This window comes from Melitaea cinxia, chromosome 23 (assembly GCF_905220565.1).
Source record: "Melitaea cinxia chromosome 23, ilMelCinx1.1, whole genome shotgun sequence".
Taxonomy (NCBI): domain Eukaryota; kingdom Metazoa; phylum Arthropoda; class Insecta; order Lepidoptera; family Nymphalidae; genus Melitaea; species Melitaea cinxia.
Genome location: NC_059416.1, coordinates 11,615,924 through 11,675,889, shown reverse-complemented (window position 1 = coordinate 11,675,889; position 59,966 = coordinate 11,615,924). Strand labels below are relative to the sequence as shown.

Sequence of the window (59,966 nt, the reverse complement as noted above, 5' to 3'; positions counted from 1 at the left end):
AATGTAGGTACTTATGGTGTGTTTAAATAATAACCTGCTGATATTGCCTTTTTGAAGTGAAACGGCGTTTGATGAGATAGGCGCATGAGGATTAAAAATTTTACGGATGATACGCAATAATAATATTAGCGTCACGAAAATGTGAAACGTTTTTGTCACAAACAACAAGAAATTAACAATTATTTTTCTTAAATCTATACTAATATTATAAAGAGGAAAGATCTGATTTTTGCATTGAATAGGTTCCAAAACTAGTGAACCGACTTGAAAAGTTCTTTCACTGTTGGAACGCTACACTATCCACGGATTACACACAGGCTATATTATATTTTTAAAAAAAATTAGCGAAAAATAAATTATTATTAAATTTTTATTTTATACGTTCGCACGGACGAAGCCGGGGCAGGAAAATTAAAACAATTATTTAATCCTGTCTCGTGAATTAATTCAATTATCATCCAAACTATTTTTAATTTTTCATTTCGTAAACACCTACAAACATCACGAACCTTTAAAAATGAACCGAATTTGTCTCGCTGTTTGTTACACGTATAATAACTCCAATATATTTCGTCTATATATCAGAATAAAATATTTTCGTCTGTAATATAAGAATAAATTTTATTGGTAAAAATCGTTAAATTTATCATGACGAAATATAAATATACAAGAATGTATACACCATGTATCATTGTATGTGTGTTCTAGGAAAAGTTATTATTGGTTCGATGAAGCGGTATGTTTTAGGGAAAACCATATGGCATATACCTAATGTAATGCAACATTTTATGTACGTGATTAAACTTCGATTAATTGTTATTATGAAGTCATAATTAGTTTTTACCCGCATGCAAAATGTTAGTAATTTTTCCTATATATGTTATTAGTAACATTACACTTAATTTATTTTACTATGTATATAAAAATATATAACTTTTTACTTATTATATGTCTTATTTATTAGTACTCATATTTTGATATTATGGGGCTGCCACTTGGTATCAGTTAGGATTGAATAACCTTCTTGATGTAGGGCACAGCAGGAAATTTCCTGTTCAAATATGGAACAGCCCGATGTCTATGATCTGTGGAACAGCCCGACTGGGATAGTCCCTCGACATTACAAAAGATCACAGCTAAATAATAATAATAATAATATAATAATAATAATTTTATTTCAAAGTCCATACAATTAAACAGCATTATACAAACATAATTAATGAAGAAACAGAGAAATAAAAAAAAAAATAAACAGGAAAATAATAAAACATAGGATATTTATATCAAAATACAAAATATATACTGCTTTCAAGCTGCGTTGTGTTCCTGTGGTGAGTAAGACCAGAGCACCTGGAGGGGGTTGAGGATAGGGTCGGCAACGCGCTTACGATGGTGTTGCAGACAATAAGGGTAATCGCTTACCATCAGATGAGACCTGCGCATGTTTGCCGACCTAGTTGTATAAAAAAGAAAAAAAAGTTGAGCCTAATAGTTATATGTCTAGAGATATCACAATAAGGTACCGGTGCACCTTACCCCGGATGCTCCGAGACTTTCTGAGAAACGTCGATAATAACAGTAATAGAAACAACCGTTTAGGTTTCCGGTAGTCTTGTACATAGTCACATTGCAGATAGCATTCGCTCGATTCCCACTCGTGGTAGATATATGTACGTATAGTAACATTATTATTACATTTTTTATCTAAATTTTTATTACATTTTTATTTATTCAATACTAGCTGTACCCTACGCTCGTTGCTAAAGTTTATTTTTTTGGTCGTACCAACTCAAAAACCTGTGTGGGCTCATGCACAACACTTCGCTGAAGATCATAACATGATCAAATGCATAGTTTACGATTCTATAGAGGACATACAGACAAACATCTATTTATATAGATTTGAAATTTTTTTTATAGGATTAAACAGGTGAAAAAAAATTAAAGTTCCTTTCATAATAAATAATTCCTAAATAATTCCTTTCATGTCTCTGGTAATAAAAATGAATACCTGAATAGGTTGAGGCAGCATCCAATGCAGCCATTGGCCTGCCGGAGACGATTAATGTACACGACTTTTTTTACAAAAACTTTTGAAAGATTCAATCCATTAATTATCCCCATCATATTTCTTTAATATAAAATAACATTAAAACAAAGAAAAATCTGAAATATTCGCTGTATAAAAATAAGTACCGTGTTACGAAGTTTGCCGGTCAGATAGTATGGAATAACTTATTTCTTTGATCACAAACTAAAAATAAAATAAATAATATATAGATAAAACAAATAAAGATGTAAATTAATCATTTTGTTTGTTCAGCTGTAACTGATTCGTCTCGTGATAACAGCCGCAAGTGTGATGATGAAGTCGTTAGAGATTAGTTCGAGTCACCAATGTTTGCTTAGCGAAAACCGGAAAACATTTAGATAAAAATGTCGCTTGATTAAGAGACTTAATAGTTGATCTCTAATTAATGTATAAGTAAATATAATAAAAATAAAGTTTGTTTATCATTTTGTACGTCTTGTCTCAGGAGACAGCAAGGGTACGGTCCATCTGATGGTGTTTATGGTCTAGTCGTAAATAATGTATCTTATGTGCGTTGCGGACCGTACGCTCTCGTCATCATAGCTGTCCCTGGAGCTCTAAATCAAAATAAAAAAGAATGTGAGCCGTCACGTGATGTCTGGCAGATGGGAATCGAAATTATTTTGTACAAGTAATAGGTATAAAAGTACAGATTATGATTGGAACTAAAAATACAATATTACGAATTTTCTCCAGAAAATGACGGCAGTTTATTTAATAAAAATTTATTTTAAGATCGCGACAACTCAATTATTATACCTATAGTATAGTATAGACCATAACACGTGGTTCAATAAGTCCCGAGACTAAGTACTAAAAAAAGGTCTTTTTTATAAAATTAATTTTTATTCATCAACATAGTCTCCTCCAAGAGCGATACAGTCCCTCCAACGCTTTTCTAACTTTTCTATCCCATGTGTGTCCATGTGTGTCCGTTGCTGCGATAACTTCACTATTTGAGTCAAATTTCTTACCCTGAAGCATTTTTTTGAGGTCTGCAAACAGCCAGTAATCGCTGGGGGCCAAGCTGGCGAATAAGGGGGATGAGGAAGCAATTCGAAGCCCAATTCGTTAATTTTGGCCATCGTTCTCACGGACTTGTGACAATGCGCGTTGTCCTGGTGAAACACCACTTTCTTTTCGTTCATGTGAGGCCGTTTATCCGCAATTTCGTACTTCATTCGCTCCAATAAGCACATGTAATAGTCACTATTTATATTTTGCCCCTTTTCAAGGTAGTCGATGAAAAGTATTCCATGCGCATCCCAAAATATAGACGCCATAACCTTACCGGCCAATTTCTGAGTCTTTGGACGCTTCGGGTGGCTTTCACCAGCCGCTCTCTACTCCGCTGCCTGCCGATTGGATTCCGGAGTGAAATGGTATATCCAGGTTTCATCCATTGTTACATACCGACGTAAAAAATCCTTTTTATTATGATTCATATGATTCCGTGGGTGTCGTAAGAGGCGACTAAGGGATAACAAGCTTCCACAACCACCTTGGAACTTAAGAAGCCGACCGATGGCGGGATAACCATCCAACTGCTGGCTTTGAAATACACAGGCCGAAGACGGGCAGCAGCGTCTTCGGTGCGACAAAGCCAGTACTGCGGTCACCAACCCGCCTGCCCAGCGTGGTGACTATGGGCAAAACACATGAGTTCACGTTATTTTTGGCGTAAACTTGTGGAGGCCTATGTCCAACAGTGGACTGTATAGGCTGTAATGATGTAATGATTATGATTCATCAGCGCCAAACATCGCTCTGAATCATTGATACGTTGTTCCTTTTGATTAGTTGTAAGCAAACGCGGCACCCACTTAGAAAAAAGCTTTTTCATGGCCAAATTTTTATGTAAAATAGTGAAAACACTACCAGCTGAAATCTTCACTATCTCGGCTATCTCTCGCACTTTTACCTTCCGATCTTCCAATACGATTTTGAGGACTTGGTTAATATTTTGTTGAGTCACTGCTTCATTTGGACGACCTGAGCGTTCCCCATCATTGGTGTCCATGCGACCGCGTTTGAAGTCGGCATACCACCGACAAATGGTTGCTTTAGAGGGAGCTGATCCTGCATAACATTTTATAAGCCATTGCTGTGCTTCAACGGTATTTTTTCCCATTAAAAAACAATGTTTTATCAACACGCGAAACTCGTTTTTTTCCATTGTATCGAAATTACAACCGTAGCGTCACTTAAATGTTTCAAAATCAATAATTTTATTGTTCCATTTTTAAAAATTTGACACATATTCTTGTATTGATAGCCAGTACTTTTTAAAAATCAAAAGAGTTTTTAATATATGCGCCATTTCCAGTTTAGTCTCGGGACTTATTGAACGATCTAGTATATGTATTCCATCATAATTATAGCGTGGCGATGCGTCCCACGGCCTGTATCGCCATGCCAACAATCAGGTTTACCCTCGCCTATAGATATCGCCTATATATAAATATATATGTTTCACATCAATAGGTATTTGAAAATAATGAAGGCCCTTAGAACTCAGGGCCTGTTTTACCGGTTTCTGATAGAGCTATCTAACGTACAAGTCTTACCAACAGATATTTTTTTTTCTTTTTCACAGGCATACCTTACATTATCAGTCAAATTTTTTTTCTATTTGACTAGCCCGTTGGCGCAATTTGTAGTGACCGTGCTTTCTGCTCCGGATGTGAGTTCGATTCCCACCCCGAGTCTATGTGTAATATATTTATTTACATATGTAGTATTTATATGTAGTTATATCGAAAAAAAAAATGTAGCTATACCAGTCGGCTGTTACCTATAACACAAGCATTAGATAAATTGCTTACTTTAAGAACAGACGACCGTGTGTGTGTTGTAGATATTTATGTTTATGTTTATTTATTTGCCGGACGTGAATCCAAAACATATAGTTTATAAGTTGAGGTGAAACATACCCTATTAGCCAGACCTTCTGCTGATAAAACCTTTCAAAACCTGCATACATTTACGCTTCAGCCTATAATATCCCATTGCTGAGCATAGGCCTCTTTCTTCATTTAGGAAGAGGATCAGAGCTTAAACTCAATGCGGGTTGGCGGCTATATTCCCTACTATGAGTAACGATCGCTATCAGGTGTACACGATAACAACCGGGACCGACGGCTTAACGTGCTCTCCGGCACGGTGGTAAGACCCACAAGGACTGCACAAACACCCAGACCACGGCAAACATCTGTATGGCCAATACAAATGTTTGTCATGTGCAGGGATCGAACCCGCAACCGCCAGCGCAAGAGCCACAAACCAGTGACCGTTGCGCCAACGCATCGTGTACATGTGTGATAAAATATAACAGTAAGCGACAGGGCGTTAGTGATTCTCTGATTCTCTCTATCTTGATGAAGGTCTCGGTTTCAGGGTCGGGGTCTCGTGTGTTCTCAAGTCTAGTTTTAAGGCTATTTGAAAACTGAAGGACTGAAAAGTGCTGGACGTATGAGAGAGACGAACTTACCACCACACGACCTCAGCCACATGCAGCCCTTCAATAAACTGGTCTAAAGTGTAAAAAAAAAGATCGCTTTTGATTATCAAAGATCAGCCCATTAGCGAGTCGGTTTAACTTCGTACTACATTTATACTGATTTAAAAATTTGGTAGCACAAAAAACAAGCACGACGAACTGGTTGAGAATAACTGGCATTAACCTTATATTTGATTAAGCGGTTGTGTTTTTATTTTGTGTTTTTTGATTACGTTTGTGTTTTTTTTTTAAACTCCGAGAGAATTTTATCTTATCATGATTGAGTAGAGGATCAACCTTAACTCACGTTTACCGGACGAAAATTATATTTTTCAAATATAGTATATTACTAAAAATATACAAATATGGTTGCCATAAAAATATAATAATAATAATAGCATTATATAATAACATTCACACACTGTTCCTAAGATAAACAAGTTAGTGCTTGTGTTATATGTAACAGCGGACTGATATAGCTAAATATTTTTTTCTATAATTTTAATAACATACATGAAAATAATATATATATATATATATATATATATATATATATATATATATATATATATATATATATATATATATATATATATATATATATATATATATATATATATATATATACAAATATTACACACCCAGACTCAATCGGGAATCCAACCTACAACCCGCGAAGCAGAAAACAGGGCCACTACAAACTGCGCCAACGGTCTAGTGAAATATGGTAAGATGAAGTGATTATGGCTATAATTAATACAATACAATACAAATATCGTCTAATAAACAAATCTTATAACAAACATCTCAAATTGATGTTATACGTGTATAAAATTCTGTTTAGTCGAAGCGTATAACCGGTTTACACATTTAAGTATCGGATGCTATGCGAGCGGGTATTTTTGAAACAAAAATTACATATTATCTTTATAATAACATATCGCGTATAATCATGAAGAAAAAAAACATAATTTTTATCTCAACAAAATTAATTGCTCACATTTGAAATTCTAATAATGTGTAAATTATCTATTATATTTTACATTTGGGTAACTCAAGTTTTATTTATATTTTCTTTATTTTTAACCGACTACAAAAAAGGAGGAGGTTACTCAATTCGACCGTACCGTATATATATATATATATATATGTGTTCAGGGAAAACTTCGTCGTTTATGAATCGATTTTGATAATTCTTTTTCTGTTGGGAAGGAGATATCCTAAGTGTGGTACCATGATAAGGAAACAAGGATCTGATGATAGGATTTCAGAGAAATCGAGGGAACCCTCGAAAATCCACATAACTTTTCACTGGGTTCCGATTTTGATGATTTTTAATTTAATCGAAGTACGTTGTATTACTTGTCGGTGTAATTGAATTCGGTTTTTTTTTCGTTTGCCAGCAAACACAATTATATATTCTTTAATTTCGAGACATTTACCCCACACAGCCACGTGCGTGTGATAAATGCCTGTGTTTTAGGTAATACATACGATTCAGCCTGTAACATCCCTCAGCTACAATAGATAACAAGACAATTTTTTGGCTCAAAACGGGACATCAGTTTTTTTTTTCCTTAATTAGTGGGATTGTTTATTTATTTACCTATTGTTTTACGGAGTCGGGCTACTCCAGATTTTGAGCAATAGATTTCCTACTGAGCCATACCCCGATAATATGCGCGGTCCGGCTGACATAATATTCGCGTTTTTTGGAACGAAGTTCCTAATGGGACGTTGCGGAGTACCCTAGCCGGCAAAAAACGTCCGTGACGTTAAAAAAACGTAAGATTTATAGTCTACGTGATGATTTTTTTTCTTTTTTTTAAATATACGCTTCACACTCAACGGATACCCCAGTAGGATTTTTTCCTGTGTTGGGGGTCCGGAAACACACAATACTCAAACACAACGCCCAGACCACGACTAACATCTATACGCTCGATACAAATGTCTGTCGTGAGCGGGAATCGAACCAGCGACTGCGAGCGCAACAGCCAGTCCTATTACCGCTGCGCCAACGCGTCGTTAAATGATTATTATGTTATTATTATTACAGTTTGCTATTATTATTATATCATTCGATAATTATTATATATTTTAATTATTTATCGTAAATAAAATAAAGGTGTTAAAATAATTTTGTAAAGTAGTTTTTTGTTTTTTTTATAAAAAAATCATAATAATAAATATATACTCGAATAATTATTTTCTTTACACCTCGAATAGAACTTGATTGACATTTACGCCAACAGGCAAGTCAAATCAAGTGAATATATTTTCTTTATAATTTGTAGGTACATAGTCCCTAATGACAATTGAACAATATGCCTTTTAAGAGGGGTAAATGTCCCTGATAAAGCGCTCGATTGTGAGTTTTGGACGTTCCGAAATTCCATTTATGAGAAGGCTATAATGATAACATTTACATATGTTTTTTTAATTTTCATTTCATTATAAGGCGCTTGCAATAGTACCAAAATGTCGTCGGAAACTCAAAATGATCGACAAAGAACATTTTAGGTAAATATCCCATTTTACGTGTGAAACAAAATGGTTAGATAATTATTATTTATAGAAGTGACCGGTTATCAAATGAAGTTTGATCATTTTTAACAGATGTGTTGTGTCTTTGATACAAACTTGGCATGGATTATAGGAAATAAAAAAATATTAACTCTCTATAGATCTATAATGTACGAGTCTGATTCAGTTATGCGAAAGTCTTTATTTGATAACATTGAAATTTTGATACATGTAGCTAAATTTGCTTAGCGCTAAAAATGTCTGCTTTGATACCGGACATACGAATTTTTAGCTAAAATAGAGCTAACAAATTGTTATCGACCAAAAGAATGTTTTTAATTTAATCGGTAAATTGATTAATTGCACACTCTGTAATAATCTCATTAATTCATTATCATCTACGCCATGTACTTATTAGTTAATAATAATCAATGGCAGTTTCCATTGATCCGGTGATGATTTTGGAAATATGTGTTTTGTAAAAAAATATTATGTACTGTTTGTTTCCATTATAATAAATAGATAAATAAATAAGTGATTGCAACAATCACCTTTTCTTAACCTTCTTTAAAACAGAAGGATGTTCTCAATTCGATTGTATTTTCATTTTGTGTTCTAAAGCTGGTGCTATTCATGTGGTCCCATTTTAATTTGATCATAGATTGATGAGTAGTTTAGTTATTGTCTGCAACGTTTATAGTAAAATACTTGATGAAATAAATTTTAGTCGATTTTTTTTGTTTTGTTTAAGAAGAAACAATTATATATTTTCTGTGAAGAGAACCACAAAGATAGACATACAAACCGAAAAGAACCACCAGATCGGTTGTTCAATTATTTTTATTTTATTTTATTATTGGTTCAGCGTGTAACACCACCCTACTGGGATAGGACTATTTCTAAATGCAAAGGGTCGGAGATTATTCCACCACGCTGCGCCACTGCGGGCTAATAACGAATTGACTTTTTTTATTATGTCCGCTTAATGGTAAGCGATTACCGTAGTCTATGGACTCTTGCAACACCATGAGCATCGCAAGCGCGTTGCCAACCCTAACCCCAATCTGCAAGGCCAGCTCTGCCAAGCTCTGGTTCTGACTCTGGCCCCCCTAGCTTCTCTGGCCAATTTACTCATCACAGGAATAAAACTTCACCTCATCACAGGAATAACTTCACTCTAGAACAGTATTATTTAGCTGTGATCTTATGTAAGATGTAACTCCTAATCGGCCTGATCCAAATTTTGTAAATGTTGTATTAGTTATCGTTTGTATTTTAGTTAATTATACTATTACAAAATCAGTTCAAAATCAATAGAACACAATTAGTTTGTGAAAAAAAAAGGAAAAACCGTGCGAGGAGTCTAAGTAATAATATAATATTTATAGTAGATGAGCCGGTCTAAAGTTCTTCTTTACGCATCACGTGTAACGCTTGTGACTAAAATTAGACCTTGATTATTTTATGAAATCTTTTATTTAAAAATAAATCAGTTCAAAAAAGAATAACAGTAGGTATTATCTCAATATCTTTATATGAATCTGAAACTTGTGTTTGACATTTGAAAAAAAAAACTGTCAAATATATAAAAACTCCTTTCCGAAGTCGTTTGATATTTACTATCATTTGTCATTTGGCACTATTGAAAGCCATTTTAACCTAAAGAAGAAGAAGATATTTGCTACCGGGGGGGGGGGGGGTCATGCAAAAATTACGTCACACGAATTTCATGAGTTTTTCACCCCTCCCCCAGACTTAGTGAGACGTAACATAGTTTAGATGTTACATTCTATTTCAGTAAAATAATCATTATTAAGGTAATCATTAATAGCCAAGCATGTAGTTCAAATATCATGTTTTAATACTAACAATTAGAAATATTGTATTTTGAAATGTGATGTCACAGCATTTTGGACCCCTTCCCACTTTGTCTTAGAATGACACACTACGTCGACCTACTAGAATAATGTTGTTACCTACATTTGCTTTTTCTTTTGTAAACATTAACCTTTGGATCTACACAATCATTTTTAATGATTATTTTATTACTCTTAAAAACACACGTTAGGTATAAGTGACGTAGGCTTTAAAACGACAAGTTGTGACTCATGATGTTGAATTTGTAGCTATAATTATCATTGCGGGTGAAACTGCACGGCATATATAGGTTTATAATAAAAGGGAAGTACCTATATTTTTATTCTTAAAATACAAGTAACAAATCAAAACGAAAATTACACTGCGGGTATGTACCGAAGTGTTAATTATTCAAATGATTCTACGGGCCTTATTTCAAGCCGTAATCACAATATTAGGTACTTACTGAACATCTACTGACGAAAAGAAAAAAAAGTGTGTTTTAGACCCAATTCTCACTTTCTATCTTCACTAACTAATATGTTATATCTCCCTCTCAATTTCCGTTCGCGTCACTCAATCACTCTGTTCGTAACGCTCTCGTCGCGCAGTCACCAGCTTACTTCCCAACTGGAGCGTCCATAAAGAAGTTTTACTTCAAAAAATTTCGTTTCAAACTGGCAAGTAAAAAAAAAATATTAAATCTACTATAAGTGACAAAAAAAATTACACTCGCTTAAAATCATAAACATTAATACAAAACACACAAAGCTAATTTCAAATATCGAACGTAATATAAATCAGATAAAGGTTTACTTTTATTGCTCAATTCGTCAATTCGTCATTCCCGCGCTGCGCGTCGAGACGCACGGATGTTGTCTCGTGTCGTTACAAAACGCGTAGATTCGAGCCAATTCATCTATTTACGGATCACGGAATAAGCTCACTACTTGTTTATATTTATATTGAAAACAAATCATCTGTTTATTTAGCTGTGTTAATTTTATGCAAGTGTTTGAATCGTTCAATAAATCTGCATCGTTTGCATTGTATCGTAAGTATTGTAATACATTTTTTTTTAAATAATAATTTGTAATAGTAGGAATTCTGATTGTAAATGTTGTGTATTTTATATTACAATAATTAAATAACATTGTAGAAATAATTCAATATATAATATTTTTATTTACTTCGCATAAAATATAAACTTGAACATTGTTTTTGAAATTGCAACAGTTATTCCATTTGAATTCAAAATTGCGTTTCATCTTGTAATGTTAATTTCAGCTTAGTAACGAATAATCTGTTAATAATATTAGTCTAATATATAAAATTCTCGTGTCGCGGTGTTTGTAGTTAAACTCCTCCGAAACGGCTTGACCGATTCTCATGAAATTTTGTGTGCATATTGGGTAGGTCTGAGAATCGAACATCTTTTTTTCATCCCCCTGAATGTTAAGGGTAGTCTACCCCTAAATATTATTTGAATTATTAGATATTTTTTTATTATTATACAACATAAAAAAATATATACAACCCTAAATTTTCAACCCTCTACGATCAACCCGTATATATATTATTTGTTAATTATAAACTTTAATTTTTTTGACAAGATTTTTATTTTTATTTTGTCATACATTTTGTGTGTCATATCTTAGAATAAAAACAAATTATATTACTCTTAATTTTCCACTTCTCTACGATCAACCCATATTTTTCCATCGCAATTATTATTTTTTATTTTTTTTAATAATTTCTTTTAATATACAACATAATTTACCTAGTAAAATAAGTTAATAAATAAATAAATAGGTAATATCAGAGTTGTAACAATGAACCTAAAACTATAAACCTTAAGTATATATACATACATAATATAATAACTAAAAAATATTATTAAAAGGAGTCCCTTTAGGCAAGGTTCCGAAGATACTGGCAGCGTTCCCCCTTTGAATAGCTAGACTAATAATTCTTTGTCCGAAGTAGCTGCCAGCTCTTCGGTTTCTTGTGACGTCGAATAACCTTTTTGCTATTTCCTTAAAAAGTCTTATAGCGCTAGGACCCCATGGACCAAGGGTCTCAACACCGAATGGGACAAAATCATATTCGGAGCCTAGACCCCTTTATTTGTATGCCTTAGATTTTTCAGCCGCTTCACAAGGCGCTTTTGACTGAGTGGACCGATTTCGACAATTTTTTTAAATCGTAAGGTGGTGTGTGTCATTTGGTCCTATTTAAATTTATTTGAGATCTAACAACTACTTTTCAAGTTATATCTAATAATGCGTTTTTTTACTTGACGCTTTTTTCGTCGACCTACGTTTTACTATACCGCATAACTTTTTACTGGATGTTTGGTACCATGATAAGGAAACCAGAATCTGATGATGGGATTCCAGAGAAATCGAGGAGAAACTCTCGAAAATCCGCATAACTTTTTACTGGGTGTACCGATTTTGATAATTTTTAATTTAATCGAAAGCTGGTGTTTATCATGTGGTCACATTTAAATTTTATCGAGATCTGTTAACTACTTTTGAGTAATCTTTGATAACGCGTAGTTACTTGACTATTTTTTCGTCGATCTACGTTGTATTACTTGTCGATGTAATTGAAGTCTGTTTTTTTTTCGTTTGCGAGCAAATACAATTATTATACTTTAAATTATAATTTAAGATTTATTTGAAATTAAATTTTAAATTTGTTAAAATAAATAATTTATGTAAAATTAAATTTTAAATAAAAAGGATAACAATAAGTCTTTAACATTTTCCAAATAACGGCAAATTTTTCTTGATGTAATCTTGTAATTAATTTATGATATTTTTAAACTTTGATTTAATTCAAATTTTGTTCAATTCAATGTTTTAATCACATTGAATTGAACAACATTTCTGTATATATGGTTAACATTTCTGTACTAAAACAACTTTAGTATCACGATTGATTTGTACGGGACTAACCACGATTGATTTTAACCGACTTTCGAAAAGGAGGAGGCTCTCAAGCTCTATTTTTTTATATATATCACCTTAGGACTTTTGATTGGGTGATTTTTTTATTTGAAAGGTGGCGTGTGTTATTGGTCCCATTTAAATTTAATCGAAATCTGACACTTACTTTTCCAATCATCACCATTATCATCCTTTCAGCCTATCACAGTCCACTGCTGGACACAGGTCTCCACAAGTTCACGCCAAAAATAGCGCGAAATTATTTGTTTTGCCCATAGTCACCACGCAAGGCAGGCGGGTTAGTGACCGCAAGGCTGGCTTTGTCGCACCGAAGACACTGCTGCCCGTCTTCGGCCTGTGTATTTCAAAGCTAGCATTTGGTTTATTCCGCCACCGGTCGGCTTTATGAGTTCCAAGGTGGTAGTGGAATTGTGTTATCCCTTAGTCGCCTCTTACGACACCCACGGGAAGAGAAATGATAAATATATTGTGAATATTTTGAATAGTCTCTAGCAATGCATATTTAATTGTCTATTTTTTCGTCGACTGTCGTTGTATTACACGGTACACCTCATAATTTTTTATTCTGTGGACCGATTTTGCTGATTCTTGCTTTAATCCGAAGCCGATGCTTGTCATATAGTTTCACTGTTTCATTTAACGTGATTATTATTGTCTGACTTCAAAAAAAGGAGGAGGCTCTCAAGTAGACTGTATTTTTTATATATGTTGCCTCAGAACTTTTGATTGGCCGGTTTTGATGTTTTTTTTTCGAAAGGTGGCGTGCCTCGTTGGTCCCATTTAAATTTAATCGAGATCTAACGAGTACTTTTCGAGTTATATTTAACTAGCGACCCGCCCCGGCTTTGCACGAGTGCAATGCTGATACTAAATATACTACAGAATGTCTTTATTTATTGTGTGAAGCTAGATTATAGCATGGTTATTAACATAATAACAACATTCAAATATGCGTCGTTAGATTACACGTTGTTACAGAATGCGTTGAAGAAATAAAGGTTCACTGCTCGTTCCCCGTAGGTGATAGCATGATAATTTGTAGCCTACATGTTGACCCGACTTCATAATAATATTCGTGCCAAATTTGAAGTAAATCCATGCAGTACTTTTTGAGTTTATCCCGGACATACATACAGACAAACAGACAAAAATTCTAAAAACTATATTTTTGGCTTCGGTATCGATTGTAGATCACACCCCAAGTATTCTTTTTAAAAAAAATATTCAATGTACAGTTTTGACTTTCCTACCATTTCATTATATGAATAGATAATGTATTTACCTGACTCATTTTTCGTCGATCTACGTTTTATTATACCGCATAACTTTACACTGGGCAGATATGCCGACCGTACTTTTTGAGTAATATTTAATAACGCGTATTTACTTGACCGATTTTTTATCGACCGTCGTTGTATTATACCTCATAACTTTTTATTGGGAAGACCTTTTTTAAATCGATAGCTGGAGCTGGTGTTGTGATTTAAATTTCATTGAGATCTGATGAGTAGTAATCTTTGATAACGCGTATTAACTTGACTATTTTTTCGTCTTACGTTGTATTACTTGTCGATCTAATTAAACTCCATGTTTTTTTCGCTTGCGAGCTAATACAATTATTTTGAAACTTTCGATATTTCGGCGACTTGCAGACTCCATGTTCCTCCAAGCTCTTTAAAATTTTGAGTAATTTGCAGCATATCATTTCTAATATCTTCATTTCGGACACATTCCACCATAATGTGAACTGAATTTTCAATGATGCCGCATTCGGTACACAGCGGAGATGGTACCTTTTTCATCAGGTAAGCAAACTTATTAAATGGAATGTGACCGGAACGGAGTCTAAATGCTGTGGTTAACGTATTCCTACTCAGCTTGCATTCATCAAACCATGGTATTCTCCAAGGATCATTCTACATGGTTCTGTACGATATGCCCTTCACCACTGATCGCTCATCAAAATAAATTTTCCACACATCAAAACAGTATATTTTAATTAGATGTAAACAGTCAGTGAAGAAAGGCATATCGTTTACACTACAGGCTTGTTTTGCCAATATGTCTACTTCCTCATTTCCAGACAATCCAATATGAGAGGGAATCCATTGAAGAATTACCTCCTTTGAATGAGAGGTTAAATCTTTAATGGATTTTATAATCTCGTAAACTATCGAAGTACCTCTTAAATAAGAGGAACACTGAGCCATGTGTTGAAGAGCACTTCTAGAATCAGTTAAAATGACAAATTTGTTACTATTTATTAATTGAATATAGGATAGTGCCCTAGAAATAGCAATAAGCTCTAGATGAGTAATAGACATACTGTGACAAATTTTAAACTTAAAGCCTTTATTGGTTTAAGGATCAAGGAATGCGGGACCACTATTTGACATCATATCTTTTGACCCGTCTGTGAAAAATTTATAATGATTACAATAATTATTTTTTAAAAATGAAGAACAATTACGTTGAAGAGACGAAATTTCGTATGTTCTTTTGGGTTGAGATATACTAGCTATTCCATATCTAAATAGACTTTTAAAATTATACCTACTAATCCAATAATCTAATGAATACATTCCCAAACATTCCTTTTGATCTATTGCAAAAAATTTTAATTTCTTGTGTATATCTAGGATAACTGGGGCTTTTTTACGTCTCCAATAACTATGTGACATAAGAGAATATAGATCATTGATAACATTAATTGTGAAGAATATAAATAGTTGACCTTTCAAATGTATTGATCCAACCCGAGTTTATTCCGTCACAAGATCAGTAGGTAGACAATATTTGACTGGCTCCTTGTTGCGGTAAGCGGTGACCTTGTTTCCTGCTCCAGGGTTGAGGGCTTGAAAACTTGCAAAAAAATTTTTTTTGTTTATTTGGGATAACCCAAGAACCACTCCTCTGATCTCGATGAAATTTAAATGGGACCACACAGCAAGCGCTAGATTTTCAATAAAGAAAATCATCAAAATCGGAGTACATCAAGTGAAAAATTATGTAATAAATTTCACAAAACGTAGAATTGAGAAACTCTTCCAATTATTGAAGTAATTTAAAATACTGACATATCGGTCCAGCCTATATATCAGTTCTAGAAGTTTGCCCTTAGCAACACTAATAGCGGTTTATTTTTATGTTTATTATTCTACTAGTTCTACTCCGTGGTTTTATATGCGTTAGTTTGAGTTTTACTCCTTCAGATCGACTGTCTAAATAGTCACAAAAAAGGCTAACTCGTCTAAGAAAAAGATTAATACCATATCAAATGGTAAATAGACGAATCAAATAACGCCATACGCCGCCGATAGCCATTCATTCAGAAGATTTATCATGTCATAGTTTTTTCATCATAGAGCCTTATATTAAAATTGATTCGTAAGGAAGAAACTCCAAAATAGCCTATAGTTTGATTCGACAAATAGGCTATCCAATACAAAAAGAATTTTTCAATTCGAAACAGTAATTCCTGATATTAGCGCGTTTAAACAAACAAACTTTTCAGCTTTATAACGTCAGTATCTATTGGTTTGTTATCCATTCAACTAAATTTGCTTCCATCGTTTGTCACCTTTACAATATTATATTTCAAGCCTATTATCATTTATACTTATTGACGTCATGTTTGCTAAATGTATGTAATTATTCTAAAACAGTACCTACATAAAAATACAATATATGTAAAACAAACAATGGTGTTTTATCTATGTACAGTTTAATATATACTTTAAGTAGAGTAGTTAATAGTGATTGCCAGTTGAGACTTATGTCTTATGCTACTTTGAGATTTATGATTAATAAAACGTACCATTTTATTTGAAGATCATGCAATTTTTCTTGACCAACGGTTGACGTTACGTGAGCAGAACGAATCAATTTACGTGTATAAAATTATGGCTTTAATATATTATGCTGTATTAGAATTAACTAGAAATTTGTTACGTACTTTTAATATCCTGCACATTATCTGTTTTTATTAATAGCGTCAAGATTCTATTATGTAAATAACCTATCAAGTAAAAACAAAAAAAGGTCCTAATTTTATTACAATACAACAATAAAAAATATTTATTTAAGTTGGTCATATCAACATCTAAAATTTATTTATTCCAATTGGTAGTAACTATGTAGATGATCGTAATTTTAAAAATGATACTTTTGTATTATAAGACGTTGAAAAATTAACTATTGTTAATTTAAATTTCGAAACCACAAAACGAAATCTTTTCGAAATGAAAATACTGAATCCTCAATAACTCCAGTAGGTACGAATTTTATATTTAAAAAAAATCTGTATTGGCCATACAGATGTTTGCCGTAATCTGGGCGTCTTTGCTTATGTATTATTTGTGTTTCTAGATCCCAACACGGAAGTAAATCCTAGGGTGGCCCTTAAGTGTGAGTCGTTTATTTATTAATTAAACGCTCTCAGTACGTTGACCGCAGCGGCGGACTTGGGTATCTTGACTCTTAGATCTATTTTAGAAAACGCATATCAGACAAAGTGGACTAGAAATTCCTAAGAAATTCCTCGCGATATACGTGTCTGAACGCATTAGAATTCTTTAGGTCTTCATTGGTTATTTCGCCAATCTTAAAATAACATTTTTAGAATTGACGACAACAGGATGGCTAGATTGATCCTAAGATAATTTTTTTGTTATGTAAATAAGGTACATCTATTAATAGGTGCTTGTCGAAGACTGTTGTGTTTGTGTTGTATATATTTCCGCATCTCTGACATAGGTCACTCATCTTACTAACATTTATATTATAGGAGGAGACATCATTACTCGAAAATCAGATTTTTATACATTATACGAGTAGCAGTCTCAGGAAACTTCGACACATTTTCTGAGGGTTACCAAAAGGGAAAAAAATGTCCAATTTAGTTCAATCATTAGCAAGTAATGCGTGCACATTGAGTTTTACGTATGACACCGATCTTAATTACCAGAAATAATTAGTATCCATTGTTTCCCCAAGCTCTTGCCAAAAACTTACGATTTCACAAAATTTTCCAACGAAACATACTTTCATCAGCTTGCCAAATTTCAAACAAGAGACTGTTACCTCAATTCTTTGTTGACTAACTTGCCAATTCTGCTGAAAGACAAATATACGTATATTTATAAAATATGACTAATTTTGTTTATGTGAAATTTGGTCTCAATGGGACTTTGAACCTCCTCCGAGGCGCGATACAATACATGCAAGAGATGAATTTCAATAATGTTCAAGTAAAAATGGTTATATCAACTTGTTTTATACAACTAGATCGCCAAACAAGCATATGTTCCACTTGATGGTTTACGGTTACCGTAGCCTACAGACGCCTGCTAACCAGAAGCTTCGCAAGGGCGTTACCGTCCCTACCCCCGACCCTTCCTAGGAGCTCTGGTCATCTTATTCACGACAGGAACAAAGACTTCATCACATCAGCCTGATACAGTCTACTGGTGGACATAGGCCTCCACAAGTTCGTGCCAAGAATTGCGTGAACTCGTGTGTTTTGCCCATAGTCACCACGCTGGGGAGGCGGGTTGGCGACCGCAGGGCTGGCTTTGTCGCACTGAAGACGCTGCTGCCCGTCTTCGGCCTGTGTATTTCAAAGTCAGCAGTTTGGTGGTTATCCCGCCATCGGTCGGTTTTTTAAGTTCCAAGGTGGTAGTGAAACTGTGATATCCCTTAGTCGCCTCTTACGACCACGGGAAGAGAGGGGGTGGCTATATTCTTTCTGCCGTAACCACACAGCAAGAACAAAGACTTGAAAGTAGTATTTAGCTGTTTTCTTCTGTAAGGCTGAGGTACTTCCCATGCTAGGGTGTTCTAGATTTTTGTAGGATATATTTTGCTGTGTTATACCTCAATTAACCATCTTGAATAACTACGCGAACTTTGGATTCTAACCGCATACCAAATAAGGTTCTCTGTATGCTAAAATCAATACCCATAAGTATTTACCAACTTGTAGACTTTTATTGAGCTTAAAATACATTGATTTCATAATTACCGCGCTCAAACAAACAACCTCTTAATTTTTATCATATTAGTGTAGGCTGATTATATTTGTAATTAAATTACATGCGATTGTAGTAGACGTTAATTTATCACGTATTGTTAGAATAACCACATTATGTCATACTTATCTGATTTTATTTAAGGACGCTATCACATTTTTCACTCGCTCAAGTTTAGGTATTTAAATCGCAACACAATAACATTACGCGTACGCACACATTGATACCGCTGCTCGATTTTGTACCGACGTAACTAATCTTGGTACTTGAAAGTATTAATTTTTAATTTTACTGGTATTGATTAGTAAATTTAGTTGTAAGTTTAAAGTCGAACTTGGTAACTGTTACTAAGTACCTACTATTCACGGAACCTCTCCCCTACTCTGTTTATGACGATGTCTTAAGGCGTCAGGGTATCTACTACTCGTTCGTCGTACTATACAATAAAATATAATAGATAATAATACGCTTATTTTTATAATTCAAAATCACATACAATTTTAAGTTATATTATTATAGTTTTAACATTATAATAATATAAACATAACATATTTTACGTAAACAATCTATACAAATAAATAAAATTGGAGTGTCCTTTAGTTATATTAAAATACTACTTTTTACTAAATGCGTACGGATGTATACACGGTCCATATACCAAAATAACATTTTTCCAATTTTTGTCTGTCTGTCTGTCGGTATGTTCCGGCTAATCTCTGAAACGGGTGGACCGATTTTGACGGTACTTTCACTGGGATATATCTTATGCAATAAGGAGTAACATAGGCTGCTTCTATTTTAGAAATTTATTTATTTTATAACTCTGCAAACGGAACAATGATGATGATGATGAATGTAAATTTAAAATAAAATAATTTTTAACAAAAAAAACCGACTTCAAACAGGAAACTTCTTCAATATTATAAAATATTTATTTAATCATTTCTGATTAACTAAATCAAAATACGAATTACTTTGTACTAAGTAAGTTTATTTTTCACTTTTTAGTTTCCTGTTAGAAGTCGGTTTTTTTTTTGTTAAAAATTATTTTATTTTACAATTTTTAGTGATGGGTAGACCTAACAAGGATGCTTTTTCTCTTGTGTCGGGGGTCCGGAAACATACACAATACACAAGCACAAACACCCAGATCATGACAAACATCTTATATGGCCAATACAAATGTCTGTCCTGCGCGGAGATTGAACCCACTAACGCCAGCGCAACAGCCAGTGCTGTGACCGCTGCGCTAACGCGTCGACATACTATGAGTAAAGTTCGCTATCAGGTGCACGTAATAACAACCGGGACTGACAGCCTAGCGTGTTCTCCGAGGCTAGGTTGGGAGAACCACAAGGATTAACAACTAGACTGAAAATAAATATTTGTATAAACATAAATATCCACTCCAAGCGGGAATTGAACCCGCGACCGTCAGTATTTAGGCGCCGCCGACGCGGCACATGCACCATTATATCAAAGCGGTCGTCAAACAGCAAAAGGTCAACTCCTGTAAATTGTTGAGAAATTCCCTCGAGTGTTTATGGGCTCCATCATCAAACCTGGTCCTGTGACGCAGATGACCACACAGCAGGTAATTCCTCGAATATCTTTCGTCTCCATCATCAGACTGTAATGGCACTTGTAACTCATATAGGTGCAAAGTTCTCATCGACAGAAACGAATTAAGTTCAAACAGCAGGTAATTGCTATAAATCGTTAAAGAGTTCCCTCGACTATCTTTTGTCTCCATTATCAGACTGTAATGGCACTTATAACTAATACAGCTGCAAAGTTCTCATCAATAGAAACGAATTAAGATCAAAAAGCAGGTAATTGCTATAAATTGTTGAAGAGTTCCCTCGACTATCTTTCTTCTCCATCATCAATCAGATCGACTCCAGACCTTTATTAAATAGTAGTGCTTTATAGTACTTAATGAAAACATGATTAAATTTACTAGTCACCCGTACGATTTTTGAAAGTTTCACTCGATTTCTCTGGGATCCCATCATCAGATCCTAGTTTCCTTATCATAGTACCAAACTAGAGATATCTCCTTTCCAACAAAAAAAGAATTATCAAAATCGGTTCATAAACGAAAAAGTTATCTCCGAACATACATTAAAAAAAAAAAAAAATATATATATATATATATATATATATATATATACGGTCGAATTGAGTAACCTCCTCCTTTTTTTGAAGTCGGTTGAAAAGAAGACAAATTGTAAAGATTACTTATTATTATTGATTATTATATAAAAACCAGATGCATAGCAAAGACAATCGATTGTGAAGTATCAATTTCGTCCAAGCACAGTACACACAAAAAACTCATTTTTTACGTAATTATTACTTGCGCTGAAGCGATACAGCCGTGCTTCCATGAGCGCGTTTCGGCGCGGAATGACGAACGACGATGGTTCACTTGTAAAAAATGTATGAAGAAATTTGAGAGCGTTTCTTATTTTTCTCATAAATGGAAATATTATTTATTTTTATATAAAATATCTAGCGCTACGCATAGAGGACTAAATAAGCAACAATTTCTTAGTGTATTTATTTTTCTTAGTGCAGTGTATTTAGGCTATAATGGTTCCAATTCAGACCCGTCTTTTTTTAATTTTTTGCGATTTCTGTGATGGTTAAACTGTATTTGTGTGAAAAGTTTGTATGGGGCTATAGAATTTTTATGGTCTCACTCGGAGATGAATATATTATCTTTCATTTGAAACCAAGATATCCTCTCAGGGTGACTCCTAATTAATTAAAATGGTACGTGAAAAACACTGATATTTGTAGAAAAATGTGATAGCGTCCTTAAACTTACATATATTGCTATGCATGAACCGTGTAATATTTTTAACAAGTTATATAAATATAATAAAATTTATTTTTAATACTGAAGACAATATTTATTTAGTTGATTGATTTAGACGTAATATTCCAGGGCTGGGCAGGGGCCTCTTTCACCCTGTTGATGAAGGGACAGAACAAAATCCACGACACTGCTCGATTGTGGGTTTTGCGGATATATTAAAAAAATTGAAATATTTCAGAAAACGTATTATTATTAAAATTTTAAAGGTTATAAAAAGACGCCGCGTTGGCGCAACGGTCACAGCCATTGATTGTACCAGATTGTACCTGTTGCGCTGGCGGTTGCGGGTTCGATCCCCGCACGTGAGAAACATTTGTATTGGCCATACAGGTGTTTACCGTGGTCTGGGTGTTTATGCAGTCCTTGTGGGTCTCCCCACCGTGCCTTGGAGAGCACGTTAAACCGTCTGTCCCGGTTGTTATCATGTACACCTGATAGTGATCGTTACTCATAGTAGGGAATATATCAGCGTGGTGGATTAAGCTCTGATCCTTCTCCTACATGGGGAAAGAGGCCTATGCCCAGTAGTGGGATATTACATGAAAAGAAGAAGCGTATACTAACTAGCGGAACCGGCAGACGTTGTCCTGCCCTTAAAACAGCTACCAAATTTGATTACTTACATACCGATAGTAGCGCCACCTACCGGGTCCAATAGAGATAAAAACTATCCTATCTCCCAAGTTGGACAAAATTATAGATGCTTACAATATAAATTTTGACAAAAATTCGATAAAGTTTCGGAGTTTATCTGGAACATACATCGGGACACGAAATTTTTATATAAACAGATTTAGTTGCAAATCACGTCCTAGTAAGCTGATCGAACTCTTGACTGGCGGTCTGCCAAGGTACATTTAGGCGCCCTAGACTAGATAATCATTAAATATATACCGAACAGCAAACGGTAGTAAAGTCATACGTTTAGGTAGGAAAACATGTCTTTTTTATTTTGTCCTAATTTTTATGTCTAACGTCTGCGATGTAGTATATAAATAAATATATACTTTGGACATACACAAACAATCAGCACCAAACGAGCGGGGTGACCATATGTGTGTCTGTCAAAAAATGTTACGCCTTAAATATGTCTAATTGTTTTATAACCTACAGTTAGTAGATATTGCTATCCAAGCAACTTTTAGTTGGTGAGGTTTTAAACTCCCCCCCTCCCTCCATACCTAGAAATCACGTGTATTTTTTTTGCAAAGTAAATTGTGATTCTCAGAATTCTCAGTATATTGTCTTGAAAAACATGTATTTAAAAAAAATAAGCATTGTGATACAAGTTTTAGACAGGCATTATACAGTTGTTCTATTTTTGGTTTAAAATCGCGTGTTCAATAAAACATAAATACCCGTGATATCTCAATGTAACCCCCTCCCCTTCCCTTGTGATATTTTGTGATTTTTATCTGACATCACCCCCCCCCCCCCCCGCCTCTTCGAGACTGACGTGATTAATGCACGAACCCTATTAACATTTGAGTAAATCCGTACAAAATAACGCTCGAACAAATTAATTTTCTCATTTTATAAAGTCAAATAAATATAATAAATGACTAAGTGGAAAGTTTTATAAAGGAAAAACTAATAAATATATAAGTTGAATATAATAAGAAAATACATTAAGAAATTTCAACATAAATCTTTATCATTTATCATAATAATGATTTATATTATAAAATATTTCATAATTAACTTTTATTTATTCAGTTTATTTATAGATATGCATAATATTATTGCAGTGAAACTTCATAATAAACGCTGTGATGAAACTAAAATCCGTCACGAAAATTAAACAAACACATAAATGTATAAGAAGAGAATGAGATAATAAGAGAATGAGTTAAATAAAAAATCAAAGTCAAATCAAATGGTTTATTCTATATAAATAATGACAAAACATTTTGTATACTTAAAAATTTACATCTGAGGGTAGTTTGTGATTAACAATTCCGGTTCACTATCACACAAGACAGCGATCAGCACTTCGTAAATAGGAATATAAGCGTTAAACAATATGAAATAAAAGTTAAATTTGAATGCCGTAGTGACTTAGATAAATATTGTGAACCACAAAAACTGTGAACCCATGATATATCTTGCATTTTTATCATTTATTGATTATTCAGAGTGAAGTATACAGTACACTGCTAGTACCTGTATTAGGCTGAGCCTGTGTTATAGTTACTACTACGTAATTACTTCCTAATGAACCGCAATTTTTATACAACTATGTCGGCAATAAAGAATATAGCCACCCCCTTTCTTCCCGTGGGTGTCGTATGATTTGACTAAGGGATAACACAGTTCTACTACCACCTTGGAACTTTAAAGCCGACCGATGGCGGGATAACCATGCAATTGCTGGCTTAGAAATACATAGGCCGAAGATGGGTAGCTGCGTTTTTGGTGCGAAAAAGCCAGCCCTGCGGTCACCAACCCGCTCGCCCAGCGTGATGACTATGGGCAACACACATGAGTTCACGCCACTTTTGGCCCGAACTTGTGGAGGCCTATGTCCAACGTGTGTGTGTGTGTGTGAAGTCGGCAAACAAGCGTACGGATCACCTCATGGTGAGCGATTACCGTAGCTTATAGGCGTATTAGGCGTTTGCCTGCAACACCAAAAGCATCGCAAGTGCGTTGCCGACCCTACACCTAAATCAATTCCAGGAGCTCTGGTCACCATACTCACTACAGGAACACAACGCTCCTTAAAAGCAGTATTATTAAGCTGTGATTTTGTGATTTCAAGCAAGCTACTCCCTGCTTTCATATCTCAATAAGTATGACATAATAACAACATTATCTTTTCTTACTTGTAATATAATTTGCGAAAAAAAGAGGAAAAAAAAAACCGTCAGCGTCGGACCACGTCCTAGTTTTACTAGGCAGTCACGGGACTGTCGATCTGTAGTAATACAGAAAAATCGCCTGTGGTATTATTATAATGCATGCATGATTAACAAAAGGCACGGGCATTTTGAGCCCGTGGATCAAAATTTAAAAAAAAAATTCGCGAACAGTCATTGCTGTGATAATTAAGATAGCCAAAGTTCCAGGGGATGATCAGTTATGGGTAAGCTGGTCAAGGATGCTGCGTTGACAGTGGGGGTAAGATTGGCAACTCCCTTGCGATGTTCCTGGTGCAACACGCGCCCATAGGCCACATGCTACAGTAAGCGCTTCTCTTTTAGCGAACCACCTCGTTGGTCACTCTAATGATTAACGCTTGAGCTTGTAATATCCCACTACTGGGCATAGGCCTCTTCCCCCATGTAGGAGAAAAATCAGAGCGTAATCCACCACGCTGCTCCAATGCGGATTCCTTACTATGAGTAACGATCGCTATCAGGTGTACATGATAACAACCGGGACCGACGGCTTAACGTGCTCTCCGAGGCACGGTGGGGAGATCCCCAAGACTGCACAAACACTCAGACCACGGCAAACACCTGTATGGCCAATACAAATGTTTGTCATGTGCGGGGATCGAACCCGCAACCGCCAACCCAACAGGTACATGGCTGTAACCGTTGTGCCAACTCGGCGTCACTATAATGATTAATGATACAAAATACAATTAAATTTACAATTAATATTAAACGACTTAGTTACAAAACTAAAAGTTCGAAACGTTACAATTGCACTAAATCGCCCGTAACGAGTAATTTTACGTGGTTACGGAGCGCTAAATTGTCGCCTCCGTCATAATTGCTCCATTGTATATGACTTCATCTTTTTAATATCTCTATACCGTGTGCTATGTGATAATCGTGATTGATTTTATGAAGACTGGTCATCGAATTATGCGCTCAGTTAGTGTCGATGATTATAGACTAGTTACTATAAGTATAAAATCAGTTTCAATTTTCAAAGAGGCTATAATTAAACAAGGTTTGATAACCGTAAAAAAATCTGTATGCAGTAAAATTAAAAACTGCAAGTATTTGAAGTAAAAAAAATAATTAAAGTAAAGTAAGGAACAACGTGTGAACAAGTAAGCACGCCGCGTTGGCGCAACGGTTACAGCCATGGATTGTACCTGTTGCGCTGGCGGTTGCGGGTTCGATCCCCGCACATGATAAATATTTGTATTGGCCATACAGGTGTTTGCCGTGGTCTGGGTGTTTGTGCAGTCCTTGTGGGTCTCCCCACCGTGCCTCGGAGAGCACGGTAAGCCGTCGGTCCCGGTTGTTATCATGTACTCCTGATAGCGATCGTTACTCATAGTAGGGAATATATCCGTCAACCCATTACATATTACATTACATGATATTACAGGCTGAAGCGTAAGGAACAACGTGTTGGAAAATGTGGGATTTATTGAAAATATTTCGTTATAACTATAATAGATGGGAGGTTTTTTAAAGGCACCGTGCTTGAGCTGTAGAATCAGTAAGTTTACTAACAGAAAAAAAACGACTTATTTTTCCTTCTTGATGTCGGATGTAACCAGAACTTATCGAGCACTTAATTAATTTTTGATTCATCAGGCATTAATTATTACAGACGTTCGTTATTTGTAAGGAACTATGCTTAAATTAGAAGTTAAGAAAGTTCATTTGTTTGGAAAAAAATTAGTTCACTTTAGATACGAACAGTACTTATTAAGAGTGAATGCTACCTCAAATTGCTTATTTTTCACTCGGCAGGATGTCCATATCTTCCAAACTACTGAATATTTAAGTTTGAAATTTAGGTATGGTAAAGTTCAGGACATAAACTATCTTTTATATGTTTCGAAAACACGATTCCATAAAATTTTCTCGATACAAAAAAATCGCAATGTTCGCTATTTTGGTATTAAAACCTTAATATCTCAGTAAATATAGAAGTTATGGACTTGAGATTAAGCATGGTAATTGAAATAAGTATGAAGAACATTTTATATGTTGCGTTTTTAAAAAAATAACTATTGATAATGTTTGTGGGGAGAAAATACATATAATTCGCGCGATGAACAACCAAGCGATCTCAATTCTCATGTGTGTTAGTACGGGTGAAATCTGAATTCGAGCTGAGGTAGGGTAGCCCCTTAAGCAATCAATAATCATTGATTAACAATAAATAATAACTTGATTAACAATAAATAATAACTTAGAGAGATAAAGGTTATACGCCCGCCCCACTTGCTTGAATTTTATCGACAAGTAATACAACGTAGGTAGACGAAAAAATAGTCAAGTAAATACGCATTATCAAAGATTACTCCAAAAGTTGTACTCAGATCTCAATGAAATTTAAATGTGACCACATGATAAACATCGGCTTTCGATTAAATTAAAAATCTTCAAAATCGATACACTCAGTAAAAAGCTATGCGGATTTTCGAGGGTTTCCCTCGATTTCTCTGGGATCCCATCATCAGATCCTGGTTCCCTTATCATGGTACCACACTTAAGATATCTCCTTTCCAAAAAAGGAAGAATTATTAAAATCGGTTCATAAACGACGAAGTGATCCCCGAACATACATAAAAAAAATGTATAAATATACGGTCGAATTAAGTAACCTCCTCCTATTTTGAAGTCGGTTAAAAATAGTATAAATCGAAGTACATATTCTAGTGTAAATATGTAAACCAGCTCTGTCAGTGTGTTTATGTAACACAACAATGACAGCATTGTTGATACCTGAACACATGTCATTGTTGTTCGTCAAACAACAGCGCTTGTCAACATTTATGAGTCGATCGCACGATATTTCAACAATTGAAAAATGAAGTCTTTATCTATAACTTAACATCTAAAATTTATATCAATACTTTATAAGTATATAATTTTTTAAAGAGTGATTGAGATTCTTGTCAGTTCTACGTTGTTGTTATTGTCGGGACAATTATGAAAAAAAAAATATTGGCGGTACAAATTCTCTTATAATTATAAATCAGATATCTTATAATAAAAGATTAGTAAATTAATAAAAAAATAAAAAAAAAATAGCAAAGAAAATTCTTTTTTTAATTTCTTGAATTATATTTTTTGGGATATTACTTAATTGAGAACTTATTGGACAACTCATATCTTTTCTGTAACCTAAGTATGTAATATAATTATATCCCATGATAAAAGTGGCTTACAATTTTGGTGCTTAAATAAATTTATTTTTCATAATGAAATTATAACATAATTGAATTAGAAGTTAATCAAACCTATGTTCAAATAATTATGAAGTTACTGACCAATCATGTCGTACCTATTATTTTCACATTAGGATACCAAATCTCTCTGTCTATTTCTGGTTTTGCCTACAAGCGACAGATAGACAAGAGATAGGATATTGAAAATGGCCTAAGTCTTGCGTCTTTCTTCTTTTTTCCATAATTTCAATTTGATGTTTTACTTTGTTACAGATACAAAATGAACACAGGATGGTTGGCATGGGAATGCATTGTGTTCGGGTTGTTTGTGTGTGCGACGTCCTGTGTTCCTCTCTGGAGGAGGAAGAAGGACGCGGCGGCGGGGGGTGACGTAAAGAGGGCTTATATATTCGCTGGAGGGGGCGTCTCTACTCTATCCATGATCCTGTCTGTTGCGAGGGGAACTTTGGGTGTACGGTCTTTTCTAGGTAAGTTATTTACCAATAATAAAATAAAAAGCCTAACACCCAAAAATCTGTTTATACTAGTTCTGATTGATTTCTTGAGTCGTGTTTTAAGTTTAGGTAAAATGTATCAGTTTCTAAATGTTACTGTGAGTGTAAGATGATGATTATGTGAATTAACAAACTCAATTAAGTATATAACTATGAATATCAGGAATGATTCCAAACATACGAATGTAATATATAAGTTAAAATATACATAAGTTTTGTATATTTTATTCTTATACTATTAAACAAGCAATTCTTGTATGTATAATAATATAATCTGAATCTCGGAAACGGCTCCAACGATTTTCATTAAATTTTGTGTGTAGGGGATTTCGCGGGCGATAAATCGATCTAGCTAGGATTCATTTTTAGAAAATGTCGTTTTGACGTTGGAAAATCGGCTGGTCCCAGAATGAGAAGACCCCGGTTCAAAAATTGCATGCAATCAGATGTAACATCCCACTGTTGGGCATATGCCTCTTTTAGGAGAAGGATTGCAGCTTAATCTACCACGCTGCTCCACTGCGGGTCCGCGAATATGTTCCCTACTATGAGTAACGATCGCTATCAGGCGTACATGATAATAACCGGGACCGACGGCTTAATGTGCTCTCCGGCGCACGGTGGGGAGACCCACAAGGACAGACATCCAAACCGGAAATAAATATTTGTACAAATACAAATATCCATCCCGAGCGGGAATCGAACCCGCAAACCGCCGGTGTCTACTCTCACCATTACACCAGAGCGGACGTTAAAATATATTGTTCATAATATACAGTACCTGGGTGACCGAGCCTAGCTCGGTATTTTTAGTAAATCGTGTTTTTTGGAATTCATATTTAAATTAGAATTACATATTTATAAAATATGAATAATATTTTTTTTAAAATAACGAGTGCAATTAAAAAGAAGGAAAAAAATAATTGATCAGAGACATTGGGATTTGAACCATGATCTCCTCGCTTGATCCCGACCGGCCGATTTCCCACCGAGCTATTACAACTTTAATGACAGTTGCGAAATTTACCTTCGTATTCTAACGATATTGTAGCTATTTTTTCACTCCCTAAAAACAGGGATAAAACGTCATTTTCTAAAAATGAATCCTAGTTAGATGGATTTATCTCCCCCGAAACCTCCTATATACTAAATTTTATGGAAATCGTTGGAGCCGTTTCCGAGATTCAGATTATGTATATATATATATACAAGAATTGCTCGTTTAATAGTATAAGATATAATTATGTACTTAGTAACATAAATACTTATGAACATAAACATCATGCAATCAATTGTGTTGTTCATTGTGAGGTTATGAATCGTAAGGTAAATCTATCTATACTAAATATTATAAAGCTGACAAGTTTGTTTGTTTATTTAAGCGCGTTAATCTCAGGAAATTCTGGTTCGAATTTAAAGTTATTTTTTCTGTTGGATAACCCATTTACCAAGGCAATCGCGTAGCACAAATAGTATTTAAATGCAAGTATGAAATTTTATCATTGTGTTTTTTACGGGAAAAATACAAGATCGTTTTAAATTGTATCTTCTAAGTTTTCTTTCTTACGACCTGTTAACACCTCTAATAAGTACTTTTCGAGTTATGTCTGCGTATTTACTTGACAATTGTTTCGTCGACTCACGTTGTATTTATACCGCATAAGCTTTCACTGAGTATACAGATTTTGATGACTTTGATTTAATTGAAAGCTGATACTTCTGATACTACTTTTTTAACCGACTTCCAAAAAAGGAGGAGGTTCTCAATTAGACTGTATTTTTTTTTCATCGGTTTATTTTTCGTTTGCGAGCAAACACAATTGTACCAAAATTATATTTTTATTATAATTATAATTTATTTATCATTATAATACAATATCTGTTTGGTTACATCATCAAAGAATATAGCCACCCCCGCTTTTCCCGTGGATGTCGTAAGAGGCGACTAAGGGATAACACAGTTCCACTACCACCTTGGAACTTATAAAGCCGAGCCGGCGGGATAACCATCCAACTACTGGCTTTGAAATACATAGGCCGAAGACGGGCAGCAGCGTCTTCGGTGTGACAAAGCCAGCCCTGCGGTCACCAACCGGCCTGCCCAGCGTGGTGACTATGGGCAACACACATGAGTTCACGCCATTTTTGGCGCGAATTTGTTAAGGCCAATGTCCAGCAGTGAACTGCAATAGGCTGCAGTGATGATGATGAGTGTAGTAATATAATACAGTCTTATTTTTTTTTATGCAAACTCCATCTTTTTATTCAGTAGCGATGAGCGTACAAATATTTTTGCGTATTATTTTTATTTATTTATAAAAACGTATAATTACAATTTTTGTAAGTACATTAGTTTGTTTTTTATCTGTGCTATATTTTTAGCACAGAAAATGCATTATTACAAATAAACAACTCACATGAAATCACGAGTATTACCTCGCTGTATTATTGTGATGACGTTATTATTTTTTTTCTATATAATCGTCGACTACACGTACGTTTTAATTTAAACGGTTGTTACATTAATGCGGTATTTGCGTATAAATAGTGCATATTTTTTATCATATAAATATATATAATTTATATATATTTCATAAATTAATAATTTAAAAATAATTTTAGTTAATTGTTTTTAAATTATACTTCCCAGGGGTATTTATAGGTTTAATATGAAAACAAGTTTGTTTTTTTTTTGTGTTTTTCCTTTTATTTTATTTTTTCACGTTTGTTAATTTAAATTTTAAACGGATGGATGGTCGTAATTGGTCTTTTCGATTATATTTCATTCTAGTTTGTTTTATATTTTTTTCTGTGCTGTGTACCATCCCTTATAAGTAAATAAATAAATATGTATTTATACTTATGAAGTAATTTTCATTCAAAAATTCTACGCATTAAATCATAATGTTTTTAATAGATAATTCAGTTTTATTATTTACAAGAAGATAAGTGGATGATTTTTTACTGGGTTAGAAATAATTGTAAAGCAAATTTTATCTAAAATATACACGTGTACAATTCACAACTTACGAACTAAATATATACCATAACTATGGTACAAATGATAACCGCGTTTAATGGTGCCAAGAATGTTGGCAGCGTTTCCCCGTTTAATCGCTTTGCCGATTCTCTGGGCATAAATGCACCAGCCCGCTTGTCACCAGTGGAGGCAATAAAGTGAGGAGTTATCTCTTTAAAAAAAAATGCGTTGCTACTCCAAGGTCCAAGAGTTTCGACAGCAAACAGCACAGATGTAATTTTGAATTAGTGACGAATATATGTGCCGTTTCGTCGTTTCAGCTTTAAAAATATATTTAATATACAAAGGTAGTTAATTCGATCCCAAAGTTAAAGGTGTACAAGTTGCAAAACGAAGTAAAATTTCATTCTGAGCGTAACGTTACTCTTTCACGGGGTTTCATATATATTTTTTTTGTATACCACCTTTGTATACTTTCTTTAGAGTTAAATTCAAAAAGTATTGTTGCATGAATTCAAATCACGCTAAATTTCACATTCGTACGACAGACAGACTTGCAAAAATGGGCAAAAATCAGTCTTAGCTTCAGTAACGTAGAATACAATCCAGATTGATGCGTATGGTTGCAGGTTCAATGTTCGCACATGACATGTTTGTATGGGCCACACAGATATTTATCGTGTTCCAGACGTAAGCGCCGAAAATAATTGTTCGTTCTCTCACAAAAAAAACCCGACTTCAATTTACATTGGGATACACACATTACATCACAATACACATCGAGCACATGTGCTATACACAACACAAATGATTAAAGATAAACCAAAAAAAAAGTCGTTCGGTGTCGTGGGTCACCAGACAGGAACGAAGATCCTTATTATAAAATATTTATTTCAAATTCTATTCGAGGTATAACGAAAATAATTATTCGGGTACCTATACATTATTTATTATGATTTTTTATCGATAAAAATAAAAAAAAAACTGCAAAATTATCTTAACACCTTTATTTTATTTACAATTATTTATAAAAATATAAAATAATTATCGAATGATATAATAATACTAGCAAACTGCAATAATAATAACAGTCATCACGTAGACTATACATTAAACACTGTATAGCCATCATACATGACTATAAATAAAAATCTTACGCTTTTATTTAACGTTACGGACGTTTTGTGCCGGCTAGGTTACCTCTCCCCAACGTTCCACCATAGGGAACTTCGTTCCAATAATGCGACTTGTGAAACTCCTCGTTTTTGAAGTAGGTTATAAACAATTCCATCTCAAAAGTCCACTAGAATACAAACAAAACTATTATGTAACACATCGTGATCAAAGCAACAAATAGTTTCTAACTCACGTGTCTTAAGAAAACTTAACAACGCTATACTATAGAAACCTCTTTATGTAGATAACTGAAACAATCTTGAACATTTATTACAATATTGTTGTTATATTCAAAACAAATAATATATATTTTACATTGCTTCGACTCATCATCATCAATACAGCCTATACAGTCCACTGCTGGACATAGGCCTCCACAAGTTTACGCCAAAAATAACGTGAACTCATGTGTTTTGCCCATAGTCACCACGCTAGGCAAGCGGGTTGGTGACCGCAGTACTGGCTTTGTCGCACCGAAGACGCTGCTGCCCGTCTTCGGCCCGTGTATTTCAAAGCCAGCAGTTCGATGGTTATCCCGCCATCGGTCGGCTTCTTAAGTTCCAAGGTGGTTGTGGGAACTTGTTATCCCTTAGTCGCCTCTTACGACTCCCACGGGAAGAGAGGGGGTGGCTAAATTCTTTAGTGCCGTAGCCACACAGCACGCTTCGACTACATTTATGATAACTGAGGATCACACCTTAATAATACTGTTTTTTAAAGCAGTGTTGTGTTTCTGTTGGTGAGTAAAGTAACCAGAGCTTCTAAGGGCGGGGGGGGGGGGGGATAGGTGTCGGAAACGCGCTTGCGATGCGTCTGGTGTTGCAGGCGTCTATAAGCTACGGTGATCGCTTATCACCCGACTAGAAAAAAGTTCAGGCTCAACCAGAGCATGTAGCAAGCTCTATCGGGACCAGGTCTGGTCCAGACAAGGATAGCCTGATGTAAAATATAATCAAGTATGGTAAGGCATACTGAATCAGGACCCGGTCCGGTCCAGATCAGGATAGCCTGATGTAAAATATAATCAAGTATGGTAAGGCATACTGGATCAGGATCCGATACGGTCCAGATCAGGATATCCTGAAAGAAATTACGCGAACTGAGCCTGAATCGCGCTATTAATGTTTTTAAGCGCACTTAGTATATATACAGTTATCAGGACAGTCTAGCGGGTAGTCCATTTCTACACAGTGGAGCAGTCGTAAGTAATAGGAAATAGGTAATTAGTAGTTAATTATTAGAAGTTAATAAATAAAATTTAATTAATAACATAAAAATAAATAAAAATAATTAATATTTAAAGTAAAAATAAATAATACATTGGAAAAAATAAATCGAAATAAATATCATAATTATGTTAAGTAACATAATCTATAATATAAAAATCGACGGGTCCTACGCATAAGGTCGTAACGTGTTTTTTGAGCAAAATTGTATTTTTGTGTCATTAGAACAATAATAAACCGCATTTAAGATTCCTGAAGTCAGAATATTAATATCTTCTATAAATTATAAGTTTTTGAATTGCTAATAGTCTTAACATTAAAACGTTTCCGCGCATAAGGTCGCGCTGCTAGTTGCGACGATATGCTCCGATCTATTGGACGGTGTCCGGGTCATTAAGAGCATAGTACCGACGTCGTATGACATGATCGGAGTCTCCATTTTTAATGTTCAAAATAATATTACTGTAAGTCAAATTTCTTTGTAGTTTTTGATTAATTTTAATTACTAACACTTATGCGATTATAAATCAATGTAATGAGTAATGTACGTTCGTCAAAGATTTTAAAATTAGACTTAAATAAGCATAACCTAAGCAGTAAAATAGTAGCGACTGGTGACAATCTTGGAAATGGTAAGTTTTATCGAATATTACTTTTATTATTTATAAATGTAGTTAATTATCTTCATAAAATTATCAAACGAATAAACTATATTAGTTATAGATAGTGTTTAATAGGGCTTGACGAAAAATAATACGGTCCGGCGCATAACATCGGTTCGGCCATGTTACGACTGTATGCGCCGTAGACCACCACTAGTAATGTGCCAGTTACGACTTTATACTGCGCTACAGTTTTATTCTAGAAGTCGTAACTTATAGTTACGACCATATGCTTGGTTATAATTTAAGGATAATTAAGCGCACAAAGTCGTATCACAGTCATACGACTTTATGCTTTGTTTAGAAATAAAGATACGATTTTTTGATTTTTCAATAAAGCTTATAAATCCATTTTTAATGACATTTTAGTTCAATTACAATTGGATGATTAATGTAGCGATTGTGCTTGTATAAAATAAGATTTTTGATTTCAAAATCACCGACGCCACTTGAAGCTGAACACCAGTGGGATTTGTACAAGACGATGTTCGGTCAATCTTTTAAATACGATTGACGATTCAATCATACCGAACTAGGATACACTAAGTATCCTTCTACTTCAAATGCTGTGTCTAGACGAAAAAAAACGATTAAGTATTGAGCCCAAATCTGACGTTCCTAATAAGGTGTTGATCTGCAAGACAATCTTTCTTAATACACTCTCCATACGGGAGAGAACAGTCCAAATGGTGCTTGGGTGGTGGGTCTATTTCTCCTAATCGGCGTGGTGGTACCAAAACTATTGTCATTGACGATGAAATGAAACAGGAAGTTTTAAAGTATGTCAAAACGTTTTAGCTCATTGAATCCCATTATTTGCGCAAAGATTCTACTAAATTTACCTAGACAGCGACCTAACATTCACAAAAATGTTTTCTTTATACAATGAGTTGGTGTGCTACTGAAAATATAACGAAGAAAGCGACAAAGCTAAGAAAGTATCGTAATATAATGAAACAAAACTTTATTAATACCTCATTTCATAAACTGAAAAAGTATATCTTTAACGAATGCCATATATACTACACAAATAAAAATATAATGACTGAAGAAGATAAAAAAAAAACAAGAAAATTACACAAGAAACCAGACTCAGACTAGAGAAATGAAGGAGAATGATAAAAAAGAAGCTATAGATAGTGAAGAAAGAATAGTTATCGCGTGTTTTGATTATCAAAAGATTTTATGTCTATCCCCATCGCAATGTATGAATATTTCATCATAAAAGAAAAATTTCTTAATTTATAATATTACTGTTTTTGATCTTGCTCGTTGTGCAGGTTATAGTTACATGTGGCCTGAGATTAATGACAAACACGGGACATGTGAAGTAGCAAGCTGTTTATCTAAGTTTATTGAAACTAAAGTTAATGATGGTGCCAAGGAATTCAGGTTTTAGTCCAACAGTTGTGTCGGTCAAAACAGAAATTATATTGTGTTTGCTTTATATATTTATGCAGCAAGAAAGTATGGTAAATGGTAATAACAATATTTCATAGGTTTTTAGAGGGTGAGTATATACAAATCGAAGTGAATTCCGTTTACGCTTTAATTGAGAGAAATGCCAAAAATAAGCTTATATATATCCCTGCGCAATGGTTTGATTGATTTATTTATTTATTTTATACTTTATTGTACACCACAAATATATTACAAACAAAGCAGATAGTGAAGTACAATAGGCGGACTTATGGCTAATTAGCCATTTCTTCCAGACAACCCAGACTTACATAAAAAGGAAACTTATTATCAAAATTGGGTAGGTGTGTAGATGTATAATAAACTTACATACAAATTTCTACATTCTAATACTTATAGACAAATAAATGAAAAGAAGAATAAAAATATTAGATAATTATATTCTATCATAAACTTATAAAGTATGTAAGCAATTCGTTAATAATAAGATTTTTAACGTGTTTTTTAAAAGTCAATAGCGATTTAGCCTCCCTTATGGCTAAGGACAGACTATTCCATAACTTAATAGCCTGAACAGTAAAACACTGACTAAAGTACTTGGATTTATGTATGGCTAGCTCCAGCACAAGTCTTAAAAACTTAAACTTAAAAGCTTTAGTAAGATGGCCGGAAGTTAACCCTCCCCGTTATAATGTAATTGAAATTATGTGTAGAAATTCGGCTACAAATACAATAAACCAAAAAATAGCTTGGAGTAAAACTAGAGAATTTCAGATAGTGTCGAGTAAACCCTATATTTTGAACTATCGTTATCACTTTAAAGATGAAAATAATATGAGAATCATCGAGAAGAAAAAATGAAAATATTTTAAATACAGAAGTTTTAGTTCCATGTTACACTGATCAATTATATCCAATTATATCTGCAAAATTTAATGATTTATTAAATCTTTATCAAGGACGTACAATACTTCAAGAATTTCATAGTTTTTATCAACAGTTATCACACAGTAGCATTGGTGCCGAACAGAACAGTAGCCATTCATCTGACTAGTTTTCGTTTACTCATAAATAAATAAATATATTTGATTGTAAGATGTTTTTACTCCTTATATTTATATTAACCAGACAGAGGTTATTGCTTATTTCATTATTTAAGGTTTCTTTAAGTTGATTATAAGCATTCCATCCATCAGCCCTTACAAGTCAACTGCTGGACGTAGGTCTCCTTTAATGCTCGCCAGTCGCCACTCTAAATATAACTATTAACTATTGTATTATAAAATGATATTTCGGATTATCATAACAAAATATAGATTTATTTGATTCACTTTTATTTTTATTGTTAGTGCAGCTAAAGACTGATTCTAGTTTAAAAATTTATTAACAATAAATTATATTTAATTATCAAATTAATGATTATCCTTCATATTTTTATGGATCAGTTTTAATTTTCTTTATTTCTTATATAAAAAACTGTGGGGAACTAAGAAAATCTGATAATGATTATTTTAAAAAGTTGATTTTAGCTGAAATTTGCGATTTTTGTTTACCACGTAGCTTCTTACGACCCATTTCTTAGAGATATTATAAGAGATTACACGGAGCATAACGTCGTAACTCAAACATACGACTTTATTTACAAAGTTAATAACAACCTGATCGAAAGCATAAGGTCGTAACAACAAGATACGACGTTTCTGCAATAAGTATAAAGTCGTAAGTAACTAAAATGAGTTATTTTTGTGTAAATATTAATTTTTATTTCATTTACAGTTTAGCATTATATTTTTAAGCGAATTATTGATCATATAAACTAGAAACACTGATCAAAGATGTATCTCAAACGAACTTTAGCAGTGACGGTAATGAAAATGGCTCTCCTGTAAAAAACGTTTTTATGTATTACGACCTTATGCGTAGGACCCGTCGAAATGAGTCGCTGAATGTGTTGCTAAGCGCAAAACTCGAGAACGGTTGGACCGATTTCGCTAATTCTTTTTTTAAAATATTCCTTGAAGTACGAGGATGGTTCTTACGGAGAGAAAAATTCTAAAAAAAAAATTTAAAATTTTCTGAAAAAGTCTAAAAACAACACTTTTCTATACTCCCATACAAAAGATTTGTAATAATACTTAAAAGTCACTGTTAGGCGATACGAAGTTCGCCGGGTCAGCTAGTTATTTATAATATCAATTAGTTTTTTTTTGTTAAACAATTTTTTCAAGAATATACATTCGTATTTATTAAAAGGACCGGACCGAACCGGCTTTCATCTCATTTGATCAGGTCCAGACCAATCATCTGCGTTACATGCCTTATCTAGTCCTGATCAGGCATGCCTGGTCCGGTTCTTCTTTACAAGACGAAAAAATTTCTACTCGGGCATCAGGTGAGCCGTACGCTTGTTTGCCGACCTTTATACGAGTATATAAAAAAATGTTTTTGATAAGTCGCTACAGCAGTTACAGCACAAAAAGATTCAAGTACAGTTTTAAATGACATTAAAAATGGAGAAGGTTATCAATTCGACTGTAATTTCTTTTTTTTAAAGTGTAACTTAAAAACTTTTTACCGTACCGATTTTCGTGATTATTATTGTGTTCTCGAACTGCTTGTGCAACTGAACTGTCTAGTGCTTGTTCTTAATAATGTGTGTTGTGGTATATATGTCGATGTAAATTGAGTTTGATTTTTGAAGTTATACTTCTTTTCGGGTGTTGGGTAAAAATGATGGGAGTGAATTTTTACGATGCGCGCGCACACCGTCACAAAAAAACCGACACCCTGAAGTTAGTTAGTCAACGAAGAAGAAGTTAGCTGAAAAATGAAGTATAACTTCTTATGTGCGTACATACATAATTACACACACTTTTTTTTGTTTAAGACAAACACAATTATGCGGTGATCCCACTTTCTCATTTTCTCCGAGTGTATTGAATTCGATTTACATTAAGCACGTTTTTTGATATCGGATATTATTCTGGTGCGTGTAGGTTATTAAACACCTGCGGTTGCAAATTTGTGATCTAAGCAGATAGTTGTATTCATAAAAATATATTTTTTTTTTTAATTTGAGTGTATATGACCTCGTTAATCCCCTCACTGTGCTGCGGAGAGCACGTAAAGGTGGAATTAGAGTGCTTTTAATTTTTGTCCCGGTCCCTGATAACGATCTTTACTTGTGCTTTCGTGCCCCCAATAGCTCACCGTGGTATAAGGTCTGACTGATTCAACAAATAAACATACGTTTCACAATAAACTAAATTAGAAATTGCTCCTGTGTCAGAGTTCCGGAAACACGCATAATACACAAGCTCAAACGCGGTAACCACGGCAAATTGTATGGCTAATAGTAATTTATGCCGTGCGTCACTGACATGTATCACCGCTGCACCATCGTGTCATCGAATTTAATACTTAATAATAATAATAACAATAATAATTTACTCTTTATTGTTCACATAAAAAGAAGTTTACAATTTATTAAAAAAACACAAAAATAATTGTACAACAGGCGGTCTTATCGATAAACAGCGATCTCTTCCAGACAACCAGCTTGGAGAGGATGATGTGAAAAAAACGGAAAGGAAGGTGGAGGAAGGTTAATCAATTTTGGTAATATAGTCGTAGACACGGAGTCATCCATGTTAAACTCATCAATGTAATGACATTAAAGAAGGTAGAAAAAAAAACATGTGTACACATCTGCGGTTTATTTTTAAACATATTAATATCGGTATCATTTTACCAGGGAACACACGCTGCGTGTCAGCGTTCCTATCACGTGTCGCAACACTGGCACGTTGCACGTGTGTCGACACGTAGGTGACACGAAACCTCACCGATGTTATCCTATTTAGTTTAAAATCTGAAAATGTTTGACTACATTAAAATTAATATGACTTCTAAAAGAAAAATAAATGTAATTTTTAACCGACTTCCAAAAAGGAGGAGGTTCTCAATTCGACTGTATTTTTTTTATGTATGTTACTTCAGAACTTTTGACTGGGTGGACCGATTTCGACATTTTTTTTTAAATCGAAAGGTAGTGTATGTCATTTGGTCCCATTTAAATTTATTTGACATCTAACAACTACTTTTCGAGTTATATCTAATAATGCGTTTTTACTTGACGCTTTTTTCGTCGACCTACGTTGTATTATACCACATAACTTTCTACTGAATGTACCGATTTTGATAATTCTTATTTTTTTTGGAAAGAAGATATCCCTAGTTTGACACCATGATAAGGAAACAAGGATTTGACGATGGGATCCCAGAGAAATCGAGGGAAGCTCTCGAAAATCCGCAACAACTTTTTACTGGGTGTACCGATTTTGATAATTTTTAATTTAATCGAAAGCTGATGTTTATCATGTGGTTACATAGAAATTTTATCGAAATCTGATAACAAATTTTTGAGTAATCTTTGATAACGCGTATTTACTTGACTATATTTTCGTCTACCTACGTTGTATTACTTGTCGATGGAATTGAAGTCGGTTTTTTTCGTTTGCTAGCAAATACAATTATTATATTTATAGCAATAATTATATTTTATTTTATTTATTAAAATAATTTTATAAAAGGGCACATCGGTTAGTAATGTTTCTTAAAATCTGGAGCAGAAGATCAAAGATAAATAATACTTTCTCAAGTGGTGATGTGTTCCTGTGGTATGGTACCCACACTTAGGATTTTTCCTCGAGCTCGGAGGTCCAACCGGTACCGGTACACTTCCGAGCATCTGCATCTGGAGAGTTCAAGGCGGATCGTTCGCTTAGTGTTGCCGCCGTTCAATAACGCGTATGAGTATTTCATTCTTTAAAAATAAGCTTACTTCTGGGCATTTCTGGGTAAACTTCTGCTGATGAAAAAGGATTCGTATTTAACCCTATACATTTTTTTATAAATCTACCGATTACCGTAGCTTATAGATGTCTGAAACACCACAAGCATCAGCAAGCTCGTAGCCGACCCTATCCTCAATTCCCCCAGGAGCTCTGGTCACCTTACTCACCAAAAGGATGACAACACTGCTTGAAAGCAGTATTATTTAGATGTGATCTTCTGTAAGGTCGAGGTACTTCCCCAGTCGGGCTGTTCCATATTTTAAACATGAAATTTCCTGCTTTCCCTTAGTTAAAAGCTCCAGTGCAATTCGGCTTCTAGTATAAAATTTAAACATAATGTATTCGTCTCAGCAGTCATAAAAGTAATTGGTATAGTTATTTGTTAGAACAGTTAACCAAATATCAGTTCAATAGTTAACATTCTTAAGCAAATCGATTTTGATTTACGCAGTACGTACAGCCGTTACAACGTTAGTATGAAATTGATTATGCCTTTGATTAAAAATTAAGGAAACGAATTTGAAACTTAAATATCTTCACGATAACAACCCCTTCTTTGCGTAAAAAGTGCTATAAATGTCTCTTTCGTTTCTTCTGAACACTTTACTTACTATATAAAATGTCTTGTTTTATTTCGAAAATATTTATTTGCTCGAAATAATTCTGAACAATATGTATACATTATATGTTATTTTATACTTTGCTCGCGACTACTTTACGCGTGAAATTTAACAAAATAATTATTGTTCAGTTTGCAGAGTTATTTATTTTATTTTATACTTTATTGTACACCACAAATATATTACAAACAAAGCATAAAGATAGTTACAGACAGTGAAGTACAATGGGCGGACTTATGGCTAGTTAGCCATTTCTTCCAGACAGTTATATTCAGTCGATGCTGTTTACACAGATTTCTCAAAAGCATTTGACAGGGTAAACCACAAACTGCTGGTGGCAAAACTCTCAACTTTTGGCATAGGAGGGCCTCTTTTGTCTTGGATTTCTTCATATTTAGCCAACAGACGCTCATACGTAGTCATCAAAGGTCACAATTCTCTATTTTATCTCGCTGTGTCTGGTGTTCCTCAAGGATCAATTTTAGGACCACTACTATTTAATATTTTCATTAACGACATTACTAATTGCATCAAGAATTCCAAATGTTTAATTTATGCTGACGATTTAAAGCTTGCTAAAGAAATTACAAATAAGCATGACGTTAAGTCTTTACAAGAAGATATCAATAGAGTTTTCGAATGGTGTAAGTTAAATGGAATGGAGCTTAACCCTTCCAAATGTTCATATATTACTTTCACACGTAAATGATTTTTTGTTGAGGGAAAATATTTTATTGGTACGCACCAATTACAGAAATTGGAGTATGTTCGCGATTTAGGTATCACTATTGATGGTAAGTTACGTTATAATGTACACATTGATAACATATGCAGGTCGGCACGCAAGATGTTGGGGTTTATTTTTAGAAATTCTAAACAATTTAAAAAACTGAAAACCAAAAAAAAATTATTCACTACATTAGTAAGGAGTAAGCTAGAATATGGAACGCTCATTTGGAACCCTAACTACCAGACCCATAAAGATAGATTGGAAAGTATACAGAGACGGTTTACGCAATTTTATTCTATTGGACAGGACAAAAGAATGCCCTACTACTCACGGCTAAATAAGTTTCGGTTAAACTCACTCTCTAACCGGCGCAAGCTACTTGATTTGGTATTCTTACACAAACTAGTGAACGGAACTGTGGATAATTCAGAACTCCTAAGCAAAATTTCAATTAACGTTCCCTCTCGCATACCACGATATCCCCTTTCACTATTTGCTTATAAAACCCAGAGAACAAACCTCGGTTATTATTCCCTCATCCCCAGACTGAGTAGGCTCTACAGAGAATTTACAGTTAAAAACAAGTCATTAGACATCTTTGCAGATAACTTAGCTGTATTTAAAAAGAAACTATTAAAGTCATTTGATTCCTCAAATCAAAAGTTATGTAGCACTAATATTAACTTATCTTAATTTATAATAGTAATAGTTATGTATTTAGTTCTTTATTTTGTTTGTATTTTTTTTAATTTAAATCCTATATGTTTAAAATCTTTTGATGCTGACGACTCAATTGTCTAAAGCGCATGCTGTAACTACCTTTAAGAGGAATTATATGTATATACTTAATACCTTTGCATATATCTAATTGTAAATTTTTTAAACATGCAATTCTGTTGGTGGTTCTAATTAAATAAATAAATATATTATTAAAAAAAAAAACAAACATAAAAGTAGCCTAAGTTACACCTTATTACACCAGCAAGTGAAAGTCTCGTCAACATCGGTCCAGCCGTTTCAGAGATTAGCCGGAACAAACAGACAGATAGACAGATAACCAAACAGACAAAAATTGTAAAAAAAGGTTCTTTTGGTATATGTAACGTGTATCCAATACACATGTGCATTTAGTGAAAGCGTTTATTTTAGTAGTACAAACAGACACTCCAATTTTATTTATTTGTATAGATATATTATATTTTATTTATTGTATGTATAAATTTTTTATTATTTATGAAGTGAATACTTTCAGCAAAAATGTCAGTGTCGTGAATAATATAACATTTAAAAAAAGAATGTTTTTTTTTTTCGTTTAAAGGAGGGTGAAAATTTCAAAATTGTTTTGTAGATGTACAAAACTACACAAAGGTTTGTCGCCACTCTCATAGTAAATTTATCTTTCCAGGTTTTCCATCCGAGCTGGTGTACTATGGCTCAGCGATGTGGGAGACCCTGTATGGAATGGTCCTGGCCTTCCCTCTGGTCTGCTGGGTCTTCATACCAGTTTACTACAGACTTAATACTAACTCCGTTTATGAGTATCTTCAGGTGAGTGTCAAAATATTTGTTGAAATAAATTGATCTGTACCTACTATCTTTTACGCTAACTTTAAAATGTCATGTATTTTTAACCGACTTCCAAAGGAGGAGGTTCTCAATTCGACTGTATTTTTTTTTATGTATGTTACATCAGAACTTTTGACCGGGTAGACCGATTTCGACAAATTTTGTTTTAATCGAAAGGTGGTGTGTGCCAATTGGTCCCATTTAAATTTATTTGAGATCAAACAACTACTTTTCGAGTTATATCTAATAATGCGTTTTTACTTCACGCTTTTTTCGTCGACCTACATTGTATTATACCGCATAACTTTCTACTGGATATACCGATTTTGATAATTCTTTTTTTGTTGGAAAGGGGATATCCCTAGTTTAGTACCATGAAAGGGAAACCAGGATCTGATGATGGGATCCTAGAGAAATCGAGGGAACTTCTTGAAAATCCGCAATAACTTTTTTCTGGGTGTACTGATTTTAATAATTTTTAATTTATTCGAAAGCTGATGTTTGTCATGTGGTCACATATAAATTTTATTGAGATCTGATAACTACTTTTTGAGTAATCTTTGATAACGCGTAGTTACTTGACTATTTTTTCGTCGATCTACGTTGTATTACTCGTCGATGTAATTGAAGTCGTTTTTTTTTTCGTTTGCGAGCAAACACAATTATTTGTTATATTATGTTAAAAGAGTCCAAAAAGGGTTATCTTATTTCTCATGTTTAATGTTATACCATTCTAATTAGCTGATGTAGCGTATTAATTTTCAATGAGCAGAGTTTATTTTACATAATACTATGTAATAAAATAATTAAAAATATGTTCCGTAAAAATAAAGAAATAATAAATTACTTAAGCCAATTTCTAACGCATAAGTAATGTTTCTAAATGTAACCGATACGTCTTGAAGCTATAATAATTAGGTAATTAAAAACACAGAGCCATTTTAAAAACAGAACACAATCACTACAGCGATAACAAAGCAATCGTTGCAATACGATACGTTCATTAGCAATTCTTTCAAAGTAACGATATTACAATGCCTGATATATGATACCTAAAATAAATGTATGTATGTTTATTGTGCTGTGTGGCTACGGCACTAAAGAATTTAGCCACCCCCTCTCTTCCCGTGGGTGTCGTAAGGGACTAAGGGATAACAAGGTTCCACAACCATCTTGGAACTTAAGAAGCCGACCGATGGCGGGATAACCATCCAACTGCTGGCTTTGAAATACACAGGCCGAAGACGGGCATCAGCGTCTTCGGTGCGACAAAGCCAATACTGCGGTCTCCAACCCGCCTGCCCAGCGTGGTGGCTATGGGCAAAACACATAAGTTCACGTTATTTTTGGCGTAAACTTGTGGAGGCCTATGTCCAGCAGTGGACTGTATAGGCTGTAATGAATGAATGAATGAATTGTGGAGGACTATGTCCAGTAGTGGACTGCGATGGGCTGATTTGATGATGATGATGATGTGATTTACATAATTGTGTTAATAAATGATATAATTATTCTGTTAATAAATTTTAAATTATTACAACAATCGTTTTTTATTCCATTTATTAAAATGTATGTATTTTTCGATAATTTCAGATGAGATTCGGATCAATCTGGGTACGACGCCTGGCAGCTGCTACTTTCCTATTACGGCAGACCTTAAATCTAGCAGTTACGGTGTACACTCCAAGTGTAGCCCTACATGCGGTACTTGCTTTACCGCACTGGGCGTCAGCAGCTGCGTTGACTGGTGTAGCCATTGTGTTTAACTTGCTTGGTGGTTTGGCGGCTGCTATCAGGTTAGTAAGTTGATAAGTTTCTTTAGTTAAAAAAAAAATCGAAAAAAAGGGATTATCCAGACGACCGCTCAGGTGTAATGGTGCGTGTTGGCGGCGCCTAAGCACCGACGGTCGCGGGCTCGATCCCGCTCGGAGAGAATATAAATATTTCATCATCATTATCATCATCACTTCAGCCTATGGCAGTCCACTGCTGGACATAGGCCTCCCCAAGTTCGCGCCAGACATCCCCGTTTTCCGCAATCCTCATCCAGCCTACAGCGCCAATTTTACGTAGATCCTCGGTCCAACGGGCCGGAGGACGTCCCACACTGCGTTTGCCAAGACGTGGTCTCCACTCTAGGACCATCGGTCCTGCGACACAGATGACCAGCCCACTGCCACTGCAACTTGCTTATTCTGTTTATTATTATGTATAAATTTATGTTTATACAAATATTTATATGGAGCTTTTTAATGTGTAAATGTTCCGAATCGGTTCTACCTTCACTTTATTCAAATTCAATTAATAGGTAATGAGGACGCGTCGGTGCAGCGGTAATAGCACTGGCTGTTACGCTAGCGGTCGCAAGTTCGATTCCCTCTCACGACAGACATTTGTATCGACCGTATAGATGTTAGTCGTGGTCTGGGCGTTGTGTTTGAGTATTGTGTGTTTCCGGACCCCCAACATTGGAGAAAATCCTACTGAGGGATCCGTTGAGTGTGAAGCGTATATTAATATCATTTTATTGAAGCCTAATAGCAATTTTTCTTTATCTGTCAATTTCACATTAAATTACTTTTTTCTTATCCAAATTATTTTTTACTGTACCGATAAAAATAAATATAATTTTTTTTTGTCAAATGTCTACTAAAATGAGCTTTTAAAGCATATTAGAGTAAAATAATTTTCAATTTTGTTTCTAACCGTTTCATAATCATAGTCTTTGTAAATTTTGTATCAAAATTTTAATAACTTGAGCAATATGCCTACATTGACCTTCTGAGCTGCTGTGCTGTGTGGCTACGGCACTAAAGAATTTAGCCACCCCCTCTCTTCCCGTGGGTGTCGTAAGAGGCGACTAAGGGATAACAAGGTTCCACAACCACCTTGGAACTTAAGAAGCCGACCGATGGCGGGATAACCATCCAACTGGTGGCTTTGAAATACACAGGCCGAAGACGGGCAGCAGCGTCTTCGGTGCGACAAAGCCAGTACTGCGGTCACCAACCCGCCTGCCCAGCGTGGTGACTATGGGCAAAACACATGAGTTCACGTTATTTTTGGCGTAAACTTGTGGAGGCCTATGTCCAGCAGTGGACTGTATAGGCTGTAATAAGACCTTCTGAGGGTATTACTGGTAAAAAAAATCTACATCAATACATACATACATACATACATATAATCACGCCTCTTTCCCGTAGGGGTAGGCAGAGACCACTTCTTTCCACTTGCTACGATCCTTACATACTTGTTTCGCTTCATCCACTTTCATTATTCCCTTCATACATGCTCGTCGGTTTAGGGTACTCTTGACCTGGCCTTTTTTCAAGACGTCCCCGATTTGGTCTTGAAATGTCCGCCTAGGTCTACCCCTTCCAACACTTCCACTCATACTCGCCTTATACACTTTTTTCGTCAGTCGTTCTTCATTCATTCTCTCGACATGACCAAACCATCTCAGCATACCTTTCTCAATTTTTGTCACTACATCTTCTTTCAGACCACACCGTTTCTTTATCTCACTATTTCTCATCCTGTCACTCAGTTTAACTCCTATCATACTTCTTAACGCTCTCATCTCAACTGCATTTATTCTGCTTTCATGTCTCTTCTGCCATACCCAACTTTCGCTTCCGTACATGAGTGTCGGAAGCATCAATCACATGTTATAATATGCTTTTCTGATGAAATTAGCCTAATTATCAATTCCGATATTGTTTTCAGGGCTGATGTTATACAAACACTGACTATGGTACTGGTGAGCGCCGCCTTCATCATCCAAGCGACTGTAAAGGCTGGCGGGCCGCAGCAAGTCTTCACTGATAATGTAGAAGGAAACAGACTAAAGTTCTTTAAGTAAGCTTACAATATTTATTAAGAGAGGAGTTTTGAAATTTTTGTAAGAATACATTTTCAGATCTGGTAAATGAATGGTGTAATTGAGTTTCTGAGATTTCTTGATACCGTTTTAAACTATTAATTACTAAAAATATTTCAAATACAATTTAAATTTGGTTCATAAGTGAACATTTCATTGATTTTTAACATCATTATGTTTTTCAATAAATAAAAATTAGGCCATGTCCAAAAATAAAGAAGACAAAAAAAAAAACTATTTCTTCATTTCCTTTAGCTTTGTTATTATATATTTTTGTATTAACTATATTATTCTGACATAAGTTCCAAAGCGTAATTTGGTGTTAACTTGACCAAAAAAAATCAAGTATTTTCAACCTTTGATTACTGATTTATTAAATCAATTATCACATAAAACCAAAGTTTGACCAAAACAGTCATAAATCCTCAACTTTGGAGCAGTTATTTATTTAATCAATGAACATTATATAATATATTAAATATTTTTCTCCAGTTTCACATTCGACCCAGCGGTACGAGTGGACACGATGTCAGCTTTGATTGGCCAACTCTTCATGTCAGTTTCAATATATGGCTGTCAACAGACCTTTGTACAAAGATATTGTTCTATGTCCAGTGAAGCAAGGGTTAAAAGGACGTTACTTGCTAATGTACCAGCTGTGTTCGTACTATTCAGTTTATCTTGGGTATGTATATCTAATATATAAAATTCTCGTGTCGCGGTGTTTGTAGTTAAACTCCTCCGAAACGGCTTGACCGATTCTCATGAAATTTTGTGTGCATATTGGGTAGGTCTGAGAATCGAACAACATCTATTTTTCATCCCCTTAAATGTTAAGGGTAGTCCACCCCTAATTTTTTTTTTTAGATAAATTATTTAATTTTTATTTTTTTATGATACAACATTAAAAAATACATAGAACCCTAAATTTTCAACCCTCTGCGATCAACCCCTATATTTTATTTGTTATTTATAAACTTCATTTTTTTGGCAAGATTTTAATTTTAATTTTGTCATGAATTAGAATAAAAAATTTCATATTACTCTTAATTTTCGACCTCTACGATCAACCCATATTTTCTATTAAGTAAATCCCCGCACGCTTATAATAGATAGTTTATTGGCAAAACAACGTTTGCCGGGTTAGCTAGTAATTATAATTATAAATATAAAGATCTCCGCCTAAACGGTTCTCAGTCGAACATTTTTTGTAACGGGGTTTCGGAAACACAAAATGCAAAAGCACAAATGATCAAACCACGACAAATATCTGTATGACCTATACAAATGTTTGTTATAAGTGGGGTTCGAACCAGAGACAGCAAACGCAATAGCCAGTAATGTGACCGCACCAACGCGTCGTTTATTTATTTATTTATTTATTTATTTATTAATTTATTTGTTTATTTAAAATTGCTCTAAAACTAAGTGTCATTTATATCCATTATAGTATTATAAGAATTGGGGAGTTATAAATGGTGTTGGAATTTTGTCATACGACAGTGCTGCCGTGCGTAGGTAACAGTTACCGTTTTTCATTATTTTTGTTATATTTTTGAAGTAAAGCTTCTTTACGCACGCTTGACTTGGGGTGTAAGCTAGTGAATGTGTTACGAAAAGTGTGATCGGGTGAGGCGAACGGAGAAAGAGAGATAGGTGCGAGGACACATTTTCCTTCTCTTTTTCTCTTATATGTAGGCATATTGTGCAGGCCTATTGCTGAAGAAGTTTTACTTCAGTCCTTACATTTCTTCCTTCCATGACCTTACATTTCTGTTATGATTACAACCGTATAATTTATTATTAAGCTTAATTTAGCGAGCCATTATTAATAATCTAATATTTATTGATACAAATCCAAAAATTTGGACACAATTTTCTAATATTTCAATATTTGTGCTTTACTGCCTTTTTACCTTTTTTTTATATCACTAGTTCGGCAAACAAGCGTACGGCTCACCTGATGGTAAGGGATTACCGTAGCTTATAGACGCCTGCAACACCAGACGCAGCGCAAGCGCGTTGCCGACCCAATCCCCAATCCCCCCAGGAGCTCTGGTCACCTTACTCACCAACAGGAACATAACACACCTTGAAAGCAGTATTATTTAGCTGTGATCTTCTGTAACGTCGAGGTACTTCCCCAGTCGGGTTGCTCCATATTTTGAGCAAGAAATTCCTGCTGTGCCCTACCTCAGTTACTTTCAGCTTACCTGAGCATGGCAAAGTGATTGTTGGAATAGGTTTAATTGGTGTTGTTGGACTTAATCGTATCATTGTTAACAGGTAGTCGGAATGGCGTTATATGCTGTATATAAATACTGTGATCCGCTAATGTCTGGTAGAATTGTGGCTCCAGACGAAGTCCTGCCGTTTTATGTCCAAGATCAATTTACTTTCCTCCCTGGAATGTTGGGACTGTTCTTGGGCAGTTTATTTAATGGTGCTTTGAGGTGAGTGTGATGTTTACATGTTATTTGATTATTTATTTATGTAATACAAGTGGTTAGTCTAAAAATTTGGTCAAAAGTTAGGCAGGAAGATAGGCTAAATTAGAATACCTAGTCAGTAATTAAATTTAGTTGGTATAACTTTTTTATGGCCCACTTGGTCGGCAAACAAGCGTACAGCCTACCTGATGGTAAGTGATTACCGTAGCTTATAGGCGCCTGCAATATCAAAAGTACCGCAAGCGCGTTGCCAACACATCTCCATCCCCAGCCATTAGTTATTATTCGATTCTTTATTTCCGTATTAATAGTAACTGGCCAGTTTCGTACCACTTTTTTTAGTTAGTATATCGATTATAAAAAATTATTGTATAACAATTAAAAACCATACAACAACTAATATAATAAATATTTCCCAATATGTCCATTTAAATAAAGAAAAATCCAATGATATGGTTATAACATATATTTTCAATTACAATTTCAGTTTCCTCGTATCGAACGTGAACTCGCTGTCCACTGTGACCTGGGAAGACTTCGTGTCCGCTGCTCCGGCGTTTAAAGGAATTAGCGATAAGCAGCAGTTGACGATCATCAAAATTATTGGTATTATTTACTGTAAGTATATCTGAATTTTTTTTGTTTAGAATTAGAAAGAGTCTTTATTATTTTTGACCTGTTCAATATTGAACGTGAATCTTTTTTCGATTACAACAGTATATTGTAAAAATTGGCCGTTGGTGCAGCGGTTACAGCAATGGATTGTACCTGTTGCGTTGGCGATTGCGGATTCGAACCCCGCACATGACAAACATTTGTATTGGCCATACAGGTGTTTGCCGTGGTCTGGGTGTTTGTGGAGTCCTTGTGGGTCTCCCCACCGTGCCTCGGAGAGCACGTTAAGCATCGATCCCGGTTGATATCGTGTACACCTGATAGCGATCGTTACTCGTAGTAGGGAATATATCTGCCAACTCGCATTGGAGCAGCGTGGTGGATTAAGCTCTGATCCTTCTCCTACATGGGAAAAGAGGCCTATGTCCAGTAGTGGGATATTACAGGCTGAAGCGAAGATTGTAAAAATTTTATAAACTTTAACTGAGGTAGGGCACACCAGAAAATATCCTGCTCGAAATCTGGTACAGCCCAACTAGGGGAAGCACCTGGTCCTTACAGAAAATCACAGCCAAATAATACTGCTTTCAAGCAGTTTGTGTTCCTGTTGGTGAGTAAGGTGACCACAGCTCTTGCCCTTTGGATTTAGGGGTAGATGTTTCTGGTGTTTATTGCAAGTGTCTATAAGCTACGGTAATCGCTTGCCATTAGATGAGCCGTACGCTTGATTCCTGACCTGGCTGTATATATAAAAAAAAAAAACTTATATTGTGCCATTAAATTGTATGTACCAACATTAAACTATGTTGACCTAAATTATTCCTTAATGCGGAGCAGAAGACAGACTTAAGAACACTTTGAATCAATATGTTCTCTCTGAACTATTTCATTTTCATTACAAACAATTACAGACTGTTTATTCATCATATTATTTCAAATTGTTAAAAAAATCATTTTGTAAATAAGTAATTTGAATGATTTGAACAATAATTCGTAACATTTTTACAGCCTTAACAATCATGTGCCTATCTCTATCCGTGGGTCTTGTGGGGGGGGTCGTAGAGGGCTCTCTTCTGGTAACTTCTGCGACTTCTGGAGCTCTTCTGGGCGTTTTTCTTCTGGCAGCCATATTTCCAGTTGCTAATGGCAAAGGAGCGTTAAGTGGCATGTTAATGGCACATTTTATCACCGCGTGGATGGCAACTGGAAGACTTTTGTATGTTAATGACAATGTTGCCATGTTGCCTTTGTCTGTTGAGGTAATTATTATTATTTGTCATAATATTGTTATTCATTCAAATCAAAAGAACATGCTCAAAACATTTTTTTTTTTGTTTAAGTTTAGTTTCAAAGGTATTTTGAATGTTCAAAAATGTCTATTACCATTTTTTAAAAGACACAAACGTCAAAATAAAATTAACAAAAATAGTTGGACAGAATTTTTTGAAGCAATTAGACATCTTAGCGATGTAGTCACTACAGTCGACTGATGACACCAAAATTTCGAATCCCACACAAGACTGCCGTTTACTATCAGCCACTTTATTTATTTCATCGATATATATCTGTTCTCCTGTAAAATATTATTAATATCCCACTAAAGTCCTTAAAAATGTGGAATTATATCATCTTGAATTATAATTTTTTTCCAGAAATGTCGAAACGCAACGTTAAGCGCGATAAGCCCGAAAGCGTTACCAGTTAATCTCAACAAAACGTTAGCTCAGATCGTCCCCATGCTACAAGAACTAGACCCAACAGACGCGCCTCACAGACACAGACATGAAGAGTCAGTAATGTAAGTATTAGAATTTGAGAAATTTTAGTTAATATGTTGTACTGCCGCCATATGTTGTATGACGCCGCGTTGGCGCAACGGTCACAGTTCTGTATTGTACCTGTTGCGCTGGCGGTTGCGGGTTCGATCCCCGCATATGACAAACGTTTGTATTGGCCATACAGGTGTTTGCCGTGCTCTGGGTATTTGTGCAGACCTTGTGGGTCTCCCCACCGTGCCTCGGAGAGCACGTTAAGCCGTCGGTCCCGGTTGTTATCATGTACACCTGATAGCGATCGTTACTCATAGTAGGGAATATATCCGCCAACCCGCATTGGAGCAGCGTGGTGGATTAAGCTCTGATCCTTCTCCTACATGGGGAAAGAGGCCTATGCCCAGTAGGAGGATATTACAGGCTGAAGCGTATGTTGTACTATTACGTAGTAAGTACTAGATATTTATTATTAGGGCACTCAACAACTCAAAATCTGGAGCAACCCGACTGGAAAAGTACCTCAACCTTACAGAATGGTTGCGATAATCCCTTACCATCCACCACCAAAGGGTTACGCTTGTTTGTCAATATAGCCTTATTTATTTTTGTGTTACCCACACATTAGGGAATTCTAAACAATTTTTAATATCATATCAAAAATAAAAATTACGAGCTCTATAAAGAACTCACTATAGACGGTGCCACGGTCGCTTAGAACCGAATATAAAATCATAATATCAAAAATTTCGATCTAGCGGGTACATCGTTCCATAGCTTAATTGGCTAAAGACCGACACGGTCAGTCGGAGACGCGGGTTCGATCCCCGCTGGAGCGGTCAATTTTTGATATGATATTAAATATATAGTCTTATATTTAAAAAATGGATTTATGCACTTCTGCACTGCTGGTCTACGGATATATTTAAAATTTCTCCAAATTAATTTAGAATACATATAATAGCGATTGAAATCTCTGACGTTTCTGCCTATTGAATAATAGCTCTCTAAACAGTTATGCCTTATAATATCTAATACAAAATAAAATTATTTTATCGAAAAATTGTTTTTCGCCTTTCTTTCATTAGTACTTTGACTGTAGGCTTTGGTTTTGTGTGTAGCGAGTACTAATATTGTATTTTTTTCCCACAGATTCACAGCGCTAATGAAAATGTACTCAGTGTCATACATGTGGTACGCCGTCATTGGAACAATAACGTGCGTCGTAGTTGGAATATTAGTAGGCTTTTTTACTGCAAACGAAAACGATGCGTTCGATGAAAGACTATTACATCCATTTGTGGCCAAAATAGCCAGAAGACTACCGGGGAGAAAACGCACCTTCACAACAGAGGCGGAGGAAAAAGTTCCAAATGAAAAGTCATCGAACTCGACTGAGGAAACGATTGTCGAAACAGAGGAAAAACCGCCGATCGAGCATATAGTAAATGGGAGTATGATATTTGATTCATATGAAAATTTACCGGCGAGGACGAGACTTTGAAATACAAAGCAGGTTTTAATGTAGGTATTTAAATATTTGATGCTGACCAAAAATTAGAATACGGTCAAAAATTATGCTGAATTTGATGATTTTTTTAAAAAGTCAGTTTGTTTTTTTTTTAAATTGTAAAGTAATTTATTGCCAAGATGATTTGTAGGTTAGACGTGACTGCACGAAAGTAACAAAACTGTAAGATTGTTGATAATGTTCTTTATCAACAAAAGTACGGGTTACAATTTTCTGTCAGAAGTAGGACTTACTTAATTTGAAGACGCTGTAACGAATTTTGCTTTTAAAAATTATCCTAATCGAGATTTGGAGTAAGAGGACATATAAGAAATTAGTATTCTATCAACAATGATATTCTTAAACACCACTTACATTAACTAAAAATTAATTATAATCAACCATACTATTTGATTTCATAATTTAAAAATTTAAGCAGTAAAATAAGTTATCATAAATAGGAAATATTATCGAATTTTTAACTCAGGCCTCCTTACAATAAGGGGCCTTCAAATAGGCCCCTAGACAAAAGGGGCCTGTTGTATTACGCCATAAATTTGATATTGTTGTGATAGTAGAGTAGCTTGTAAATATATAGACTAAGTAATCCGAATTTAATTCTTAATTTTTAAGTTCAATCCTGTTAAAGATTTAATGTTATTGCCTTTAATTACTACGAAATAATTAAATTAATTATTTTGATTGCAATTGTAATATAAGTTTTAATTATAATATTGACGTCCCAAGTAATACAACATCAACGTAATTTATCGTAGGGATATAGAAGAGTTAAGGAAATGTCCATATTTGCTATATTTCTATAAAGATATTTATGACCGGTTTTCCCCTAAAATAGAAAATCCCTAAAAATCAGTATTTGTAGTATTTCTTGAAGGCGTAAAGCAGGGGTATCAAAATCAATTTTCTAGAGGGCCGTATATTAAATTTAGTAATGTGTAAACGGGCCAAATTCAAATTAAAAAAAAATTGTAGAAGTGTGTAGAATGTAGATTGAAGTAAAGTCACGATTCTTCTTTCTGTGACACATTGCGATCACGGGCCGTATCTTTGACATCCCTGGTGTAAAGGATATATGAATTTGTATTTTATAAATTTAATAATTATTTTTTAACATTTAATCAACGATAATTTCAAAATAATTGCTTACTAATTGCTGACACAAATGACATTAACGATTATTGCAGTTAAATTAACAATGATATAAATATTTTTGTTGTATTCAAAATAGCGTTTGATTTTTAACAGAAATAGAACGAGTTTGTATGAGCAGGAAATATTTAGCAGTTTGGTATTAGATTCAATATGTATATATTTAATATATATAATAGTTTATATAAAATCTAGTTAATAAGTAATGTTTGTTTGGCATAAAACCAAATGTTAACCGAATAATTTTAATTTTAATAGAGTTATTTTTGTACTTTTCAATAATGATACAATTTTCTTAGAAGTAATATAAATGCAAGATTGGGAATTTTCTCAGTAATTTATATTCAGAGTTATTTTACAAACTTGAAATCATTTTAAAAATGTATTTTACTATCGGTTAACATATTTCTTTGATTTTTTTTATTTTATTCAATCTATATACACAACTGAAGTATTAGCAATTAAATAGCTTTGGTCACTAGGGCCCTAATGATTTTATATAGCAAATATATATGAGAATATAGAGGGACCCATAGTCCAGGGCATAAAATGGGGCCTGCCTTTATATATTTATTCACTATTGTGTATAATGTATGTTTTTTTTTAAATAGTCTGATTGTGTGATAATTGTTGATAATGTCGATGTACTTATGTGATGTTATACAGTATTACAATCGTTATGTGAGTTTATAAGATATTTTTCTAGGAGATTTATTTATATTTTGTATAATAAATGAGTAATAGAAATACATGAACTACGAAATATGACGTTTTATTTTATTTCAATACTATTTTTACCCTGCGCGCGTTGCTACACTTTTATTTGGTCGTACCAACTCAGAAACCTTTGTAGGCTCATGCACAACACTTTGCTGAAGATCATGACATGATCAAATGCATAGTTTACGATTCTATAAAGGATATATAGACAAATATTAATTTTTATATATTCTATATACAGTAGCCGATAAACGTCGTGTCACATTTTGTTTTTGTCAATATACTCATATATTGTATATAATTATATACTACACCATGTCCTATCAAAAAAAAAAAAAAAAAAACAAAAAAAAAACGAAAAAAAGCTCGCTCGAACCGGCGCAAGCTACTTGATATGGTATTCTTACACAAACTAGTGAATGGAACTGTGGATAGTTCAGAACTCCTAAGCAAAATTTCAATTAACGTTCCCTCTCGCATACCACGATACCCCCTTTCACTATTTGCTTATAAAACCCAGAGAACAAACCTCGGTTATTATTCCCTCATTCCTAGACTGAGTAGGCTCTACAGAGAATTTACAGTTAAAAACGAGTCATTTGAAATCTTTGCAGATAACCTAGCTGTATTTAAGAAGAAACTATTAAAGTCACTTGATTTCTCAAATCAAAAGCTATGTAGCACTAATATGATTTATATTAATTTATGATAGTAATAGTTATGTATGTAGTTCTTTATTTTGTATGTATTTTTTTGTTTAAATCTTGTATGTTCAAAATCTGTTGAATAAGCAGACGACTTAATTGTCTAAAGCGCATGCTGTAACCACCTTAGTATTTTTTTTAACATGTAATTCTGTTGGTGGTTCCTACTAAATAAATAAATAAATAAAAAACAGACAAAATAATTATTCGATTTTGTGCAATCGTTCATTTCAGCGATCATTTATAATTAATATAGATTAATCATCTTTTTTAAATAAAAAAGTGAAAGGTATGTTTCTTGATTTACATGGAATTAAACTAGTTTCTAAGCTCTTACAAAAGCGCAGGCAAGTAGGAGCAGTAGTTTCAAGACGAAATAGTATAAATTAACTTAAATTCCTTATAATCACCTGTATCCCTGTGGAAAATCTCCGATATAAAATGTTAAATTCCATTGGGGATCCTAATAGATCTATCTGGATCGAAAAATGCCCAGAGAAAAATTGTATTTTAACGTATGTATCAAATTTGAATAAAGTATTTGGAATCCCCTTTTCAAACACAATAGTTTACAATAACTTCCCATCGATCATGTTTTTTTTGATCTATTGGAACTTTCAGCAGGGATAATATCTACAAGCAATGCATAGTCATATAAATCAACTATTGCTTTTAAACATAAAGGTGTGGCTATATTCTCCCTCCGTTTCCTCGTTTAAAATCAATTATACAAGACACCGTGTGGGTTAATTGAGTTACACACAAAGATAAATTCATACACTGTAAACTTTTTGTTAGTAACATTATATAAAAAATGTAAAAACATCCTTTTTAAGTAAGCTTTTAAATTAAAGCTAGTGAAATACAATTATTTAAGGTTGTTTCTCGGGGTTATAGTCGGAGGAAGTTCTCGACTTGAGTTTATATTTACAAAGTTTTCATTATATGAGTTTTTTATTACAGCGATTCCAACTTTGTCTTTTCATTATTATACTATAATCGGCGCGGCGAACCTTGATCCCTATGACAGTTCGTGTTAGTGATGGGTCGTGTCTTTGGTCGTGTCAATAATTTTTTTTTAGGCAAAGGCGTGGCTTGCTTTTTTGCTTTTTGTTTGTTAATTATAGCGCTCCAAACTTTTCTCAATATGGTTTTTGCTAAATATTTAAATTTAAATTTTTTTGCTAATTATATAATTTTTTGTTATTGTAGGTTATAATAATATTATAGGATATTTTTAGATATAGCCACACTATTTGGTCGGTCACTACGACGCGACGCGCGCGATCTCTCGGCGGCCGGGGCCCGGCGCTCGCTTCTTCAGTACGAGTGCTAATGCCTTGTATGCGCCACGTGTTTTTTGTTATCGGAGTGTTACTTGTTATTACTGTTTTCTTGTTATTACTGTTTTTTGTTTTTGTTGCTGTTTTGTTATTGCTGGTATTGAAAAATGCCGAAAAGACTACGAAAAACTGTACTTAACAGTGAAACGCGGGAGTTTGTTGTGCGTTTGCGAGATTACTTTGCTCGTGAACAACAAAATGGCGGCCCTTTGTTGCCACTTGACAACGTACGCGACCGTGTTGCTGATGCTCTAGGGATTGGCAAGGCTACCGTTTCCCGAATCACAAAGGAAAAGTTCGGCGAATCATCGATGGAGGAGAACAAATTCTCAACTCCAAAGAAGAAAAAATGTAATAGGGTACATCCCGTCACCAGTCCAGATGATTTCGACATGTCTGCGATACGTAACCATATTTACGGCTACTACTTCCGAGGTGAACTGCCGACTTGTAAAAAGTTATCGACGTCGCTGAAATCAGCCAGTTTATTTAATGGCAGTATGACTTCGCTCAGAGTAGTCATAAAAAAATGCGGATTTCGATATGGGAAGTGTGATAAAAGAAAAGTGTTAATGGAGCGTAAGGATATAGCATTGATGAGGTGTGATTTTCTACGAAAAATAAAGAAAATAGAGAATTGGGACAATGTGGTCTATCTGGACGAAACGTGGCTTAACGCCAATCACACAGTCTCCAAAACATGGACAGACGATACAGCGAAATCCTGTATCAAAGCTCCTGAAGGCAAGGGCCAGCGTTTGATTATCTGCCACGCTGGTACAGCCAAAGGTTTTGTGCCTAATTGCTTGTGGGCCTTCAAATCAGTCAAAACAACAGATTATCACGAAGAGATGAATTTTGAAAATTTTAAGCAGTGGTTCATAAAACTTTTGGATAATCTGCATGAGCCCCACCATATTTTGATGGACAACGCCCCATACCATTCCGTACAAGTAAACAAACCACCCACCAGCAACAGTAATAAAGGGGAAATTCTAGAGTGGCTGCAACGCAATGGTGTGGAGGCTGACAGTCAACTGTTAAAAAAAGAGTTGGTCAGATTATTAAACTTACAAAAACTCCAAACAAAGCGGACATATTTTTTGGATGAAATGGCAAAATCTAAAGGTCACACAGTGATTCGGTTACCGCCATACCACTGCCAATATAATGCCATTGAGATGATATGGGCGCAAATCAAAGGTGGGTAATTTGTATTTATTTTAACTTTTATGTACAAATTAAATATGTACTTTTACTTCAATCTCACTCTTTTACTTTGCATCATACTCAAAATAAATATTGTTTCAGGTTGTGCAGCCAGGCTTAACACCACTCCGCCATTTACAGCCAATAAAATGATGACATTATTAGAAAAATGTTGTAGTGAAGTGACTCCGGATAATTGGAGGAAAGTCGTAGAAAAGACCAAAAAACTTTGCTACGATGATTGGGATCGAGATGTGCGATACGACACTCTTGAAGATCAACCATTATTGATAAATGTAGGTGACAGCAGTTGCAGTTCAGATTCCGAGTCTGAGACGCAAACACTCATGTCATTATCAGATTCAGAATAAAATACAGAGTGTAACAAAAGTAAGGAACACATGCAAACCTAAAGTATTATCACTTACCTTTGTTACACCCTTGACCCTGTGTAAGTAAATAAATAAATGTTAAACAGATTTTGTTTCATTTTATTTTGTCCTATAGCTGTTATTTTTTAATTTTCTTGGGTATAAGATAATCATGTGTGTATGTATGAATGGTATGATCGTAATATTCTGTTCCATTCCATAATATATGAACTAAAATGTGAGTATGAAAAAAAAATGTGCATTCGTTCCCATTACCGACATTTTTTATCGATACTTGCCGCCCTAGTCGATAAACGTCACACGACGTAAGTTTTGCAGGACGTAAACATAAATTCAGATTGAGATAACTTCTTGTAAATGTTAAGAATTGTTGAAAATATCAACGGAATATCATTACTAATGGTATAAAGCTACGTAAAATTTATAAATGGCATTTTTAGACGCCCCCAATATGATCCCAATTTAATGGTGACGCCACTACAATGTTATATGGTGACATTAGCT

General features: G+C 34.5%; 2 protein-coding genes across 3 annotated transcripts; both read left to right on the top strand.

Moving 5' to 3' along the window:
• The first annotated feature begins 10,800 nt into the window (after window positions 1-10,800).
• LOC123665296 (sodium-coupled monocarboxylate transporter 1) lies at window positions 10,801-54,542 on the top strand. 2 transcript variants are annotated; one of them, XM_045599617.1, is made up of 11 exons: window positions 10,801-11,028; window positions 28,224-28,438; window positions 43,540-43,682; window positions 45,294-45,496; window positions 47,427-47,558; window positions 48,073-48,265; window positions 49,867-50,033; window positions 50,518-50,648; window positions 51,654-51,904; window positions 52,298-52,443; window positions 53,567-54,542. In XM_045599617.1, the coding sequence occupies exons 2-11, from the start codon at window positions 28,231-28,233 to the stop codon at window positions 53,916-53,918; spliced, it is 1,926 nt and encodes a 641-aa protein (XP_045455573.1). In that variant the 5' UTR covers window positions 10,801-11,028; window positions 28,224-28,230; the 3' UTR covers window positions 53,919-54,542. The 2 variants fall into 2 exon arrangements, with proteins under 2 accessions (XP_045455573.1, XP_045455574.1); XM_045599618.1 differs by lacking the exon at window positions 10,801-11,028 and having other exon boundaries at window positions 28,206-28,438.
• Window positions 54,543-58,909: 4,367 nt separating this feature from the next.
• On the top strand, window positions 58,910-59,547 carry LOC123665298. The gene is made up of 2 exons (XM_045599619.1): window positions 58,910-59,064; window positions 59,173-59,547. Exons 1-2 carry the CDS (start codon window positions 58,974-58,976, stop codon window positions 59,439-59,441), a joined length of 360 nt encoding a protein of 119 aa, XP_045455575.1. The 5' UTR covers window positions 58,910-58,973; the 3' UTR covers window positions 59,442-59,547.
• The last annotated feature ends 419 nt before the right edge of the window (window positions 59,548-59,966 follow it).

Bases quoted from the DNA above. Each gene is read 5' to 3' on its own strand.
- LOC123665296 (XM_045599617.1), top strand. From the start codon at position 28,231: ATGAACACAGGATGGTTGGCATGGGAATGCATTGTGTTCGGGTTGTTT. The intron at 45,497-47,426 runs GTTAGTAAGTTG...TATTGTTTTCAG, and splicing joins GGTTTGGCGGCTGCTATCAG to GGCTGATGTTATACAAACAC. The intron at 51,905-52,297 runs GTAATTATTATT...ATTTTTTTCCAG, and splicing joins TGTTGCCTTTGTCTGTTGAG to AAATGTCGAAACGCAACGTT.
- LOC123665298 (XM_045599619.1), top strand. From the start codon at position 58,974: ATGGCAAAATCTAAAGGTCACACAGTGATTCGGTTACCGCCATACCAC. The intron at 59,065-59,172 runs GTGGGTAATTTG...ATATTGTTTCAG, and splicing joins GATATGGGCGCAAATCAAAG to GTTGTGCAGCCAGGCTTAAC.